The 60,948-nt window shown below is 42.1% G+C and overlaps 1 protein-coding gene across 1 annotated transcript; it reads left to right on the forward strand.

The window, feature by feature from the left end:
• The first annotated feature begins 18,514 nt into the window (after positions 1–18,514).
• On the forward strand, positions 18,515–59,524 carry LOC140480639 (protein lifeguard 1). The gene is made up of 10 exons (XM_072575767.1): positions 18,515–18,619; positions 18,801–19,165; positions 22,199–22,277; positions 44,484–44,537; positions 44,618–44,708; positions 45,533–45,570; positions 45,686–45,773; positions 45,862–45,951; positions 48,558–48,605; positions 56,734–59,524. Exons 2-10 carry the CDS (start codon positions 18,826–18,828, stop codon positions 56,881–56,883), a joined length of 978 nt encoding a protein of 325 aa, XP_072431868.1. The 5' UTR covers positions 18,515–18,619; positions 18,801–18,825; the 3' UTR covers positions 56,884–59,524.
• Positions 59,525–60,948: the final 1,424 nt, after the last annotated feature.

The raw sequence follows: 60,948 nt of genomic DNA on the forward strand, positions 1-60,948 counted from the left end.
CTGTGACTAATGATGATACAAATATCTCAGCAAGAGGCCCAGCAATCACTTCTCTAGCTTCCCACTGAGTTCTCGGGTACACCTGATCAGATCCCTGGGATTTATCCACCTTTACCTATTTCAAGACATCCAGCACTTCCTTCTCTGTGATATGGACATTTTGCAAGATGTCACCATCTATTTTCCCACAGTCTATATCTTCCATATCCTTTTTCACAGTGCGTGCTGATGCAAAATACTCATTTAGTACCTCCCCCATTTTCTGCGGCTCCACACAAAGGCCGCCTTGCTGATCTTTGAGGGGCCCTATTCTCTCCCTAGTTACCCTTTTGTCCTTAATGTATTTGTAAAAACTCTTTGGATTCTCCTTAATTCTATTTGCCAAAGCTATCTCATGTCCCCTTTTTGCCCTCCTGATTTTCCTCTTAAGTATACTCCTATTCCCTTTATACTCTTCTAAGGCTTCAGTCAATCTATCCTGTCTATACCTGACATATGCTTCCTTCTTTTTCTTAACCAAACCCTCAATTTCTTAAGTTGTCCAGCATTTTCTATACCTTTCACCCTAACAGGAATATACTTTCTCTGGATTCTCGTTATCTCGTTTCTGAAGGCTTTCCATTTTCCAGCCGTCCCTTTACCTGCGAACAAGTGCCCCCAATCAGCTTTCGAAAGTTCTTGCCTAATACCGTCAAAATTGATATTTCTCTAATTTAGAACTTCACCTTTTAGATCTGGTCTATTCTTTTCCATCACTATTTTAAATCTAATAGAATTATGGTCGCTGGCCCCAAAGTGCTCCCCCACTGACACCTCAGTCACCTGCCCTGCCTTATTTCCCAAGAGTAGGTCAAGTTTTGCACCTTCTCTAGTAGGTACATCCACATACTGAATCAGAAAATTGTCTTGCACACATTTAACAAATTCCTCTCCATCTAAACCTTTAATACTATGGCAGTCCAGTCTATGTTTGGAAAGTTAAAACCATAACCACCCTACTATTCTTACAGATAGCTGAGATGTCCTTACAAGTTTATTTCTCAATTTCCCTCTGACTATTAGGGGGTCTATAATACAATCCCAATAAGTTTATCATCATTCAAGAACTTTACAGAAATAGGAGGGGAAACAGAAGGTTTGAATTAAATGATATGAATTGAGTTGATGGGAAACCAATAGCCATTGTTATGATCCTGAACATGATCACCACTTTGTTATGACCCCAGTTACAAGAATTGTGGGTAGACCACATCCTTCTTTTAATCTGGCTTGATGGTTTTTCTAAAAAATAGAATGTTTGCAAGAACTAAGAGTGATAAAATAAGCAGCAGGATTTCAGAGTTGACTTCAAATGTCAAAACCTTTTATGTGAACTTGAATAAAGCAAGCATAAATGATAAAGCTGTGTTCTGTGGGAATATCATTTGGCAGAAAATGATGTGTCATTGCCATACAGCATGGAGATAGACCTTTTGGTCCAACCAGTCCTTGCCAAACATAATCCCAGCTAAACTAGCCCCACATGCCTGCTCCTGGCCCTTTTCCTTCCAAATGTTTCCTACTTGTGTATCTATCTGAATGTCTTTTAAAGCTTGTAATTGTACCCGCATCCATCACTTCCTCAGGACGTTCATTCCACACGCAAACCACTCTCCAAATAGAAAATTTGCCTCTTATGTCTTTTTTAAATCTCTCTTCTCTCACCTTAAAAATGTGCCCTCTAGTCTTTAAATTTCCATCTTAGGGAAAAGCCAACTACCATCAACTCTATTTATCCCTCTCATTATTTTATAAACTTCTGTCAGGTCACCTTTTAACCTCCTACACTGCAGTGAAAAATGTTCCAGCCTATACTGCCTTTCTTTATGACTCAAACCTTCCACACCCAGCAACATCCTGACAAATCTCTTCTGAACCCAGGTGCTTTCCAGTTTGCAAGAATAGTCTATTGAGCCAGGTCTCAAATGTTCAACAAAGTGGACAAAGTCACTAGCGTTGTCAACATCACAGTGACATCGACCACACACGCACACACACACTAACACATTTACTCACTCACTCACTCTCTCTCTCTGTAGATTTAGGACATCTGTTATCAGAAACTGACGTTACCAGGTCCAGTGCACACGTGCCAACAACCATTTTGACAACTACCTTAGCATTTGGATCAATTACTCCAAAGTAGAGCTGCCTAAATAGAGTTTGACTCCAACATTCAGCATTAACATGATGTAAATGCAAATTAACAGGTAACCTGTACTCAAACCCCATTGTCTTACATTTTAAATGTCATTTGTGGTCATAGAGTCATAGAGTCATACAGCACGGAAACAGACCCTTCAGTCCAGCTTGTCCATGCCGACCAGATATCCTAACCAAATCTTCCCCCATTTGCCAGCACTTGGCCTGTATCCCTAGAAACCCTTCCTATTCATATACCCATCCAGATGCCTTTTTGTCAGATAAATTAGCCCAATAAAGCAGAGACCACAAAAGCCAAGATTGGATGAAATTGAGAAGCTGTTTATTACAAGTGATATCGCTGGAAGAGAAATTGACTAGGCTGACCCAGAACTGACCAGCTGTACAGGTAGATCAGAATTTCTCTTCCCAGAGCTGAGGATGAAGCCAGGTTTTATAGGAATCTTGTACAAGAAGGTTAATTAAAATGGGGAAAGAAACAATGTATTTGGAAATGAAGTGATCCAGTTACATTGATGATAATTGAAAAACAGTTATCGGAAGAATGTCCTGGTTGTCGATGCAATGAGATTGTCGATGAGAGTATCAGTGAGTTTTTGATGGGATCAGGAGATTCCAGTTCTCTTTGCAGGTAGGTGAGAACGTCTCTTTTGAAACAGTAAGGTGCTTCCATTGTTCCTGTCCTGGGAGCGAGGTGCTTGGTGGTGTCTCTCTGTCTGACCTGTCCTTTGTGTGGTTTTGGTATTGCTGTGTTATCAGACTGCCCTCGGGGCTTTGGGACAGCTGTGATGACCGGGTATTGTTAGTGGGTTTTGAGATGTGTATTCCCTTGTCTGCGAGTGCTGTGTGGTTTCACTTGTTAGCCTGTTTGGTCACTGCTGTGGCTTTCTGGGTGTTTCTGGTGTAGTTTGATGAAGTTTGCTTTCCTATGTTCTGTGTGGGCCTACTATGGGTAGGTAGGGAGGCAGATCTTTTCCCATATTTAAATATTATAATTCTACCATTCTCCACCACTTCCTCTGGCAGCTCATTCCATATACGCACCACCCTCTGTGTGAAAAAGTTGCCTCTTAGGTCTCTTTTATATCTTTCCCCTCTTACCCTAAGCCTTTGCCCTGTAGTTCTGGACTCCCCCACCCCGGGGAAAAGACCTTGTCTATTTACCCTATCCATACCCCTCAAGATTTTATAAACCTCTATAAGGTCACCCCTCAGCCTCTGATGCTCCAGGGAAAACAGCCCCAGCCTATTCAGCCTCTCACTCTACCTTAAACCCTCCAACCCTGGCAACATCCTTGGAAATCTTTTCTAAACCCTTTCAAGTGTCAAGACAGATCCCACCCAATATTAACTATACTGTGAGTTACCATATCTTTTATAAGGGACTCCAATTCTTCACTTTCAAATATCTTCGTTTGCAAAGTCTCTTCAACTCAGACTGCTTCAACCAATGCTCATATCTTGATTGTTCAATCTCTTCTCCCAAGACCCAGATAGTGCAGACAGCTGAAACAGCTCCCAAGCAACTACATACTGGCACAATTTTAGCTTTTATCAAGCAGCTAGCTTTACTGATCTACTGAATTTCTCTCAGTTCCCAAATTTCTCAGCTTCGTTTTTACTTATAGATGTCCTTCATGTTCACTCTGAGCTGCACTAAGCTATCAATGACTCTCAGGGCATTTTGTTTTAGCACTAACTGTATTCCACTCAACGGAGACACCACTCCATGAGACTTCATCAGAGCACTAACTGCCTGGAGTTTGCTAACTGCAGTACTTGTGTCAAACCTAATCACTTTGACCACATCAACACTCTTCCACTTCAATAGCAACTACCTCTCCCAGCAAATACACCTCTAGGTAACTTTAAACCATAGAACATTCTTAATTTCCATCTATCTTTTTGATAATGTGGTCTGTTCCAGATAGTTTCTAACCTGATCTTTAGGGGTTAAGGAAAGCTTTTAAGTTAATTTAAATTGAGCTGTCCCTAGACTGCTATTATTGCAGACACCACTTCTCCAATTAGTAAAGGCCACTTGCTGTATGTGTAGCTCTAACTCTTTCTATTCAGGCTCTATCAAACAAACATGTCTAACCTTATGAACAGCAAATTGTTTTAGATGTCCTGGCAATCATCAAAGCCCAGTATTTGAATTGCTTTACCTTCCTAGTTAGTAAAAGGTCAGCTCATACAAATGTAGTGAAACAGCTGTAAATAGGGTAATAAGGGGGAAAACGTAGAAAAGCAAAATTCATTTATTTTTACTTGAGTACTCATAGTAATCAGAACAAAATAAATGATTAACAGAACAAGTATGGGCTAATGGGTACGATCTTGGGTGTGATAATGGGTATGATCCTACATATTATGAGGGGCAGCACAGTGGCTCAGTGGTTAGCACTGCTGCCTCACAGTGCCAGGGACCCAGATTTGATTCCAGCCTCGGGTGACTGTCTGTGTGGAGTTTGCACATTCTCCCTGGGTCTGCGTGGGTTTCCTCTGGGTATTCTGATTTCCTCCCACAGTCCACAGATGTGCAGGTTAGGTGAATTGGCCATTCTAAATTGCCCATCGTGTTCAGGGATGTGTAGGCTAGGTGTAGTAGTCAAATGGAATGGGTCTGGGTGGGTTACTCTTCAAAGGGTTGATGTGGACTTGTTGGGCCAAAGGGCCTGTTTCCACACTGTCAGGATTCTAATTCTAATTCTAATTCTAAGAAATCCTACAGCCATTGCAGAGTCATGGTTATAAGGAGATGAAAGCTGGGAAATAAATATTTATGGGTATAACTTTTGAAAAGGACAGGCAGGAAGGAAAAGGAAGAAGGGATAGTTTTGGGTGGGATAGCATTGGGTGGGATGGAATAAGTACAATATCAAGAAATGATCTTGGATTGGAAGGCATAGAGTCCTTATTGGTGAAGAAAGGATAGATAAAAGGGAAGAAGATACTGGTAGGGAACAGTCTAACAGAAGATATATGGTGGGTCAGAGAATAAATCGGGAGAAAATGAGATCATGTAACAAAGGTAGTAAATTAAGCATGGGTGAATTTAATCTTCATGTAGCTTAGGATAGCCAGGTTGACAGAGGTAGCCATGAGCTACATTTCATATTTGGGATATTTGCCTAGAACAGTATCTTGTGGGTCCAACCAAAGATTAGGCTATTTTGGATCTAGTGATGTGTAATGAGGCAGATTTAATAAATGATGTTAGAGGAATAGAACTCCCAGTGACCGTTGCATGGTAGAATTTAACATTCAGTTTGAAGGAGAGGAACTTAGGTCAGGAACAAATGTGCTCAAATTAAATAGGAGTAATTACAAAGAAATGAGGGCACAGCTGGCTGGAGTGGACTAGGAAAGGGGTTTAGCAGCAAAAATGGTTGAAGAAGAATGTACAAACATTAACCAATAGTCTATGGCTCACAGCAAAAATATATCCCAGTGAGGAAGGATTCCAGGAAAGGGATAAGCCAACCATGGTTAATCAGTGAAGTTGATTAAACCAATAGAAAACCAAGAGATGGGATAAATGGGTCCTTTTCTGGTTGGCAAGCTGTAACTATTGGGTGCCACACGGTTCAGTCCTCAAATCCCACCAATTTACACCCAAGTTAATGATTGGGGTGCAGTGATAGACTGTACTAGAGCCAAATTTGCTGAAGACACTAACATAAGAGTGAGAAAGTAAGCTGCCATGGAGAAATAAGAAATTTACAAAATATATATGGATGGTTAGCAGAATGGGCCAAAATTTGGCAGATGGATTTTAACATGGATAAGTGTGAGATTATCCATTTTGACTGGAAGAATAAAAAGGCAATTTATTATCTTAATGGAAAGAAACGTCAAAATGCTTCTGTGCAAAAGGAATTGGATGTCCTAGTGCATGAAAAAGAAATGAGGAAACATTCTTCTCTCAGATGCTTGAGAGTCTTTGTAATTCCCTAGCAGTAGATGCAGCATCTTTAAATATTTTTGGTAGATGGATTGTTCGTTCTCAAGGGGATGATAAATTATCTGGGATATGCAGGAATGTAGAGTTGTACATTGTACTCATTGGAATTCAGAAGAATGAGAGGTTATCTCATTGAAACACAAAAGATTCTTATGGGATGTGAGTGGGTAGATGCAGAAAGGTTGTTTCCCCTTGAGAGTCTAGGACCAGAGAGCATAACCTCAGAGTAAGTGTTTCACATTTTAGACAGAAATGAGGAGGAATTTCTTCTCTCAGTGGGTTATGAATCGATGGGACTCTTTAACACTGTGGACTCTGAAGGCTCTCAAGGCTGATTCGTAAGGTATATTCAAGGCCAAGATGGACAGATTTTAAATCAGTAAGGAAATCAAGAGTTAGAAAAAAGGCATGAAAGTGGAATTGAGGATTATTGGATCAGCCATGATATCATTGAAGGGCTGAATGACCTACTTCAACTCTTATGTCTTATTTTCTTAAAGCAGCATGACCACTTTTAAGTACAATATACTTCAAAGTGCTTCAATTGAATTTACCCATTTTCTCCTGTTAAAATTTCATTCTAAAATTAAATATATACTAACATACATGAATTATGAACAAAATATAAATGCCACTGCAGGTTAAGAAAGAATTGGTGTAGGGCAGTTGTCCAACTTTGGAAGAATTTACTTTGAAATATGAAGGGTGGAAGATGAGACACAAGAAATAGATTCCAGGCAATCTGAAGTGACAAGACAAAGAAATTGATGAGGGTTTTGATGGTGCTAAAGAAAGGATAAAGGGTCAAAGATTCAGTTTGATTCTGGCTGAGGTAGTGGTCAAGAAGAGGGATGGAATTGCTTGCCAGTGTATGGAATTTGCTACTGGGAAAACAAAAAAAGTTTTATTTGGTTTTCCTAAAGTTTAGTTGCAGAGAATGATTGCTCACCCAAGACTAGATAAAACAGTCTGGTGATAGCATGACAGAGCAGTTAAAGAGGTGAGAAACGAATGAGGCTGAATGTCAGCAGCTTACACAGGGAGGTAGGCTCCACATTCTGTAAATGATGGTGCCAAGGGGTTTTTGAGGTAGTGGTGGAGATAAAGAGGAGAGGCTATCGCTGGATAAACTCTAGCTGTGATCAAATGAGTATGGAGGCTGCGACATCGGCTGTATTCATCTTGAACTCTGAGGTTTCTTTAATGCTAAATGGAAGATGAGAATCTACACAGTTTCTGTCTTCTTTTCTGTCCGTCCTGAGAGTCCAAATGTTGTATGTCACCAGACCTGACCCTGCGGTGACCTTGCCTCATACCCATGCAAGGCCATTTCCATGGTTTCAACACCATGGTCCGTGTGCAATTCTTCGGGGAGATCATGTATGCAAATAACACTCACAGCTGTTCAATCATGATCCCTGAGTCTGATGAATGGGCTCTATCCACGTCCAGCCACTTTGAATGGCCACCCACATTGACCAAGAATATTGAGACCATGAAAGGATCTCCATAGTTGACGTGTAACTGGGTCCAGGCTTTCCCCAGCCAATCCCATGACAGCAGGGAAGCTGCTGGTAGCAGTTTTTGTCCTTGCTGGCACTTTGGGCAATGCCACACCATCATGGCTTCACCATATTCAGTGGAAACTGCCCCAACTGCTTCTCATAGGAGACAGGAAGCAAAGCCATGCCCTTAATCTGTAACCATTTATGAGTACATGCTTTCCATCTGGCCAAGGTCTTGTGCAAACCTAAGGTTTGGAGTTCAGAATGAATCTTATTAAAGACAGGTTCTGCAATCACGAATAAGCTGCGCTGGTATCTAACTCCATTACAACCAGGTGACCATTTAACCAGACATTTATTTTGATTGATTCTGATTTTGATATTGCTAAACAATTCAACTGTTCATGAAGGTGGACTTTCCAGTATGTGCACTCTCCTGGATACTAGCCGATGTATTCTCTCACTCAAGTTAGACCCAGTAGAATTGCTTTGCTGTCTCGAGTCCGCATACCCATAGTAACTATAATGGCTTGCCAGCCCAGATCCTGAAGAATATTTTAGCCATTTGGCCAAGGCTCAGCTTTACTGTGGGCTGCTCTAAGGTCCCTCTGCTTAAGATATACCCCAGTGTGAGGCTCTGCGATTCCCTAACTCAAGTAGTATTCCCCAAGCTCAGTTGGAGAGGTGAGGGTGACCATTTCCATCGGGATAACCTGTAACTCATATGCTCCACTTGCTGCATTTTCCAATGACAAAGCCAGTTGAAGCACCTATTTGAAGTCCAGTTGGGATTCAGCTCGTAGGCACACTTGCATGGTTACATCATTAATCCCACATACCAAACTAGCTCTCAGCATCTCATTCAGGGTTAACCCAAAATTACATGATTCTGCCAGTTCTCGTATGATTAAATTTAGATTACTTACAGTGTGGAAACAGGCCCTTCTGCCCAACAAGTCCTCACTGACCCGCTGAAGCGCAACCCACCCAGACCCATTCCCCTACATTTACCCCTTCACCTAACACTACGGGCAATTTAGCATGGCCAATTCACCTAGCCTGCACATTTTTTTTGGGTTTGTGGGAGGAAACTGGAGTACCCGAAGGAAACCCACGCAGACACCGGGAGAATATGCAAACTCCACACAGTCAGTCGCCTGAGGCTGGAACTGAACCGAGGTCTCTGGCGCTGTGAGGCAGCAGTGCTAACCACTGTGCCACCATGCTCATCAAAAATCTCAATACAGATTCTCCCAGTTCTCAAATAGCCAAATAAAATAGATAGTGTCTCAGAATTAGAGGAGGTTTGGAATCATGATATTCTTTAAGTAAATCTATCAACTCTTGAAAGGTTTTAGTATCTGGTGCTTCAGATAAAGTTAGGCTCCTAATAACCAAAAAAGCTGCGGATCCACAAGCAATCAAAAGCATTACTCATTACTTTCCATATACAACAATGTCATTTTCTTGGAAAAATATGTATTATTTCCACATACTGGGTCCATTATTCGATGGCAATACCGAATGGGTGAAGCTTCCCAAATAACAGCATGATGCCAGAAATACTTACCCCAACTCAAAGATAACTCTGGCAAACAAAATTTCTTCAGTAGTGTACTGTTTTCTCTCATTGACACTGAAATAACTCCACGGAAGCTAGTATTCCATCAGCAAATCACCTGTTGTTTATATACACACGGTACATGGACTCTGACCAGCTAGCTCAGAGCCAGTCCCTAGAGTAAGGGAAATCCCTGGCACTCCTATTTAAGTGTGTCAGCCAAGGCTCCCAGTTTGGCCCAGGTTAACAATGCCCAGGAAACTCATACTCCATCTGTCTAACCCCATTCCAGCCATTACCTAGAGGAGTGAGAGAATGTTGCAATTGTCGATTGTATATGGTTGACAGATCAAGGAGAATTTATAATACAGAAAGTTGTGAGGTTTAAAGGCAAATTAAACCAACTTAACAAAAATGATATTTTGTCACAGTTTCTTTTATTTCAAACAAAGACTGAAATAAATTTTGCTTTTTTCACAGCTTTTATTAGGTTGGAGCATTTCACTTTAGTTGTTCAATCGTTATTCACCATACGAATAATCTACATGTTTTTTTATTGGTAAGTTTTTAAAAATTTATGATTTCAATGTATCAGATGGGTCTATAATATCAGCAATACAATTGTAATGAAGAACAATGTTATTATGGAAGAGTTAATATTCTTCTGACTTATTAAGGACAAACAAACCCCAATAAGAATCTTTTATTACAGTTTTCCATGTAGTTATGAAACTGTTTCATAACAACTCAACACCCAAGTTCATTGTAAGAGATACTGCCCTGGAATTTTCCTCTGCTTATATTCTGTAGATGTAGCAGTGGATAATCAAAGAAAATCGCATGGAAAGTCTGACTGCCCTGTTACACCCATATTAGGTTCTCAGTGTTTTCACTGTTCCACTAGAAAAATCAAACTGGTAGAAAAATCCAATCACTCATGATTGTAAGCCAAAGATTGGTATTGTGTGAGAAGCCAAAACTAAGGTTAAAAACTGGCTCAGAGGAAACTAATTTTCTTTCTGAACTGAACTCCCAATTGTTCTGAACTGAAGTTGAAGGCTAAAGTAATGGTCCTAGATCTGTTTCCCTGTCAGTTGTAAACTCAGAAGTGTGAACATTTCATTCATTAACACTGTAGGGTCCTGCTTGACACTTGACTGGGTCACACGTTTTCTGAGAAATGATGTAATTCAGTCACTGTTTCAAATGACTTTCTGACCTTAAAACAAATTACTTTCACAGAACTGACCAAAATCCATCCGATTTGATTTCCAAAATCCAAATTCCAAAAATGATAATAGTGTTTAATTTTTGGAATTTGGATTTTGGAAGTCAAATCAGATGGATTTGACCCAGTCAAGTGTCAAGCAGGACACCTATAGTGTTGATGAATGAAATAGTTACACTTCTGAGTTTACAACTGACGGTGACCATTACTTAGCCTTCAACATCAGTTCAGAAGAATTGGGAGTTCAATGCGGAAAGTAGAATAATTTTCTCTGAGCAGGTTTTTATCTTAGCAGAAGGGTTTTAGTTTGAAACGATCCCAAGCATATTTATGGGTTTGCCAATAAGACCAATCATATAACATGTGGAACTGTAGAAATCCCAATGCGTTCACTCACTACACAGGACGAGGTTGTGGTAAACAGTAGTAGAGAACCACATGGCCAATTGAATAACTGGGCTTTCAAGGAAAGGGGTTATTTGAGCTCAGGATGGAGATCAATAAGACACATACAAAATTATTATTAGCAACGTCATAAATAGGACCTGCACTGTTTGTTAACCATGCAGACTTGTTACCAAAACAAAGTGCATCAAAGCCATCTTGCAGGATATTGGCTACCCTAATCAGGGTTGTACATTGCACAGACTCTTGGAAGGTCTAAGACAGTCACTCTTCATCCTGGATTGTACACAGTCTGTCTCTGATTACCATGGAAGGGTAAGGTAGCTTACAAGTTTGAGCAATAAATGTAGCTAGCTCTTTCACACTGTTGCTATGTAATAGTAACACAAGTGATGTTCACCACAAATGGGATGTTGCCACGAAACTAAAACAACATTCTGCTTATCACACAAATGAATAGTATGGTGTATGAATTTCAGAAGCAGTGTGAGGCCAGGTAAGCCATGTGTCCCAGAGATTGGTGTATTATATCAAACAGCATGTCCCTTTGGATGTTCACAACAAGAAACCAGACCCAACCAGCCTTCACTTGCAAAACGTGGAAGCCAGTGTCTAAGATTAGATCTGATTCTGCAATTGGACAACATTTGCAACAGAATTCTGAATGTGGGAGAACTATGCTGACAGCTGATTTAAAATTGTGAGTTGGACTCACAGTGTGATGTAACTGTGTATGTTGGAAGCTCTGTACAATACATTAATAAGGATGGATAGTTCCTTTGCAGACAGGAAGAACATGCATTGTGCTTGTTTCAACCCAAGAAATAGATAGGCAAAAGTGAGGACTGCAGATGCTGGAAATCAGAGTCTAGATTAGAGTGGTGCTGGAAAAGCATAGCAAGTCAGGCAACATCGGAAGAGCAGGAAAACCGACGTTTCAGACAAAACAGTCCTGATGAAGTACTTTTGCCCGAAACATCGATTTTCCTGCTCTTTGGATGCTGCCTGACCTGCTGTGCTTTTCCAGCACCACTCTAATCCCAATAAAACAGATGATAGTCATTCACAGGTTCATTTTCCAGGGCAATGTCCTGCCCAATCAGAGTTAACCTTCTGAGAGCATATACTTGCACAGGTGACATTTCATTGAAAATAGGTTCCATGGAAGAAAGAGAGCTTATTTCAATCTTATTGACAACCTCATGAAGAGGCCCAATTTTATGTAAGCCAAAGGAATTTGTGCATAATATTACATCTTTTTCATCCAAACAAATGTGTCATGGAGGTTGCCGGTCTCTGCTGCATTCCCATAGCAACATATTGAAGAAGCAGAAACTACCTGCCTCATCTGAGAATGAAAATTGACAGTTAACTGTTCTTGCTGCAACTCCAATCCAAAGATGGCATAACTGATCAGCATTCTCTTCTCATGCTCTATGATTTGGTGTCTCTTTTCTGGGCCAAAAGTCATGGGGTTAACTTTTACAACAGGAAATACACTACATAAACTCAGCTCGCTAAATTATCTTACATTAACCAGATGGGAATACACAGTGATGGAGACATAGAGCTGTGTAGCATGGAAACTGCCCCTTTGGTTCAACTCATCCATGTTGACCAGATATCCTAAATAAATCTAGTTCCACTTTCCAGCATTTGGCAAATATTCCTCCAATGTTTAAATGTTGCCGTTCTACCAGCCTCCTCCACTTCCTCTGGCAGCTCATTCCATACACGCATCACCCTCTGTTGCCTCCATGTCCTTTTTAAATTTTTCCCCTCTCACCTTAAACCCATGCCCTCCAAGTTTGGACTCCTCCCCTCACCCCCTGAGGAAAGACCTTGGCTATTCACCCTAACCACACTCCTCATGATTTTATAAACCTCTATAAACCTCAGCCTCTAACACTCGAGGGAAAATAGCCCCAGCCTATCCCTTTAGCTCAAACCCTCCAACCCTGGCAACATGCTTTTAAATCTTTTCTGAACCCTTTCAAATATCACAACATCCTTCCCATAGCAGGGAGATCAGAATTGAATGCAGTATCCAAAAGTGACCTGAATAATGTACTGTACAGCCGCAACATAACCTCCTAACTCCTGTGTTCAAAGCACTGACCATAAAAGCAACCTTACTAAGCAACTTCTTCATTATCCTGTCTACCAGTGACTCCACTTTCAAAGAACTATTATGTTCACTTTACCAATCATTCATTAGTAGGTACACAAGATACTGAGTGATTAAATTAAGCCATTTTTGCCATAATCAAAACAAAAATCAAAATAACTTTAGAATTATAAATTTAAGCAATATTCACAAGCTTCTGGTTCCGACTATTTGGAGAGATGCCAGGGACCTCTTAGAGGTTCTTCATACTGAGTGTGTAGTAATCACTCAGGATGTTCGAATTTCCGAAAGGCCATTACCCTGCATCTGAAGACATCTGAAAAAGTCCCCAACTCTGAGTCAGAAGTGGTGACTTGGAAGGGTTTGCCTTATTTAATTTACTCAGGACATGTTACAGCGATGAAACCCCAGTCTAACTCCAGGTTAACTATCCTATTGCACCCTTTAGATATTCACACTGGTTCTGCCCTACAACTTGGAGTCCAGCATCTGCAGTTCTTTTGTCTCTACACATTGAGGAGCAAAGTGAAAGACAGTCCAATTCACTTGGTTCACTCAGATGTCAGATTCGTTTAATTGGCTGAGGCATCACCTTAATATTTGATGGCTACCTACTTAAGGTAATCTTACTGGAGCAACTGAAATCTAAAGGTGTTCTCTACTAGAAATAATATTGCACCATCACAGTTTTTGTAGAATGTGTTAACTATTGTGTTGCATTGTCATGATTTTGAATTGCAAGTTTTGATCTTTAATAAACTCTTATGTACATTTTATGATTGATATCGTCTCACATTGTTTTCTGCATTGCAAAGTTGAGAATCTTACTTTGTGCTCCCTGTGGTGATGGAATACATTGCTAAGGACTGAGAATTTGGACATGGATGACATCTGGAAATTTATCACTTGGCTTCAATTTACTGCAGAGACTATCTAGAAGACATTAATAATCATGACCATCTCCTTTCCTTTGGGGTGGAATCAGTCACTCCTTCAAACTCATTTGTGTCTCTACTTGAAGTTGATGGGAATTATCTGAGAGATAACACCTGATCTTGAATTATTCCAAAAAAAACCTATTATTACAATACACACCATAATCTCTAAGATATAAACAGAAAGTACTGGTTAAACACAGCAGGTCTGGCTGCATCTGTGGAGACAGAAACTGAGGGGCTGAATTTTCCCAACATTTGACAAAATGTCAGTTTCAGGAAGTTCCTTGGAGTGTTTCCCTCCATTAGACCGCGTGGGTTTTCTCACACAATTCACTGCTGCTCTCCGCATTCGGTAAGTATCCACTCCCAAACTGCTGCTCTCAAGGAACCTTACGCTCAGCTGCAGTGGAGGTGTTCACTGGTGCCAGAACCTCATAGCAATCATGATGTGAGTGCTATATTTAAAACCCATTTGAAATTCTGCCTGAGAATGTGCAGCAGCACCACTAGAATTTCAGTGACCTTCTGAACTCCATAAGGCTAGGTGCCGCCATCTTCTCTCCACTACCTCACTCTCACTCTAACTTCACTGGTACACCCACCTTCCATCAAGATCTACTACTCTCGGAATGCACACAGCATCTTTACTCAATGGCTCTTACCAACCCCATCTCCTCAAACTATGAGTCCTTCCTGCCCTCCACATTTCTTCAGGACATCTCACTATCTTTCCTAACTGTACAGATCACCCCTATGACAGACCATGGACCCCCTTTGACCATAGTAAGTACTTTTTGCCTTTGATGTTCAGATATGGCCATTTGGTTCAGGCACATGCAATGTATTGACTGTAAATGCTGCTGGCACATGTTGTATGTATGACACTGACATTGTACTGTGCCCTACAGTGGCTCAGTGATTAGCACTGCAGCCTCACAGCACCAGGGATCCGTTTGCACATTCTCCCTGTGTCTGCGTGGGTTTCCCTCGGATGCTCCAACCTCTCTCTATAGCTCAAAGCCTCTAACCCCATCAATATCCTTGTCAGTTTTTCCTGAATCCTTTCAAATTTCACAGCATCCTTCCCATCGCAGGTTCCAATAATGTTTGAACTGCTATGCACAAAATTAGTGGTATTGAAAATACAGGTGTATATTTTATAAATTGGCCATCATGAATGGAAAATCATTCATACTGCACTGGGATTTTCCAAATTACTCTTATGTTCTCCCATTTAGTGTGTAATTCATGGGCCTACTCCATATTTGCAACAACAGCACAAATTTAAAAAAGGAGACAAGGAATTAAAACAACAAGCACATCATGTATTGACTACAACTTTAAAACCAATGAGGTAAAAACAATCACTGCAGATGCTGAAAACCAGATTCTGGATTAGTGGTGCTGGAAGAGCACAGCAGTTCAGGTAGCATCCAAGGAGCTTCGAAATCGACGTTTCAGGCAAAAGCCCTTCATCAGGAATAAAGGCAGTGAGCCTGAAGCGTGGACAGAGAAGCTAGAGGAGGGTGGGGGTGGGCAGAAAGTTGCATAGAGTACAATGGGTGAGTGGGGGAGGGGATGAAGGTGATAGGTCAGGGAGGAGAAGGTGGAGTGGATAGGTGGAAAAGAAGATAGGCAGGTAGGACAAGTCCGGACAAGTCATGGGGACAGTTACTGAGCTGGAAGTTTAGAACTAGGGTGAGGTGGGGGAAGGGGAAATGAGGAAACTGTTGAAGTCCACATTGATGCCCTGGGGTTGAAGTGTTCCGAGGCGGAAGATGAGGCGTTCTTCCTCCAGGCGTCTGATGGTGAGGGAGCGGCGGTGAATGAGGCCCAGGACCTCCATGCGGGATGTAGACGAGACCGCACCTCCGCCTCAGACCCCACCCCTCCAACCGTAACAAGGACAGAACGCCCCTGGTGCTCACCTTCCACCCTACTAACCTTCGCATAAACCAAATCATCCGCCAACATTTCCGCCACCTCCAAACAGACCCCACTACCAGGGATATATTTCCCTTCCCACCCCTTTCCGCCTTCCGCAAAGACCGTTCCCTCCGCGACTACCTAGTCAGGTCCACGCCCCCAAACAACCCACCCTCCAATCCTGGCACTTTCCCCTGCCACCGCAGGAACTGTAAAACCTGCGCCCACACCTCCTCCCTCACCTCTATCCAAGGCCCTAAAGGAGCCTTCCACATCCATCAAAGTTTTACTTGCACATCCACTAATATCATTTATTGTATCCGTTGCTCCCGATGCGGTCTCCTCTACATTGGGGAGACTGGGCGCCTCCTAGCAGAGTGCTTTAGGGAACATCTCCGGGACACCCGCACCAATCAACCACACCGCCCCGTGGCCCAACATTTCAACTCCCCCTCCCACTCTGCCGAGGACATGAAGGTCCTGGGCCTCCTTCACCGCCGCTCCCTCATCACCAGACGCCTGAAGGAAGAACGCCTCATCTTCCGCCTCGGAACACTTCAACCCCAGGGCATCAATGTGGACTTCAACAGTTTCCTCATTTCCCCTTCCCCCACCTCACCCTAGTTCTAAACTTCCAGCTCAGTAACTGTCCCCATGACTTGTCTGGACTTGTCCTACCTGCCTATCTTCTTTTCCACCTATCCACTCCACCTTCTCCTCCCTGACCTATCACCTTCATCCCCTTCCCCCACTCACCCATTGTACTCTATGCTACTCTCTCCCCACCCCCACCCTCCTCTAGCTTATCTCTCCACGCTTCAGGCTCACTGCCTTTATTCCTGATGAAGGGCTTTTGCCCGAAATATCGATTTCGAAGCTCCTTGGATGCTGCCTGAACTGCTGTGCTCTTCCAGCTCCACTAATCCAGAATACAACTTTAAAACACAGAGTATGTATGGCAGATATAGATCAGTAACTTTGTTTTTTTAGTACCATGGATAAACATAAAGTCACACATGACAGTGGGCATCAACACAGTGTTATCTGATATTACTCAATGTTTGGAAATAAAGAGAAACAGATTTTGAAACATTTAGACTTTTAAAAAAACCCAATTGAGAATGAAATTAAATAGAGGTAAATATATTAACAGTTATCAGCACCAGACAACCATTTTCCTTAGTTTGAGCTAAATACAATCTAACTTTGTTAGCGTTCTCAGAAAATTAGCTACAAATCGGAAAATCATGGATCAGATAGAAAGCTAGTGAAAAAAATCAGTTTAAAAATATTCACAGGTCAGGTGAGAATGGCACTTGCAAGAACCACGTTTTGCTGTTTCAGAATAATAAATCATTTATTTTGTGTTTGAGATAATAATAAAAAAAAATCACAAGAAGAGAGAACACTGGTGGTTGTATACAATGAATCAGATTGTGGTCTCATGAAGCACTTGGGAGTAAATATTACTTAGTTCATTACTAAATCTTCAAAACCAGAGGATTGTCTATCAAAATCTGACATGATGTGGAGGAGGCAGGGTTAGGCAGGGTGGATAAAGTTAAAAATCACACAACACCCAGGTTTTAGTCCAACAGGTTTACTTGGAAGCACTAGCTTTCAGAGCGCTGCTAACTACCTGATGAAGGAGCAATAATCCAAAAGCTAGTGCTTCCAAGTAAACCTGTTGGACAATAACCTGGTGTTGAGTGATTTCTAACCAAGATCTGTTCCTTCTTTGCTTTTCCTAGTCATCAATTTTTATGAAACATAGATACAAATTTATCCTAACATTGTCTCTATCTGCACTAGATCTGGCCTTCAGGAGTCAACATTGTACCAACACTGCACTTACCAATAAAAAAGCTACCTTAATTATTCTATCTTAGCAACTGAAACATCTCTTTTATGCTTAGAGCTCCTTGATTCTTGATCACCTCCCTGTAGGTACTGCATTAGTTTGTTGATCAGGTGAGGACAACTTGAGCTTGGCACTGATGCCTTCTACAGGTATTGATGCCTTCCAGCAAATTTTATCTTTTGGAATTTTTTATTCATCCATGGGATGGGGAGGTCACTGACCAAACCTAATTAACCGAAGGGCAGCTAAGAGTCATCCACATTGCTGACAGTCTGGAGTCATGTGTAGGCCAGACCAGCAAAGGTCAACAGTTTCCTTCCCTAAAAGACATTAGTGAACTAAATGGGCATTTCCTGACAATCAGCAATAGACATCATAAGACTCATAATTCCAGATTTTTCCCAAATTCAAATTCCGACATCTGCCATAGCAGGATTCAAACTCAGGACTCCCAAGCATTTCCTGGGTTTCTGGATTCATAAGTTAGAGATAATACCACTGGGCATCACCTCCCATTGAAAAATTCACACAATGATGGGTAATTTGAGAGAGGCACCTTTGGAGATCCATGTTTGTGGAATTGTGTAGCAAAATTGAGAATTACAAGAAGAGAGAAATCAAACTGGGAAAGGGGAAATCGTCTAACTTTTTTTTCCCTCATCTGTCAATAAATAACTTCATATCAAAGGTTACAGAGATACTGGAACTTTATTGAACTGAATGTTTCCACGGAAACCAAAAGTAAATACATTTGGAAATGTGACTTCAAAACAACGTCAGATAAATGTCACAACGAGCTATTGAAAACAAAGGTGCTGGTTTATACCTGACACGAGTTATTTCCTACACGCAGTTAGCTGTACCTTTGCTCGAATAACTGTTCAATAACAAATCCACAGTAAGTACAGACAATCCTAATGTATTAAAAATCACCTTTTGAAAATATCTGAATTGAAGTAAGATGAAGCATTTGATAATCTACATTGGCTACTGTTTTAGTTTTTCTTCAAGAATTTTAGAAATCTTTTCAGAAATATTATGATGCAAACATATATTAATACAGATGTTTCTCAATCTAGAGAAATAAAACTACAGCTGTTGGAAATGGAGAAGATACCACGTGTGAATATGGGGGAACATGGTACACAGGGATATGGTGTGTACCCATATCCCCCAGCACCTTCATATGACCCAGGATCACAACTGGGACACTCACAAGCCAGTCATCAGCTGGATTACCCACCAGGCTACTTTTCTCAGGAACACCCTGCTCCAAGATATCCACCTCAGGATTACTCATTGCCGGGGTCCAACCCTGCAAATGAACCATGTGAAGGCTTCCCACAGGCGCCTCCACAATCCTTAGTTGATGCACCTCCAGAATATCAAAATGAATTTGCCAATGAAACAGCAAAGAACTTTTCAGAGAAAGCTATAAGGAGAGGTAAGCCTTTCTCCTATTGGTTACGGAAGACAGTGTTCTCTCTCTTTGTAAAGTCCTTCTGATCTGAGGCTTGATAATAATGGCTTGACGATGCCATGATATTACAATAGGCAAGTAGAAGAGGCACACCCTAAGGAATGCTTCAATCAATATGCATACAGAGCCAGAACTTGCAGAATCTACAAAACTGGTTTCATTCTAAATAATTAAAGTATCAATAACATTACAAAGTGCAAGGTAAACATAGTCATCAGAATAACAAATTTAGACAATAAACGTTCATACTTCCTTTATGTTGTGACATATTCTGGTAATTATTCCTTAGAAACCTTAGTCAAATTATATTCATTGATCTGTTGATGTAAATAACTTTATAATATAACTAGAATCAAATTTGAAATGAACTACACCATGAAAATTAGCTTTATATACAAGACCAAACAAATACTGCGGGTGATGTGATTTTAACCAGATGTTAAAATCCCTCTTAGCTCTGTTCTTGATATTTTCTAATGACTGCCTATTATTTGCAATGCTCCCCCCTCTGCCGATCTCCAAACAGACTGGAGGCTTAGAACAGAGCAGGAATGGCTGTTGTACTGGCATCTACGTACAGCTTAACCTCTGTACTCACACGTGCAATCTAATTAGACTGTAGTACACTTATTAATAATGACTGGCCTGGTCATCTGGCCAGACTATTGAAAAAAAATTGGAAGTATTTTTAGAAAGTAGGAAATTGCTGGAAATACTCAGCATCAGGCCAGGAAGCATCAACAGAGGAACAAAGAGTTAATGCTTCAAGTTGAAAGTCTTTTATCAGAATTGAAATAATATCGGATCTTGCATTCCATTATTTGGCTGTCTTATTATTCCAAAATCATAATTGAGGGTGAATACAAACTGGACTGGACTCTGAAGTGACAGGACAATGAAGAGGGTTTTGATGGTGCTTAAAGAAAGGGTTAAAGGTTTGATTCTGGCTGAGGCAGTGGTCAAGAAGTGGGATGGAATTATTTGCAAGTGTATGTAATTTACACAGTTTTCCTAAAATTTACTTGCAGAAAATGATTGCACACCTAAGACTGGATAAAACAGTCTGGTGATAGCGTGTCAGAGGTGACAGAGCAGTTAAAGAGGTGAGAAACAAATGAGGCTGAATGTCAGCAGCTTACACTGGGAGGTGGGCTCCACATCTGTGAATGATGTTGCCAAGGGGTTTTTGAGGTAGTGGTGCAGGTAGAGAAGAGAGGCTATTGCTGGATAAACTCTAGCTATGATCAGATGAATATGGGGCCACTGAACTGGGCAATAAAGGAGAGGATTAGAGAATGTGAGAATGGTCGATTGTGTATGGTTGGCAGAGGGGTCAAGGATCACTATCAATCAACATCCTTTTATTGTCACATGTACTCCATTGCAGAAACCACAGTGAAAAGCTTTTACAATGTCTGCCTTCTTATGACAACATCTTAAGTACAAAGTACCTTGGTACAATTCTTGGATACAACAGAGTTGTAAAAGTAGTTGCATTACTTACAGAGTTGAGAAATAAGTTAATAATAGGACATCATTAAAGGGATGACTCTGCAGTAAGGTAGGAAATTTCAAATAAACATTACATTGTAGCAGCTCAGACAAGAGCCTCCGCATGTGGTTGACTGTCCACGCTAAATTCCAGTACAACAGCCATCCCAGCTCTGCTCAAAGCCTCCAGCCTGCTCTGTACAGGCACTCAGCTGCTCCAAGCTAAGTGCCAGGACTGCCTCCCCAATGTCGGTCTCTGCCTGGGACTCTTTACATTGCCTGCATGGTGCTCCAAGGCTGTTTCCACGCACTGCTCCAGGGCTCACTGCTCACACTGTTCCCAGGCCCATACCTCACACACTGTTCCAGGGCTCACTGCTCACGCTGTTCCCAGGTTCGTATCCCACACACTGTACTAGGGCTCACTGTTCACACTGTTCCCAGGTTCGTATCCCACACACTGTACCAGGGCTCACTGCTCACACTGTTCCCAGGTTCGTATCCCACACACTGTTCCAGGGCTTACTGCTCACACTGTTCCCAGGCTCATATCCCACACACTGTTCCAGGGCTCACTGCTCACACTGTTCCCAGGTTCGTATCCCACACACTGTTCCAGGGCTCACTGCTCACACTGTTCCCAGGTTCGTATCCTACACACTGTACCAGGGCTCACTGCTCACACTGTTCCCAGGCTCGTATCCCACACACTGTTCCAGGGCTCACTGCTCACACTGTTCCCAGGTTCGTATCCCACACACTGTTCCAGGGCTTACTGCTCACACTGTTCCCAGGCCCATACCTCACACACTGTTCCAGGGCTCACTGCTCACACTGTTCCCAGGCTCACAGCCCACACACTGTACCAGGGCTCACTGCTCACACTGTTCCCAGGTTCGTATCCCACACACTGTACCAGGGCTCACTGCTCACACTGTTCCCAGGCTTGTAGCCCACACACTGTACTAGGGCTCACTGTTCACAATGTTCCCAGGCTCGTATCCCACACACTGTTCCAGGGCTCACTGTTCACAATGTTCCCAGGCTCGTATCCCACACACTGTACCAGGTCTTACTGCTCACCATGTTCTCAGGCTCGTAGCCCACATGCTGTACCAGGGCTCGCTGCTCAGGCTGTTCCCAGACTCATACCCCACACACTGTTCCAGGCCTCACTATTCACACTGTTCCCACACTCATATCCCACACACTATACCAGGCCTCACTGCTCTAGGGACTTGCTACCGGCGCCTGCCGCTGCACCAGTATTTGCCTCTGGTACTGAGGTGAGAAAAGAAGAAGAAAAGACAGAAAAGAAAAGGAAAAAGAAAGAAAAAGAGCAGGCAGAGCAGAGGAGGTCCAGTAGGAGGGTCCTACTCTGCTGCCATCTTGACCATTCTATCGCACAAGAAAATTTTGAAGGAAAATTAAACCAACTTAACAAAAAGGATATTTTGTAAGTTTCATGTGTTTCAAAGACTAATATATATTTTGCTTCTTTGACAGCTTTCATAAGGAAAGTGTATCTCACTTTAATGGTTCAATTGTTAATCACCATAGGAATAATCTGCATGTTTCTTTATTGGTAAGTCAATTTTAAATTTACACGTTCAGTGTATCACATAGGCTGTAATATCAGTTCTACAATGGTACTGAAGAATAATGCTGTTACAGAACAGTTAATATTTTGCTTAGTCATTAAGGATAAACCTCAGTAAGAATCCATTTGTTACAGATTTCCAAGTGGTTATGAAATTGTTTTGTAACAACTCAACACCAAAGTTCATTGTAAGAGATACTGGCCTGGAATTTTCCTCTGCTTGAATTCAATAGCCATAATGGTGGACGCCAGACGTGATCGACGATGCCCTCCACCGCATCTCCTCCACGTCCCGCTCCTCCGACCTTGAACCCCACCCCTCCAATCGCCACCAGGACAGAACCCCACTGGTCCTCACCTACCACCCCACCAACCTCCATATACATCGTATCATCCGTCATCATTTCTGCCACCTCCAAACGGACCCCACCACCAGGGACATATTTCCCTCTCCTCCCCTATCAGCATTCCGAAAAGACCACTCCCTCTGTGACTCCCTCGTCAGGTCCACACCCCACACCAACCCAACCTCCACTCCCAGCACCTTCCCCTGCAACCACAAGAAATGCAAAACTTGCGCCCACACCTCCCCCATTACTTCCCTCCAAGGCCCCAAGGGATCCTTCCATATCTGCCACAAATTCACCTGCACTCCACTTACATAATTTACTGCATCCTCTGCACCCAATGTGGCCTCCTTTATATTGGGGAGACAGGTCACCTACTTGCGGAACGTTTCAAAGAACACTTCTGGGACACCCGGACCAACCAACCCAACCACCCCGTGGCTCAACACTTCAACTCCCCCTCCCACTCCACCAAGGACATGCAGGTCCTTGGACTCCTCCATCGTCAGACCATAGCAACACGATGGTTGGAGGAAGAGCGCCTCATCTTCCACCTAGGAACCCTCCAACCACAAGGAACGAACTCGGATTTCTCCAGTTTCCTCATTTCCCTTCCCCCCACCTTGTCTCAGTCAAATCCCTCTAACTCAGCACCGCCTTCCTAACCTGCAATCTTCTTCCTGACCTCTCCGCCCCCACCCCCACTCCGGCCTATCACCCTCACCTTGACCTCCTTCCACCTATCGCATTTCCAATGCCCCTCCCCCAAGACCCTCCTCCCTACCTTTTATCTTAGCCTGCTGGACACACTTTCCTCATTCCTGAAGAAGGGCTCATACCCAAAACGTCGATTCTCCTGACCTGCTGCGCTTTTCCAGCAACACATTTTCAGCTCTGATCTCCAGCATCTGCAGTCCTCACTTCCCCCATAATGGTGGATAATCAAAGGAATCAGATGGGAAGGCTTACTGGCCTATTATACCAACATTAGGCCCTCAGTTATTCTCTCTTCCCATCCACAGGAAATAAGACTGATTGTTGCATAAAATTAATGGTACTGATTTGACGCTGATCCAATTTCTTTGCCATGCCTGACACTGCCATTGAACCAAAGACTTACTTGAAGATTGGTGATGGTAGATATTTCAGATGCAGAAACCCTGCCAAAGCTGATTTATGCAGTTGATTAAAAATAGTCTTAAAACAAATAAATTCGAAAAAAAAACATCCAGCAGAGAAATATATATCCCTTGCCATGTCACTAACAGCATGAGTGGCTTAGTTATAAGGATCAAAAGTAATCTCTGCTTTGAACGCAGATCTATGCTGAATTGCTTGATTTCAGCCACAGTTTTGAAGTTGCCCTCTCAATCCTGGAATAGGCGTAGAAAAATCAAACTGTAGAAAAATCAATCACGCATGATTGCAGTCCAAACATTCCTGCTCTGTGTTAACATGTATTGTATACTATCAACATTTTTGGAATTTGGATCTTGGAAGTCAATCAGATGGATTTTGGTCAGTTCTGTGAAAGTAATTTATTTTAACCATTAGAAAGTCATTTAGAACAATGACAAAATTGTATCATTTCTAAGAAGGCATGTGACCTAGTTAAGTGTCAAGCAGGACAGCTGTGGTGTCAATGAATGGAATGCTTACACTTCTGAGTTTACAACTGACAGAGAAAATAGATCAAAGACCATTAATTTAGCCTTCAATTTCAATTCAGAAGAATCAGGAGTTCAGCCCAGAAGGAAGGTTAGTTTTCTCCTAGCAGGACAATGCAGTTTTCAGTTCAGGAGAGAGGATTTTACCATAGCAGAAGGGATTTAGTTTGAAATGATCACAAGCATATTTATGGGTCTGCCAATAAAGTCAGTCATATAACATGCGGAATGGTAGAAATCCCAATGTGTTCATTCACCACGGAACATAAGGTTACGGTAAACAGTCGTAGAGAACCACATGGCCAATTTCTTAACTGGACCATCAAGGAAAGGAGTCATTTGACTCTTCCATGTGAATTTGAGCTCAGGATGGAGAGCAATAGGACATATTACAAAATTATTATTGACAACCTCATAAACAGAAGCTGAACTTTTTGTTAACCATCGTCAAAGAGTGTGGTGCAGTAAAAGCACAGCCGGTCAGGCAGCATCTGAGGTGCAGGAGAATCGATGTTTTGAGCATAAGCCCTTCATCAGTAATGAGGCTTGTGGGCCAAGGAAGCTGAGAGATAAATGGGAATGGGATGACACTGGGGGGAAGGTAGCTTGGAATGCAATAGGTAGATGTAGGTGGGGGTGAAAGTGATAGGTCGGAGAGGAGGGAGGAGCAGATAGGTGGGAAGGAAAATGGACAGGTAGGACAGGTCAAGAGGGTGGTGCGGAATTGGAAGGTTGGATCTGGAATAAGTTGGGCTGAGGAGAAACAAGAAAACTAGTGAAATCCACATTGATCCTGTGTAGGTGAAGGGTCCCAAGGCGGAAGATGAGGCATTCTTCCTCCAGGCATCGGGTGGCTAGAATTTGGTGGTGAAGGACCTGCATGTCCTTGGCAGAGTGGGAGGGGGAGTTAAAGTATTTGGCCACAGGGTGGTGGGTTGTTTAGTGTGTGTATCCCAGAGATGTACTCTAAAACATTCCGCAAGTTGGCATCCTGTCTCCCCAGTGTAGAGAAGACTACATTGGGAGTAATGGATACAGTAGATGACGTGTGTCGAAGGTAAATCTCGATTGGATGTGGAAGGATCCTTTTGGGCCTTGATTGGAGGTAAGTGGGGAGGTGTGGGCACATGTTTTGTGCTTCTTGCGGTGGCAGGGGAAGTTGCAGGGAGGGGATGGTGGAGTGGTGAGGGCGCATGGACCTAACAAGGGAGTCACGGAGGGAATGGTCTCTCTGGAATGCAGGTAGGGGTGGGGAGGGAAATATATCCCTTGTGATGGGGTCTGTTTGTAATGGCAGAGGATAATGCGATGTATCCAGAGGTTGGTGGAGTGAAAGGTGAGGACCGGAGGGGGGGGGGTTCTGTCCTTGTTGCGAATGGAGGGGGCATTCCCTCCAGCCCCACTCCCCTCCCATTTGTCTCTCAGCCCCTTTGGGCCACAAGCCTCATTCCCGATGAAGGGCTTATGCTCAAAACGTTAATTCGAATGCTGCCTGACCAGCTCCACACTCATCAACTCTGATCTTCAGCATCTGCAGTCTTCACTTTCTCCTGTTTGTTAACCATGCAAACTTGATACTGAAATAAGGTGCATCAAAGCCATCCTGCAGGGTATTGGCTACCCTGATCAATCATTTCTCATTGCACATTACACAAACTTTTGGACGGCCCTAGCCAGACACTCTTCATTCTGGAAAGTGCCCAGTCTATCCCATGGAAGGGATGCAGCTAACTCTTTCACGCTGTTGCTCTGTAATAATAACACAAGTGATATTCACCACAAATGGGATGTTGCCACTAAACTAAAACAACATTCTGCCTATCACACAACTGAATAGTATGGTGTATGAATTTCAGAAGCAGTGTGAGGCCAGGTATGTAGGCCATGAGTCCCAGAGATTGGTGTACTATATCAAACAGCATGTCCCTTTGGATGTTCACAACAAGAAACCAGACCCAACCAGCCTGCACTTGCAAAATGTGAAAGCCAGTGTCTAAGATTAGATCTGATTCTGCAATTGGACAACATTTGTGACATAATTCTGAATGTGGGAGAACTATGCTGACAGCTGATTTAAAATTGTGAGTTGGGCCCACAGTGTGATGTAACTGTGTACGTTGGAAGTACAGTACATTAATAAGGAGGGATAGTTCCTTTGCAGACAGGAAGAACATGCACTGTGCTTGTTTCAACCCAACAAAATAGGTGACAGTCATTCACAGGTTCATTTCCAGGGCAATGTCCTGACCAATCAGAGTTAACCTTTTGAGAGCATATACTTGCACAGGTGACATTTCATTGGAAATAGGTTCCATGGAAGAAAGAGAGCTTGTTTTAATCTTATTGACAACCTCATGAAGAGGCCCAATTTTATGTAAGCAAAAGGAATTTGTGCATAATATTACATCTTTTTCATCCAAACAAATGTGTCGTGGAGGTTGCCGGTTTCTGCTGCATTCCCATAGCAACACATTGAAGAAGCAGAAACTACCTGCCTCATCTGAGAATGAAGATTGACAGTTAACTGTTCTTGCTGCAACTCCAATCCAAAGATGGCATAACTGATCAGCATTCTCTTCTCATGCTCTATGATTTGGTGTCTCTTTTCTGAAGTCTGTTTCTTGCATCTAGTCCTCATGATTACAAAATGAAAAGCTTTGACTTCTTAGCAATGCTTAAATCGCTAATAGTGGGAATTTACCATTGAGTGATGTATTTTGACCCTTTTGGGCTAATTATGGCAAACAATCACTGTAAATCTGCAAAATACCAATATACCAAGTAAAGCCACACTGGTGGAGCGATTTACCTGTTGTGTTTCCTGTATTACAATAATGACAACCAACGTTCCCTGTAATATTTTGTTCCACTATACAGAGCTGGGAGGTCTATGTGCAGCAGCCACAGTGTTCCCTGATTGGCATATGCAGAACCTCCCACAGCTGCAAGGTCATGCACCTTGAAGAGAATGTTAGTGAGAGCATTTCAAAAGTAAATAATTGGCTGTAAAAGCCTTTGGACATCCTGAGGCTGGGTAGGGTACAATATAAAATCATATCTTTATTTCTTTATTCGTTTCTATTGGGCAGCTACTAGAATTGTACAAAGTTAAAAATCACACAACACCAGGTTATAGTCCAACAGGTTTAATTGGAAGCACACTAGCTTTCGGAGCGACGCTCCTTCATCAGGTGATAGTGGAGGGCTCAATCCTAACACAGAATTTTTAGCAAAAATTTACAGTGTGATTATACATTGAAAAATTGATTGTCTGTTAAGCCTTTCATCTGTTCGAATACAGTGATAGTTTCACTTCTTTCATGTGTAAATCACAAAACCTTTTTAAAAAAAAGTTGCATTCTCGGGTTAGTTGTTAACAATGGTGATAGCTAGACAATATGTTGAAGGTGTTAGCCCCCTGTGTTCTCTGTCTATGCCATGGTTTTTAGATTGATTCTAATCTAAAAGCTGAGATAACAGAGTTTTACATAAACTCATGCAGTTTTTGAGCTAAGAGTTCTACATGAATGCATGCAGTTTTTGAGCAAAGTACAATGTAACCCTTCAAGTACAAATTCACCCCACAAAATATATGTGCATGTGGGTCTTTGTCTGTCTGTGTGTGTCTGTCTGTCTGGGTTGAAGTTTGTGAGTGTGAGAAAGTGTATGTGTGTGTGTAGTGAGTGCAGAGTGTCTTAAGTCTGTGAGGGGGTGCATGTGTGAGTGTGGGAATGTGTGTGTTGTAAGGGTGTGTGTGGGTGTCTGTGTGCACGTCTGTGTGTATGTGTGTCCGTGAATGTGTGTATAGGAGTGCCTGTGAGTGTGAGAGAGTGTGTGTTTAGGAGTATCTGTGCATGTGTATCTAGTGCAATGGTGGTCACCCGTAATGTGACATGAGCCCAAGGTCCCGGTTGAGGCCCTCCCTATGGGTACCGAACCAAAAATGTGAGGTAAAGTTCTGTCTGGAAACCATGCAGACTGTCAAGCTCCCATATTTGTTCCCACTCTGCTGGGTCAGCAAATACCAAAATTGACCTCCACATCCCTTACTGATGGCGTGAAAAAATCTGGCATGGTGCAGATGTCAGATACGTCTGTAGTGTTACAAATGGGTCTGAAAGGGAGAATATTGAGGAGTGCTATAAGAACCCTCCAATATGTTGAGTCATATGAACTCTGGGCAGAACAGTTTGGGAATCTCACAGGTGTGGCACCTAAATCTGGTCCTCCTTAAAGTCTCTGTTCCAACATTTATCATATCAATGTAACCTGTAGCTAGTTGCCAATGTGTAATAAATACACTGAAAACAAATATTGCTGCAGATCACAGCAGGTCAGGCAGCACCCATGGAAAGACAGCAATGTTTTGAGTGTAGATAACTCTTTAATTTTTTTCTGGGCTCCATTGACGCTTTGAGCTTCTCTGTACTGAGCTCACCCACAGGCTGACCACTAGCCAACAGCAAGTATTTACATTTTATGTGAATTATGGTCTCTATTGGTGTTTTACTGCCCAACAGAAAGCCGAGCCTATGAATCAGGTTCACTCCTGGTCAGGGTGGGGAGGGGGATGGTTTCCTGTTTGAAACACTAACAACAGTGCTCACCACCACCACTGCCCAGATAATATTGAAGTCTGAGGGTCTGAGATTCAAGCTGCAAACCATTTACCCAGTTGCCCCATTTTGTATCATTTAATTATCCACTTATGGCATCTCAAATATCATGTCTTCTGACCTACTTCCTACAGGAAGCGAGGAAAGCATAATTGGAACCTACTTATCTATCATTCAGAAGGGCACATTCCTTGGAGCCTTGTAGACCTCAGTAATTTTTTCATTATCCTTACACTAACTTGCCTACTATTAATTATATTATTTCTTATGGTTTCACAATCATGATGTAATTACCACATACTATAATCAAATTTTTATCGATTGAATTACCCAGCTTTACGTCTATATTGTGGCTAATAACAGGCAAAGTCCATCTCTGTACTGATGAATGATTGCTTTTGGATTGGAGGGTTCTTAACAGGACCAATATATTTTCCTTTAATGACCTCAACATAAGTGTGCAGGGTGCAATTTCAATGTTTGCAAATTACACAATAATGTAGTATTGTGAACTCTGAGGAGGATAGTGGTAAATTTCATAACTGAGCTTGAGAAATGGACAGACACATGGCAGTTTCAAATTAAATAGTAAAATGTGAATTGACTCAGTTTGGTCGGAAGAATAGTGTGATGCCATATAAAATAAAGTATTTTCATGGAGTTGTAGGAGCAAAGGGACTTGGAACATATATGTACACGTTATTGAAGAATTCAGAGATGTGGTGCATAGTGGTCATGTCAATGGGCTAGTAATACAGACACCCAAGCTATAGCTCTGAGCACATGATTGAATCCCCAATGACAGGGATTTTTGAATTTAAATTCAATTGATAAATTTGAAATATAAAGGTAGTCTCACTGATGGTGGCCATGACAGCTCAACTCTGTATGGAATGCTCTGCCCCAGAAGGCAGTGGAGGCCCAGTCTGTGGATTCATTTAAGAAAGAGTTGGATAGAGCTCTCAAGGATTGTGGAATTAAGGGTTATGGCAATAAGGCAGGAACAGGATACTGATTAAGGATGATCAGCCATGATCATATTAAATGGTGGTGCAGGCTCGAAGGGCAGAATGGCCTACTCCTGCACCTATTGTCTATTGTCTAACTATTATTATAGAAACCTTTTTAGTTAACTAATGTCCTTTAGTGAAAGAAATCTGCTGTCTTTACCCAGTCTGACCTGTGTGATCCACAGCAATGTGGTTGATTCTTAGCTGTCCTCTGAAATAGTCTAGCAAGCCATTCATTCGAGAGCAATTAGGGATAGGGAATAAACGCACACATCTCATGAAAATATAAAGAGAAAAGGGACCGGTGAGGGTGACAAAAATGTTGACAAAGCTTCAGGTATCCATCATATTCCAGATTTATGTACATACTGTGTTAGGAAATCCTCCTGCACACATTGGACAAAAACTGGCCAATCCAAAGTACTTGAATTATCATACTCCCAGTCAATATTTGGAAAGTTCAAGCTCCCCATAACAACTACCCTGCCACTCTTGCTCCTACTGAGGATCATCTTTGCTACACTATCCTTTACATCTCTGGAACTATTCAGGGGCCTATAGAAAATTCCCAACAGGGTCACCTTTCCTTTCCTGTTTCTAATCTCAGCCCATACTACCTCAATAGATTAGTCCTCAAACATCCTTTCTGCAACTCTAATACTGTCCTTGACTAACAGTGCCACACCATCCCCTCTTTTACTATTTTCTCTATTCTTACTAAAACATCTAAATCCCAGAACCTGCAACAACCATTCCCGTCTCTGCCCTGCCCATGTGTCTGAAATGGCCACAGCATTAAAATCCCAGGTACCAACCCATGCTGCAGGTTCACCCATCTTATTCCAAATGCTCCTGGCGTTGGGGTAGACACACTTCAAACTAGCTTCTTGTCTGCCGATGCCTTCTTGCAATCTTGAAATCTTAGTTCTGACTTCACTACTCTCAACCTCCCATATACTTGAACTACAATTTTGGTTCCCATCCCCCTGCTGAATTAGTTTAAACTCACCCAAAGAGTATTAGCAAATTTTCTCTCCAGGGTATTGGTACCCCTCTGGTTCAGGTGAAGACCATCCTGTTTGTAGAGGTCTCACCTACCCCAGAAAGAGCCCCAATTATCCAGGAATCCAAAACCTTCCCTCCTGCACCATCCCTGTAGCCACGTGTTCAACTCCTCTCTCTCCCTATTCCTTGCCGTGCTAGTATGTGGCACGGGCAACAAACCAGAGACAACAACTCTGTTTGTTCTAGCTCTAAGCTTCCACCCTACCTCCCTGAATTTCTGGATTAATTCCCTATCTCTCTTCCTACCTATGTCGTTGGTGACTATGTGGAGCACAACTTGGGGCTGCTTCCCCTCCCCCTCAAGGATCCCTAAAACACGATCAGAGACATCATGAACTCTGGCACCTGGGTGACAATACTCCAACCGTGAATCTCTCTCATTCCCACAGAACAGCCTATCTGTCCCCTAACTATGGAGTCCCCAATGACTAATGCTCTGTTCCTCTTCCCCTTCCCTTCTGACCAAAAGGGCCAGACTCTGTGCCAGAGATCTGTGCCTCATTGCTTACCCCTATAAGTCATCCTCCCAACAGCATCCAAAATGATATACTTGCTGTTGAAGGGAACAGCCACACAGGATCCCTGCACTGCCTGCTAGTTCCCTTTCTGCCCCTGACGGTAACCCATCTACCTTCTTCTTTTCTATGAGGTGTGACTGCCTCTCTGTAACTCCTCTCAATAACCCCCTCCACCTCCTGAATGATCCGAAGTTCATCCAGCTCCAGTTCCTTAACGTGGTTTTCAAGGAGCTGGAGTTGGGTACACATCCCATAGATGCAGTCAGCAAAGATAGTAGGAGTGACCCTTACCTCCCACATTCTGCAGGAGGAACATTCAATTGCCTAACCTCCATTCACACTATTCTAAACTACTGAAAAACTAAAAAAAAGTATAGAAACCAGTCACCTTACCAATCAGCACACAGAACCTTTTTTATTTGGTTAGAGGAGGAGGATGGTGGGAGACACCACCCAAGTAGTGTTTTGGGTAAAACAACCATCCGAATATAAAGTCTCACTTACCCAGCAGTCCCGTGTCGACTCCTGTTCAGTGTGTGCTCTGCCTATGCAGGAGGCAAACCTCTATATTTTAAAAAATTTACCTTCCTGTCAGGCCTTGGTCCCCATTGTCGCTCCTCCCACTCCAACTGCCACAGAAAAAAAATGAAGAATGCTGAACTCCTGAAGTAAGCTTTTATGCCTTTTAAAATTTACCTTCCTGCAGGCCTCTGGTCCTTGCTGTTGGAAAAAAAATGAAGCTTACTTGTAAGGTCCTGGAGAGTATCACTGAATAAAGAGACCTTGAAGTGCAGGTTCATAGCTCCTTGCAAGTGGAGTTCCAGATAGGTAGGATAGTGAAAAAGACATTTGGTATGCTTGCCTTTATTGTTCAGTGCACTAAGTATCGGAATTGCAATAGTACAGGATATTGATTAGGCCATTTTTGGAAAATTGTGTCAATTCTGGTCTGCGTTAGGAAAGATGTTGTGAAACTTGAAAGGATTCAGAAAAGATTTACAAGATATTGCCAGGATTGGAGCAATAGGGAGAGGCTGAATAGGCTGGGGCTATCTTCCCAGGAGCCTTGGAGGCTGACGGGTGATGTTATAGAGGTCAATATAATCATGAGGGGCATGGATAGGCTGAATAGCCAAGGTCTTTTCCCCAGTGTCAGGGAGTCCAAAACTAGAGGGTATAGGTTTAAGGTGAGAGGGGAAAGATTTAAAAAGTACCTAAGGGGCAACTTTTTGACACAGCAAGTAGTGCGGGTGTGAAATGAGCTGCCAGAGAAAGTGGTGGAGGCTGGTACAATTATAACATTTAAAAGACATCTGGATGGGTATACAAATAGGAAGGGTTTAGAGAGATATGGGCCAAATGCAGGCAAATGGGACGAGATTAATTTGGTTATCTGATCAGTATGGGCAAGTTGGACCGAAGGGTCTGTTTCCATACTGTATATCTCTATGACTCCATGATTTTAAGTCACATTGCTCCTGATCACTGTACAATGACCAAAAGTACACTGGGACCAATTTTCTGGGCCACAGTCATGAGGTCAACTTTTACAAGAATGTATATGCTATGTAAATTAGACTTGCAAAATTATCTTACATCAACCGGATGGGAATATATTATATTTACCTTACCAATCATCAATTACCAACATAAGATACTGAATGATTCCATTAAGCCTTTCTTACCCACAATCAAAGCAAATGTCAGAGTTAGCAACAAGAGGCCTAATAGGGAAGACAGATGAACGCAGGGCATGATTAGGAACATGGGACTGAGATTTTATAGAAATTACAGAAATGTGGCTCATGGATGGACAGGACTGGCAGCTTAATGTTCCAGGATACAAATGCTATAGGAAGGACAGAAAGGGAGGCAAGGGAGGAGGGGGAGTGGCATTATTGATAAGGGTTAGGATTCGAGCTGTACTTAGGGAGGATATTTCTGGGAATACTTCCAGGGAAGTCATTTGGGTGGAACTGAGAAATAAGAAAGGGATGATCATCTTATTGGGATTGTATCATAGACACTCTAATACTATGGGGAGGCATGGTGGCTCAGTGGATAGCACTGCTGCCTCACAGCACCAAGAACACAAGTTTGATTCCAGCCTCAGGCTGTGTGAAGTTTGCACATTCTCCCCATGTCTGCGTGGGTTCCCTCTGGTTGCACCGATTTCCTCCCACAATCCAAAGATGTGGAGGTTAGGTGAATTGGCCAAGCTAAATTACCCATAGTGTTCAGGAGTCTATAGATTAGGTGCATTAGTCAGGGTAAATATAGAATAATAAGGTAGGGGGTGGGTTACTCTTCGGAGGTCAGAGTGGACTTGTTGGGCCGAAGGGCCTGTTTGGATACTGTAGGGATTCTGTACAGATTCTAGTAAGATTCTAGAATAGTCAGCGGGAAATTGAGGAGCAAATGTATAAGGAGATTTCCGTTATCTGTAAGAATAATAAGAGTGATTATGGTTGGAGATTTTAACTTTCCAAACATAGACTGGGACTGCCATAGTGTTTAGGGTTTAGATGGAGAGGAATTTCTTAAATGTGTACAAGAAAATTTTCTGATTCAGTATGTGGATGTACCTACTAGAGAAGGTGCAAAACTTGACCTACTCTTGGGAAATAAGGCAGGGCGGGTGACTGAGGTGTCAGTGGGGGAGCACTTTGAGGACAGCAACCATAATTCTATTAGTTTTAAAATAGTGATGGGAAAAGAGAGACCGAATCTAAACATTGAAGTTCTAAATTGGAGAAAGGCTAATTTTGACGGTATTAGGAAAGAACTTTCGAAAGCTGATTGGAGGCAGATGTTTGCAGGTAAAGGGACGGCTGGAAAATGGGAAGCCTTCAGAAACGAGATAACAAGAATCCAGAGAAAGTATATTCCTGTCAGGGTGAAAGGAAAGACTGGTAGGTATAGGGAATGCTGGATAACTCAAGAAATTGAGGGTTTGGTTAAGAAAAAAAAAGAAGCATATATCAGGTATAGACAGAATAGATCAATTGAATCCTTAAAAGAGTATAAAGGCAGTAAAGAGGGAAATCAGGAGGGCAAAAAGTGGACATGAGATAGCTTTGGCAAATAGAGTTAAGGATAATCCAAGGGTTTTTATAAATGCATTAAGGACTAAAGGGTAACTAGGGAGAGAATAGGGCCCCTTAAAGATCAGCACGGCAGCCTATGTGTGGAGCTGCAAGAGATGGGGAAGATACGAAATGAGTATTTTGCATCAGTGTTTACTGTGGTGAAGGACATGGAATATATAGAATGTAGGGAAATAGATGGTGGTATCGTGAAAAATGTTCATATTACAGAGGAGGAAGTGCTGGATGTCTTGAAACGCATAAAAGTGGATAGGTCCGCAAGTCCTGATCAGGTGTATCCTAGAACTCTGTGGGAAACTAGGGAAGTGATTGCTGGGCCTCTTACTGCGATATTTGTATCATCGACAGTTACAGGTGAGGTGCCAGAAGTATGGAGGTTGACTAACATGGTACCACTATTTAAGAGAGTTGGTAAGGAAAAGCCAGGGAACTATAGACCAGTGAGCCTGATGTCAGTGGTGGGCAAGTTGTTAGAGGGAATCCTGAGGGATAGAACTTACATGTACTTGGAAAGACAAGGACTGATTAGAGATAGTCAACATGGCTTTGTGCGTGAGGAATCATGTCTCACAAACTTGATTCAGTTTTTTGAAGAAGTAACAAAGAGGATTGATAATGGCAGAGCAGTAGAAGTGATCTATATGGACTTCAGTAAGGTGTCTCCCATGGGAGACTGGTTCGCAAGGTTAGATCTCATGGAACACAGGGAGAACTAGCCATTTGGATGCAGAACTGGCTCGAAGATAGAAGGTGGTGGTGGAGGGTTGTTTTTCAGATTGGAGGCCTGTGACCAGTGAAGTGCCACAAGAATCAGTGCTGGGTCCTCTACTTTTCATCATTTATATAAATGATTTGGATGTGAACATAGAAGGTATAGTAAGTTTGCAGATTATACAAAATTGGAGGTGTAGCAGAAAGTGAAGAAGGCTACCTCAGAGTACAATGGGATCTTGATCAGATGGGCCAATGGGCTGAGGAGTGGCAGATGGAGTTTAATTTAGATAAATGCAAGGTGCTGCATTTTGGGAAAGCAAATTTTAGCAGGACTTATACACTTAATGGTAAGGTCCAAAGGCGGGTTGCTGAGCAGAAGTGCAGGTTCATAGTTCCTTGGAAGTAGAGTTACAATTAGATGTGATAGAAGAAGGCATTTAGTATGCTTTCCTTTATTGGTCAGAGTATTGAGTACAGGAGTTGAAAGGTCATGTTGTGGTTGTACAGGACATTGGTTAGGCCATTTTTGCAATAGTGCACATGCATTTCTAGTCTCCTTCCTATCGGAAGGATGTTGTAAAACCTGAAAGGGTTCAGAAAGGATTTACAAGGATGTGGCCAGGGTTGGAGGAGTTGAGCTGTAGGGAGAAGCTCAACAGGCAGGAGCTGTTTTCCCTGGAGCATCAGAGGCTGAGGGGTGATCTTATAGAGGTTTATAAAATCATGAGGGGCATGGATAGAATAAATACGCAAAGTCTTTTCCCTCAGGTATGGGAGTCCAGATCTAGAGGTATAGGTTTAGGGTGAGAGGGGAAAGATATAAAAGAGACCTAAGGGGCAACTTTTTAACACAGAGGGTTGTGTGTGGTTGGAATGAGCTGCCAGAGGAAGTAGTGGAGGCTGGTACAATTACAATATTTAAGAGGCATCTGGATGGGTATATGCATAGGAAGGGTTTAGAGAGATATGGGCCAAGTGCTGGCAAATGGACCTAAATTAGGTTAGAATAACTGGTCGGCATGGACAAGTTGGGCTGAAGGGTCTGTTTCTGTGCTGCACATCTCTATGTCTCTATGTTTCTTAATTTCAGAATTATTAATTGAAACAATGATCCAGATCTTCCAGTCTTTGACTATTTAGTGATATGGCATAGACCTCTCAGAAGTTCTGGGACACTGATTGTGTAATAATTACCCAGGATATTTGAACATCCAATAGGCCATTACTCTGCATTTGGAAACATCTGAAAAAGTCGCCGACTCTGAGTCAGAATGGAGATTTTGGAGGGTTATGCCTTATTTAATAGTTACTCGGGAAAAGATAGCGATTAAACCCCAATCTAATACCAGACTAATTATACTACTGCACCCTCCAAATACTCATATTGATTCTGCTTTACATTCAACCGCCTTCCTCAAAATAGAAACCTGAAAGTTGTTCACCCTCCAGTGACCACTGGCCCCACAGACACAAGCCCTGAACAAATCCCCTGACAACTCCTTACCCCTCCTCTCTACTGGCCACAACCCAACCAGACCCCCACACCCTGGCACCCAACATCTGTGCCTATGGACATGTGACCAATCGATATACACCCTCCAACCCCAAATTGACCCCTAACACATCCCCAACCTCTATGGACACAAACATTCCCTATCGACATCCAATCAACATCCCCCAAAACCTAGTCCACTCTGCCCCTAATCCATGCACTTTGCATATGACCATCCACATCCTCTGGCCCCTACATCTCACACACCTGACATCCTAATACCCACCCTCTGGAACTCTACTGCCTCACCAATCTGCCAGCCTATCCCTCCATTCACCTGTCACCCTTCCCCAACCCTAACCCTTGTCACTCTCTTACCGTACATGCTCCCCTTCCCTCAGTAGCTGTCATGTAACCATGAAAAATGGCAGATAGTGCCCTAAAAGGAATGTGTTTTCAGTGTTAATCCATTCTGCTGCTGTCTGCATGGTTCGCTGGGCTGATTCAGTGACAAAATGTCCTGCCTCAGAGATTCAGCAAGAGATCTCCTGCAAAGGGGCATGTGGACAACCTTTTGAGTGATCTGATTGGGAAACAGGAATTCCAACTCAGATTAGAAGGTTCAAGCCATTGAGTGTGCAAAGTAGGAGATAGAACATAGAACATAGAAGAATACAGTGCAGTACAGGCCCTTTGGCCCTCGATGTTGCGCCGATCAAAGCCCACCTAACCTACACTAACCCACTATCCTCCATATACCTATCCAATGCCTGCTTAAATACCCATAAAGAGGGAGAGTCCACCACTGCTACTGGCAGGGCATTCCATGAACTTACGACTCGCTGAGTGAAGAACCTACCCCTAACATCAGTCCTATATCTACCCCCCCTTAATTTAAAGCTATGCCCCCTTGTAATAGCTGACTCCATACGTGGAAAAAGGTTCTCACTGTCAACCCTATCTAACCCTCTAATCATCTTGTACACCTCTATCAAGTCACCCCTAAACCTTCATTTCTCCAATGAAAACAACCCCAAGTGCCTCAGCCTTTCCTCATAGGATCTTCCTACCATACCAGGCAACATCCTGGTAAACCAGGCAACATCCTGGTTTAATTGATGAAATAAATCATCAACATTACAAAGACACTTCAGTTGTGTCATGGTTTCATCTGTATGTGCTTAAATGCACAAATTGGTATCTAGTCTTCTGCTGGGAGGATGTGACAGAACTTGGAGATATCTAAAGATGTGCAGGTTAGGTGAATTGGCCATGCTAAATTGCCCATAGTGTTAGGTGAGGGGGTAAATGTAGGGGAATGGGTCTGGGTGGGTTGCTCTTCAGAGGGTCGGTGTGGATTTGTTGGGCTGAAGGGCCTGTTTCCACACTGTAAGTAAGTAATCTAATATCAGTGTGTTTCATCACCACATCTGTTGAGGTACATTTCTGTTCCTTCTGAATCCTCTTCTCTTGGATAAATTCACCTTTTGCACTATTAACTATTTCTGGAACAACTCCCTTGACCTCAGGGAAGCATCTATATATGACTAATACACCTATACTTGACTGATATGGACACACAATCTTGCAAAAGACAAAAAGCATGATACAATCCAGGAAAAAGCAGTTTGCTTGTTTGGCACCAATTCCATATAGAACATAGAACATAGAACATAGAACAATACAGCACAGAACAGGCCCTTCGGCCCACGATGTTGTGCCGAACTTCTATCCTAGATTAAGCACCCATCCATGTACCTATCCAAATGCCGCTTAAAGGTCGCCAATGAATCTGACTCTACCACTCCCACGGGCAGCGCATTCCATGCCCCCACCACTCTCTGGGTGAAGAACCCACCCCTGACATCTCCCCTATACCTTCCACCCTTCACCTTAAATTTATGTCCCCTTGTAACACTCTGTTGTACCCGGGGAAAAAGTTTCTGACTGTCTACTCTATCTATTCCTCTGATCATCTTATAAACCTCTATCAAGTCACCCCTCATCCTTCGCCGTTCCAACGAGAAAAGGCCGAGAACTCTCAACCTATCCTCGTATGACCTACTCTCCATTCCAGGCAACATCCTGGTAAATCTTCTCTGCACCCTCTCCAAAGCTTCCACATCTTTCCTAAAGTGAGGCGACCAGAACTGCACACAGTACTCCAAATGTGGCCTAACCAAAGTCCTGTACAGCTGCAACATCACCTCACGACTCTTGAATTCAATCCCTCTGCTAATGAACGATAATACTCCATAGGCCTTCTTACAAACTCTATCCACCTGAGTGGCAACCTTCAAAGATCTATGTACATAGACCCCAAGATCCCTCTGTTCCTCCACCTGACCAAGAACCCTACCATTAACCCTGTATTCCGCATTCTTATTTGTTCTTCCAAAATGGACAACTTCACACTTGGCAGGGTTGAACTCCATCTGCCACTCCTCAGCCCAGCTCTGCATCATATCTAAGTCCCTCTGCAGCCGACAACAGCCCTCCTCACTGTCCACAACTCCACCTATCTTTGTATCATCTGCAAATTTACTGACCCACCCTTCGACTCCCTCATCTAAGTCATTAATAAAAATTACAAACAGCAGAGGACCCAGAACTGATCCCTGCGGAACTCCACTTGTAACTGGACTCCATGCTGAATATTTACCATCTACCACCACTCTCTGACTTCGACCGGTTAGCCAGTTTTCTATCCAATTGGCCAAATTTCCCTCTATCCCATGCCTCCTGACTTTCCGCATAAGCCTACCATGGGGAACCTTATCAAATGCCTTACTAAAATCCATGTACACTACATCCACTGCTCTACCCTCATCCACATGCTTGGTCACCTCCTCGAAGAATTCAATAAGACTTGTAAGGCAAGACCTACCCTTCACAAATCCGTGCTGGCTGTCCCTAATCAAGCAGTGCCGTTCCAGATACTCGTAAATCCTATCCCTCAGTACCCTTTCCATTACTTTGCCTACCACAGAAGTAAGACTAACTGGCCTGTAATTCCCGGGGTTATCCCTATTCCCTTTTTTGAACAGGGGCACAACATTCGCTACTCTCCAGTCCCCTGGTACCACCCCCGTTGCCAGTGAAGACGAGAAGATCATTGCCAACGGTACTGCAATTTCCTCTCTTGCTTCCCACATAATCCTAGGATATATCCCGTCAGGCCCGGGGGACTTGTCTATCCTCAAGTTGTTCAAAATGTCCAACACATCTTCCTTCCTAACAGATATCTCTTCTAGCTTATCAGTCCGTTTCACACTCTCCTCTTCAACAATACAGTCCCTCTCGTTCGTAAATACTGAAGAGAAGTACTTGTTCAAGACCTCTCCTATCTCTTCCGACTCAATACACAGTCTCCCACCACTGTCCTTGATCGGACCTACCCTCGTTCTCGTCATTCTCAGGTTTCTCACATACGCATAGAATGCCTTGGGGTTATCCTTGATCCTATCCGCCAGGGATTTTTCATGCCCTCTCTTAGCTCTCCTAATCCCTTTCTTCAGGTCCCTTCTGGCTATCCTGTATCCCTCCACTGCTCTGTCTGAACCTTGTTTCCTCAACCTTATGTAAGCCTCCTTCTTCCTCTTTACTAGACATTCAACCTCCCTCGTCAACCAAGGCTCCCTCACACGACCATTTCTTTCCTGCCTGATCGGTACATACATATCAAGGACACGTCGTATCTGCTCCTTGGAAAAGTCCCACATTTCCACCACATCCTTCCCTGACAGCCTATGCTCCCAACGTATGCTCCTCAAATCCTGTCTTACAGCATCGTAATTTCCCTTCCCCCAATTGTAAAAACTTCCTTGTTGTGTGCACCTATCCCTCTCCATAACCAAGGTGAAAGTGACAGAATTGTGGTCGCCATCACCAAAATGTTCACCCACTAACAAGCCCACCACTTGTCCCGGTTCGTTACCGAGTACCAAATCCAATATGGCCTCCCCTCTGGTTGGACAATCTACATACTGCGTTAGAAAAGCTTCCTGGACACACTGCACAAACACCGCCCCATCCAATCTACTTGATCTAAAGAGCTTCCAATCAATATTTGGGAAGTTGAAGTCGCCCATGACTACGACCCTGTGGCTTCTGCACCTTTCCAAAATCTGTTTCCCAATCTGTTTCTCCACATCTTTGCTGCTATTGGGGGGCCTATAATAAACACCCAACAAGGTGACTGCACCTATGTATCCAGTCCATACACCACTGACACACTGTAGCAACAGTGTGTACAATCTACAAGATGCAATGCAGAAATTCTCCAAAGATCCTGAGGCAGCCCCTTCCCAACTCATGAACACTTCCATCCAGAAGGACAAGGGCACCAGGTAAACAGGAATATCACCACTTGCAAGTTCCTGTCCAAGCCACTCACCATCCTGACTTGGAAATATATTGCTGTTCCTGCACTATCATTATGTCAAAATCCTGGAATTCCCACCTTAAGAGCATTGTGGGTCTACAGCACATGGGCTGCAGTCGTTCAAGGAGGCAGTTCACTATCACCTTCTCAAGGGCAACTAGGGAGGAACAATAAATGCTGGCCCAGCCAGCAAGGTCTATGTCCCATGATTGAAGGAAAAGATCCATTCTCTCTGTTGAAGATGCACCCTTCTCCATTAATTACAGATTGGCTTTTATGGCGAAAATTAATAATGTTATTATTATTTGGTAACTCAGGTTCAAATGAAAAGGAAAATAGATTTTAGTTTCCTGTTCTGTAAAGGTCAAAAAGACATTTCAAACAGTGAATTAAAGATAAACATTCCTAAAAAAAAATCACGTGACTTCTGTGAATCAGCAGCAAGCCCATTGAGGAGATAATTGCACTGGTGTTTGCTGACTTGAATTTTAAAAACCACCAAAAGAAAGAGGGGATCCAGAAGTCGATTGCTTCAGCAAGAAAAAATCCTTAAAAGCAGAAATGCTTTGACTGTTAATAGTGGTCTAAACAGTTCAGGGCTGCATTTAAAAATCCAGAGTTGCTTGGAAGAAATCCAGAAACAGTAGGCTATGGAGATGACAGAGAGGAAGATATCCTACAAGTTTGTTTGATGACATGAGGTAAAATAACCCATATGAAGTAATGTGAGCTGAGTAAGCAGTTTGTTTAAAAATGTAAGTAAAATGTATTAAATTTAAAGAATGCTATTGATTAAATGCAGAAGTATATTGAATAGAAACCAACTGCTGCCGTACCATCTGAACAAGAAGCTTCAGCGTGAAGACGGGGTGATCCTTCACTGAATTTCTCATATCTATCAGGTTATTGCTGGGGCAGAAGTGTTGAATCTTTATTTCTTTCTGATATTTGCAATGAGCTTGTTTCAGATAATTGTTGTACGTCATAATATCATTTGTGTTCTCCTTTTATGTGACAAACTTTTATGTCCTTTCATTAAAAGTACATTGGCAGCCCTTTCAGTGACTGATCGCCACAATAAACTCAAAGAAAAGTTAAACCTTATCAAGCCAGGTCTTACTCTGGGAATTGACTTGTCCATTTCTACCTTCAGCTGGGACCCGGACACCTTTCGTGAAATATTAGGAAATCTCTCTAGTACAATGGTGTTTAAAGTAACTGAGGTCTAAACTAAGGATGAAAACATGCAAAACTTTTAGTGTCAAAAGCTCCATCTTCTAATTTTCAACAAAATCACCCAATACTATTGATTAAAGAGTGGCAGGTAAAGTTAAGATCAACTTGGAGAAAGTGAGGACTGCAGATGTTGGAGTCTAGAGTTGAAAAATGTGGTGCTGGAAAAACACAGCAGGCCAGGCAGCATCCGAGGAGCAGGAGAATCAATGTTTCAGGCATAAGCCCTTATCTTCCTGAAGATTTTCCAGCACCACATTCTTGAACTCTGGTCTCCAGCATCTGCAATCCTCACTTTCTCCTAGTTGATCTTAACCTATTGCGAATCCTCTTGTAAGGATGCCTTCCTTGAAGAAGCTCTCCTCCTCCCTCAGGTAAAGTTGAGTTTTATATCCATCCCCTTATCTAGTCATGTTGATACTGAGATGGCATCCAGATCAACAAATCACCAGCATCTTAATATGACATGACACTTACTCCCTAGCTTTCCAGGTTTTTGCTCACAAAAGCTAAGACACAGATAAGATATGGTTTTGGACTGACCCATTAACAAGTTGTTGCTGTCCCTAAGATCTTCATGGCTGCGTTTCTATCTTGATAAAGTATGTTTTGTTCGTATGAGTATTCTTCGTTTAAATTGCATTAGACATTTCTTTTCCCAACATTTACTCTGGGTACTGACTCAATTAGAATTCACATTTAGGCAAATCTTATGTATTTATCATGAAGACCCCCAGTGGAAATGTGAATAGTTTTGAGAGCACAGCAGATGAGCACAGGATCAAGCTGTAATAAAAGCCAAAAGAACTGCGGATGCTGTAAATTAGAAACAGAAGCAAAAATTGCTGGAAAAGCTCAGCAGGATCTGCACCATCTGTGGACAGAAATCAGAATTAACATTTCGGATTGAGTGACCCTTCCTCAGAACTGTTGGTAGCCAGGAAAATATCAGTCTATATGCAGACGATAGGGTGGGTGGGGTGGCGGGGTGAGGGTAAGGAATAAATAATCAATGGAAATAGAACCCAAAAAGAGAGAACAACAATTGGACAGACAAAGGTTTGGATAATGATGTAGCTATTAATGGGGCCCTTTGGTGGTTATCAGCACCTCGTTTTCAGCTTGGGGACCCTACAGCCTCCTAGACTCAATATCAAGTTCAATAAATTTAGGGCTTGAGCTCTCCCATTTCCTTACCCCAAACCCAGAACATCAGGCCTCATTATCACATAGTCTGCTGTTACACACAACCCATGTTAGCCATTAATAGTCCCCATTAATGGCTATTCACTCTCCCAGCCAGATCATTATCCACCCCTTTGTCTGTCCAACCTTTCTTCTCTCTTTTTGGGCTCTATCCCCACCTATTGTTCACTCCTTATCCCTTCTATCCACCCTATCATCTGCATATAAACTGACATGTTCCTAATTACCATCAATTCGGAGGGTCACTCGATCCGAAAGGTTAACTTTGATTTCTTTCCACAGATGCTGCTGAGCTTTTCCAGCAATTTCAAATCACGCTTGCAGTGACAAAACATTTCCTTTTTGGAACACTTGAGTCTGTTCCTCTTTGTCTTCTGTTCTACCTTCTCATTCACTATTTCTTTAAGTTTTCAACATCCATTCTGTGTTTTGTGATCTTTTAAATTTCCTTGAATTTTTCATGCTTCCTATTGCCTCATGCAAATAGCTGTTTTACTTAATCAGCTCATTCTGATGTTAAGCACTTTACATGTTATTTTATACTTTTCCCTGTGCACATGTTTGCTCTTATCCTTCTTGTTGTCCTTTGTTCTTTCACCATGTAAAAGAATGATGTAGAACCCACATCTTGAACATTAATTTATCTGTTCTCTGTACAGTTGCTGTCTATAACTGGTACTGTTTCAATAGCTCACTTTTTCTATTTCATTTTTACTTCTGTTTTATTATTGCTGTTGCTACATTGAATATTTTTAATATATTTACAGCAAACACTTAGTGGAGAAAATCTAGACTGTCTATTGATTATGTATCTCCTTGTTTTGCTTACCAGGCCAACCCTGAATGTATGGGTAACCCAAACTTATTGGTTTACATACGCTTTGTTGTAAGTATCTTTGAACAAGTTCTGTCAGTTATTTGTCACTTATTTCCAGTATCTCTGAAGTGCCTCTCTCTCTGTTGCAGTCCTGCCATCTTAATTTTAATCATTACCTTGTCTTGCTGCGATGGTGTTCGACGTAAAGCTCCATGGAACTTCATGCTTCTTTTATTATTTGTAAGTTGTGGTATAAATTAATATTAGTATTTTAAATATAACACACAGTGAAATATTACTTTAGTCTCTCTGGAGTCCACAATAGGACCATTGATCTAAACATGGGGTTAAGTGTTTGACCTCCATAGTTGCTTATCAGCTCATTCATCTCTAACAGTTAGCGTGTATTTCTTTGGATGGTCCAATGTTGAGTGCATCACTGCGATGTATGTCTTACCCTGGGGCTTCCCAAAGTGGGGGGGTGTCAGGACACCAAGTTGGTCATAAGCTGAAATATTGGGCTCTGTCCCTCCATTCTCACAGGTCTTCTGCTACCCCATTGATTTTCTCACTCCCAATGCCCTCGCACATTTTTCACTGAGGGGTAGCAATAATTTTCAAGTCTCAAAATAGGACCACCTTTGAGAAAAGTTTGGGAAGTACCATTCTACACTACTAAAAAGTCCTTGAGAGCAGATAAAAGCAAAGTTGCAATCTTTTTAATAGTGGTTGCACAACTGTAATTACATATAGTATAAATTCTGGGATGTATTATTGTTCAGTTTCTATGTCTCTCATCTTCCATTTTGTCTCATTTCATTAGCTTACTAAAAAGCTGCTTGATGGCATGACTGTTTTCCTCTAATGGTCACACTGAGTTCCTAAAACTTGCAGTTCATGTCACAGATCTGTTCAACTTCTGACACAGGTTGCCACTAAATTGCAAGATTCAGTGCCTGTAATATTGGCAGACATGATGTCCTTCAGATGGCATAAATAACATTAATTTTGATTTAAATCCTTCAGAAAATAAATTCATGATGTGAAACTCCTTTCACTTGCAGACAACTCTGGAAGGCTTGCTGTTGGGAGCTGTTTCAGTGTAAGTCTTTACAGGTATTTTGCTTAAATTACACCCTTTATGCAACATTAAACAAACATATGGATGTAATTTTAACTTGAATCATTTAATTCTTTTGCTTTTTAATCCTGCTTAGTTTTTATGGTGCTGATGCAGTAATGTGGGCTGTCGGTGCAACTACATTTGTGTCACTTGGACTAACACTATTTTCTCTGCAAACCAAGGTACCATTTACAATACTATACCCAATGTCTTCTAGTATTAAACAGCTCACTGCTGAAATCTAAATAGTTAAAATCTTTATTTTTTCAGTGGGACTTTACAGCAAGAAGTGGAATTTTATTTGTGGTGCTATTGGTTTTAATAGCATTTGGAATTCTATGTGCCATAATACAATCATTTGTAAGTTCTTTTTTAAACTTCTAATTACATTGTGAAGTTTAATTTTAAAAAATGTAAAACTATGTCTTCAATCATTTCTTGTAAAGGGCTAAATATGACAAATGTGCTGAATATGTTGAAGTTTAATTTCAAACACCTATTTTTACTGTCTGAAAGGAACATATGTAAATACTAAAAACATTTCTCAATTGGCCGTGCTGAGGTAATATTATCCAGTTTAGTATAGTCATTTGAAAACAATCATATTCTAATAATCATGAACAAGTCATGTTCAAGTTATCCTATCTTACATTAGATTTTCACACATAGTTTCCCCCAATTTCCATTATTTTAAATTGTTTATCTATTCCCATCTATTTTAAATTATTTGTCACTTTTTTGTTTCCATTCCACTCTTCCCACCATTTATTTCCTAGCCCCCTTCATACACATAACCTCACATTTCCTAGCAAGAGGGGAAGTGGAAGATATCTAAAGTAAAATGTTAAATTACAAAACTGATAATGGGGAATTGATAAATGTAGTATATTAAATTTTCAAAAGGCCGTTGGTAAGGTCCCACACAGGAGGCAGCTTATCGAAATTAAATTATATTGTAAAGGAGTTAGTGTGCTGGCTGGCATGGATAAAGGACTAGCTAACAGACATAAAACAGAGAATAGGAATAAATAGGTTATTTTCATTTTAGCAGACTGTGCCTAGTCTGGTACTGCAAGGATCAGTCATTGATAATGCTAATAATATATACATAAAGGATTTGGATGTGGGGACCAAACGTAACTTTTCCAATGTTGATGACACAAAGCTAAGCAGGATTGTATGTTGTGAAGATGTAAAATGTTTTCAGGAGGGTTTTGACAAACTTAGTGATTGGTCTAGAACATGACAGAATATAATGTGGGAAAATGTAAATTTATATGCAAAACAGGTGTGCTGGATATTTTTTTAAATGATAGAAGGGTGGAAAATGTAGATGTACAAAGGGACTCATGTCTTTATGAATAAATCACTGAAAGTTGACATGTAGGTGCAGAAAGTGATTAGGAAAGCTCATGGAATGTTAGCCTTTAGCCCAAGAGAATTTAAGTACAGGAATAGTGAGGTCTTGTTTCAAATTGCACAGGAACCTGGTTAGTCTTCACCAGAGTACTGTGTGCAGTTTTGATCTTCTTATCTCAGGGAAGATATTGTTGCCATAGAGGGAATGCAACAACAAAAATCAACAAATTTTACCAAGTGATGGCAGGAATGTTGCAATAAGAAAGATTTGGTAAACTGGGGCCGTATACTTCAGAGCTTTGAAGAATGAGAGACGATCTCATCGAAACTTACAAAATGCTTAAATGGATGGATATTGTAGATGCAGGTAAGATGCTGCCCCTGAATCAGGAGTCTACAACCGGGAGGTACAATTTAAAAATAAGGGGGACACTACTTAGGACAGATGAGTTTTTTTTAGTTGAAGGGTCGTGAATCTTTGGAATTCTCCACTCCAGAGAGCTATGGAAAGCCAGACTTTGAGTATATTTAAAGTTCAGGTTGATTATCAATGTGGCTAAAGGTTATGCAAATAGTGTGGACAGAAAGCACTGAAGAGTTGAGCAGCCATGATCAAATTAAGTGACAAGGCTTGATGGACAGAATGGACTGTTCCTGCATTCCTAACAATGTCAGTGTGTGTGTGTTTGGGGGAGGGGAGGGGAGGGGAAGGTGCGGGTTCCAGAAATGGTTCTATAAAGTACTTATTCCATCTCATTTTTACAACTGTTTGAAGGAATCTAGACTGAATACGATATGCTATAAAACAGTAGCTGAATTTATATGGTGATCATAACCTACATATGAATAGGAAACAGGTAAATGATATGATGAACACCTCGCTCTCTCTTAGGTAATGGCAAAGCAAGTGGATTTGTGTTTTGTATTGACCATTTGATGAAAGAATCCAATCAATATGTGGTTACTTATATAGGAGATATTTTGATTATTTGTGAAGTTGAGCAATTGCAATCCAATATAATTATATTTCAGATATTTTGAGTACAATGCTGCCTAGCCTATATATTGGAGAGGATCCAAAGAAAATCAACAAAGAATTAGTTATCAAGTTGGCCTCCTGCAATTGAACCACCATGGAGAGCAGGTTATAAAGGAAGATGTTTAATCCAATTGAGATTTGAATATAGATTTAACCCAGCAATTTGATCAACACTATAAGCACAAAGTTGAAACACAGAAGTTTAAAGTTTGTAATTTTGAATAATGAATAACAGTAACTAATTTGCTCTCTGATCACAAAGTGATCACTAGCACATATTGGGAAATGAACACAGCTGTCAGTGATCCTAACAATGTTGATACATCACAACTTCCCAATGACCTCTACACACACACTTCCGGTGTGCTCCAGAGCTGCCTGCTTCCACACTGATTCATAGAATCCCGACAGGCCACTGTATGTGCAAAGTTGTAATATTATCCATTAGAAGAAACCTCTCTGGTCCTATTATTGGATTTGTGCAGTATACTGACCAAACTATACTGAGTAATGAACCATGATATTCAGAGAAAGCTTATCAGTTTAAAAATTAAAATTATTCTTACAGTGGCTCCATATCGTTTATGCCTCCTTAGGAACATTGGTCTTCTCTATTGTAAGTATTTTTCGCGTCTTGTCTCTTCAGATCACAATCCTACATATGTTCCATAAGCTTTCCTAATAAATTGGTTAAATAACTGTTGCTTCCATCTGTAACATGGAGTGAAATATTTCTGTAATGCTGTTGTTCAAACATTGTTGCCAGGACATTTTACTTTGAACTGTGCTGCATTTACCTATTAACTATGATTATTTCTAGTTTAGATTAGATTACCTACAGTGTGGAAACGATCCATTTGGCCCAACAGGTCCACACCGACCCTCCAAAGAGCAACCCACCCAGACCCATCTCCTACCCTATACTTACCCCTAAGTAATGCACCTAACACAATGAGCAATTTAGCAAGGCCAATTCACCTGACCTGCACATCTTTGGATTGTGGGAAGAAACCTGAGCACCCGGAGGAAACCCACACAGACACAGGGAGAATGTGCAAACTTCATATAGACAGTGGCCTGAGATTGGGATCGAACCCAGGTCCCTGGCACTGTGAGGCAGCAGTGCTAACCACTGAGCCACCATACCGCCACTAACATTTAATGTTATGTTTCTTGAACCTTTGCTTAGTCTTTAGAATACGCTTATCTGCTCAGCAATATGCTCTGATAAATATTCCACTTGACCTCAATTGGGAGCTACGCTCTTGTCAAATTCATCACATTCAACAACTTACATTTATGTAGCATTTGCAGCAGAATTAAACATTCCATGGTATTTCACAGGGTTCCAGTAAAAACACCAAACCCCATAGCCAAGATGGTTACCTCAGAGTATAATGGGCTTGATCAGATGGGCTAATGGACCCAGGAGTGGCAGATGGAGTTTAATTTGGATAAATATGAGGTGCTGCATTTTGGAAAGGCAAGTCAAGCCAGGACTTAGAGTTGCTGAACAAAGATATTTTGGAATGCAGGTTCATAGTTCCTTGAAAGTACAGTTGCAGTTAGACAGGATAGTGAAGGAGGTGCTTGCCTTTATTGGTCAGTGCATTGAGTATAGGAGTTCGGACATTATATTATGGCTGTACAGACCATTGGTTAGGTCACTTTTGGAATACTGCTTGCAATTATGGTCTCCCTGCTGTAGGATGTTGTGAAAAGTGAAAGGGTTCAGAATAGACTTACAAGGATATTGTGAAGGTTGGAGTGTTTGAGCTAGAGGCAGAGACTGAATAGGCTGGGGCTGTTTTCCCTAGAGAGTTGGAAGCTAAGGTGTGACCGTATAAAAGTTCATAAAATCATGGGGTGTTTAGATGGAATAAATAGCCAAGGTATTTTCCCCAGTGTAGTGCAGTCTAAAATTAAAGTCTTAAAGTGGGAAGGGAAAGCTTGAAAAGGGACCTAAGGGGCAAATTTTTTAGATTAGATTAGATTACTTACAGTGTGGAAACAGGCCCTTCAGCCCAACAAGTCCACACCGCCCCGCTGAAGCACAACCCACCCATACCCCTACATTTACCCCTTACTGAACACTATGGGCAATTTAGCATGGCGAATTCACCTGACCTGCACATCTTTGGACTGTGGGAGGAAACCAGAGCACCCGGAGGGGACCCGCACAGACACGGGGAGAACTTGCAAACTCCACACAGTCAGTCGCCTGAGGTAGGAATTGAACCCAGGTCTCTGGCGCTGTGAGGCAGCAGTGCTAACCACTGTGCCACCGTGCCGCCAACAAAGTTTTCATGCAGAGGGTGGTGTGTATATGGAATGAACTGCCAAAAGAAGTGGCAGAGGCTGGTACAATTACAACATTTAAAAAGCATCTAGATGGATGTATGAATAGGAAGAGGTTAGAGGGATATGGGCTAAATGTTGGCAAATGGGATTAAATTAATTTAGGATATCTGGACGGCATGGACACGGAAGGGTGTTTTCTTTGGCGGAATTTTTTCAATGGCTGTTGGAGTTGGAGGAGTGACAGTGAGGACCAGTGGCTCGACAGGAAGGTAACTTTAAAATATAAAACTTACCTTGGCAGAGCGAACACTGAGTAGGAATGGACATGGGACTGCTGGGTAAGTGAGGCTTTTAAAGGAGCAGTGGAGGGAGGGGTCACAATGAGGCGCAGAGGACTGCTGGGTATATAGTATGTAATGTCTCCCACCCACCTTCCTAATCTAACCAAAAAAAAGGACTCTCGTATGTTACTAAGATAAGTTGTTTCAATTGATATTTCTTGTGTATCGTATGATTGATTAAAAGTTTAGTATTAGTTGGTTAGTTGAATAAGACCATAGAGAAGTTCTAGAAATTATTTAACTCATAAATTTTGTATAGATTAATTAATAAGTAGAGATAGCTGGACAGGTGATGTGTTGTAGCTGTATGATGTGGGACCTGGCTGATCCCATTGTGAAAGGCAGTGACCACATCTGCAGCAAGTGTTGGTTGCTGGAAGAACTCCAGATCAGAATTGATGATCTGGAATCTGAGCTTCAAACACTGCGGCACATCTGAGAGGGGGAGAGTTACCTGGATGCTTTGTTTCAGGAGGCAGTCATACCCGCTAGATTAAGTAATTCAAATTCAGTTAGTGATCAGGAACAACTGAATGTGACTGTAAGTGAGGCAGGTAGGGGGATGCTGAGTTCAGAATTGGAGGAGCCTCAGCCCTTGACCTTGTTCAACAGGTATGAGATTTGTGCCCTCTGTATGGATGAGGAAAAGGGCTGTGGACATGTTGAGCCAGCTTACCACTACACCATGGTGCAGAAGGCCAATCAAGAAGGGGGAGCAAAAAGACAAGTAGTTGTTGGAGGGGATTTTATAATTAGGGGGACAGATAGTATCCTATGCAAGCTGGATCGGGAGCCCCGCATGGTGTGTTGCCTGCCTGGAGACAGTGTGCAGGACATCTCTGTCTGGCTTGAAAGAATATTGGAGCAGGAGGGAGAAGAACCAGTTGTGTGGTTCACGTTGGCACTAACAACATAGGCAAGGCTAGGAAGGAGGACCTGTTTGGGGAGTATCAAGCACTAGGAAGGAAATTGAAGTACAGGTCCTCAAGGGTCATAATTTCTGGATTACTGCCCGAGCCACGTGCTGATTGACATAGGGATAAGACAATTAGGGAAGGAAACGCATGGCTAAGAGATTGGTATGGGAAAGAGGAATTCCATTTCATGGGACATTGGCATCAGTTTTGGAAGCAGGGCGGGAGGGGATCTGTCCCGATGGGACGGTCTCCACCTGAACCGATCTGGAACCAGTGTACTGGTGAAAAGGATAAATAGGGTGGTCACTAGACTTTAAACTTGTGAGTTGGAGGGAAGGGAAAGGGAAAGCAACAGGGAGTATGGAGTCAAGTAGAAAGATAAGCAGCCGGTTAGTATGTGTGCAGGGTTTAAGTTCAAGGCAGTCTAGGAATGAAGCAAAAAGGAAGAATAACTGAGGGCATATTACTAGGGATGTTGGAAATCATGAGGATAAGAAAACTGGCATTAAAGCGCTTTACCTGAATGCTAATAGTTTTCGTTACAATGTAGATGAATTAACGGTGCAAATTATCATGAATGGTTATGATGTGGTAGGCATCACGGAGACATGATTGCAGGGGTTCAGGACTGGCAGTTAAACATCCAAGAATTTACAAACTTATTGAAAAGACAGGGAGGTGGGCAGAGGGAGCGGGGTTGACTTGTTTGCTAAGAATGAAATCAAATCTATGGCACTGAATGACATAGGGCCAGATGATGTGGAGTCTGTGTGGGTGGAGTTTAGAAACCACAAAGGTGAAAAAACCATAATGGGAGTTATGTACAGACCTCCCAGCAGTGGTCAGGACCTGGGACGCAAGATGTACCAGGAAATAGATAGGGCATGTCAGAAAGGCAATGTCACGGTGATCTTGAGGGACTTCAATTTGCAAATGGACTGGGTGAATAATGTTGCTGGTGGATCCAAAGAAAGGGAATTCATGGAATGCTTACAGGATGGCTTTTTGGAACTGCTTGTGATGGAGCCCACAAGGGAGCAGGCTATTCAGGACTTAGTGCTATGTAATGAGCCAGACTTTATACTCAAGGAAGGGAACACTAAGGAGGCAGCAATCATAATATGGTTGAGTTCAGTCTGCAGTTTGAAAGAGAGAAGTCAAAATTGGAGATAATGGTGTTCCAGTTAAATAAAGGTAATTTCAGGGGCATGAGAAAAGAACTGACAAAATTCGACTGGAAGCAGAGCCTAGTGGGGAAGTCAGGAGAGCAACAATGGCAGGAGTTTCTGGGTGCAATTGAGGACACAGTACAGAGGTCCATCCCAAAGAAAGATTATCCGGGGTGGGGGTGTGGGGATTGGACAGCCATGGCTGACAAAGGAAGTCAGGAAATGTATCAAAGAAAAAGAGAGAGGCTATAAAGTGGCCAAAAGCACTGGGAAATCAGAAGATTGGGAAGGCTACAAAAACAAAGGATAACAAAAACAGAAATAAGGAAGGAGATGATCAAATATGAAGGTAAACTAGCCAGTAATATTAGAAATAATAGTAAAAGTTTATTTCAATACATAAGAAACATATGAGAGGCAAAAGTAGAAATTGGGCTGCTCCAAATTCATGCAGGAAGGCTAGTGATGGGATATAAGGAAATAGCTGAAGAATGTAATAAGTACTTTGTGTCAGTCTTCACAGTGGAAGACATGAGTAACATCCCAACAATTAAGGAGAGCCGGGGGCAGTTTTGATTATGGTAGCCATTACAAAACAGCAAGTGCCAGAAAAGCTGAAAGTTCTAAAAATTGATAAATCTCCTGGCCCCATTGAGCTACATCCTAGAGTTCTGAGGGAGGTGGCTGAGGAAATAACGGAGGCATTGGTTGTGATCTTTCAAAAATCATTGGAGTCAAGGAAAGTCTCAACTGATTGGAAAATTGCTGTTGTAACCCCCTTGTTCAAGAAAGGATGGAAAATTATAGGCCAATTAGCCTAACTTCGGTTGTAGTTAAAATTTGAGAATCCACCGTTAAGGATGAGATTTCTAAATTCTTGGAAGTGTAGGATCAGATTTTAAAAAGTCAGCATGGATTTAGTAAGGGGAAGTCATACCTGACAAACCTGTTAGAATTCTTTGAAGATGTAACAAGTAGGTTAGACCAGGGAAACCCAGTGGATGTTATCTATCTAGACTTCCAAAAGGCCTTTGATAAGGTGCCTCACAGGAAGCTGCTGAGTAAGGTGAGGGCCCATAGTGTTTGAGATGAGTTACTGGCATGGATCAAGGATTGGCTCTCTGACAGAAGGCTGAGAGTTGGGATAAAAGATTCTTTTTCACAATGGCAGCTAGTGACAAGTGGTGTCCCGCAGGGTTCAGTGTTGGGGCTGCAGCTGTTCACTTAATATATTAATGATCTGGATGAAGGGATTGGGGGCATTCTGGCAAAGTTCACCAATGATACGAAGTTAGGCAGACAGGCAGGTAATTCTGAGGAGGAGGGGAGGCTGCAGAAAGATTTAGATAGTTTAGGAGAGTGGTCCAGGAAATGGCTGATGAAATTCACCATAAGTAAATGCGGGGTCTTGCACTTTGGAAAAAAGAATACAGGCATGGACTATTTTTTAAATGGTGAGAAAATTCATTATGCCAAAGTATAAAGGAATTTGGGATTGCTAGTCCAAGATTCTCCAAAGGTTGACTTGCAGGTTGAGTCCGTGGTTGCGAAAGCAAATGTAATGTTGTCATTTATCTCAAGAGGATTGGAATATAAAAGCAGCAAGGTGTTTCTGAGACTTCATAATGCTCTAGTTAGGCCCCATTTAGAATACTGTGTCCAATTTTGGACCCCACATCTCAGGAAGGACATACTGGCACTGGAGCATGTCCAATGGAGATTCACATAGATTATCCCGGGAATGGTAGGCCTAACATAAGATAAACGGCTGACGATCCCTGGAATTGTGTTCATTAGAGTTTAGAAGATTGAGGAGAGATCTAACAGAAACTTACAAGATAATGCATGGCTTAGAAAGGATGGACGCTGGGAATTTATTTCCGTCAGGTGGGGAGACTAAGACCCGTGGGCGCAGCCTTAGAATTAGAGGGGGTCAATGTAGAACGGAAAAGAGGAGACATTTCTTTAGCCAGAGAGTGGTGGGCCTGTGGAATTCATTGCCACAGAGCACAGTGGAGGCCAGGATGTTAAATGTCTTCAAGGCAGAGATTGATAAATTCTTCATCTCGCAAGGAATTAAGAGCTATGGGGAGAGTGCAGGTAAGTGGAGTTGAAATGCCCATCAGCCATATTGAATGGTGGAGTGGAATTGATGGGCCAAATGGCCTTACTTACACTCATATGTCTTATTGTCTTATGGACAAGTTGGACCAAAGGGTCTGTTTCCATGCTGTACAGCTCGATGAATCCATGATATAGGGAGATATTAGGGCAAATTGAAAAGGTTTGGTGAAAAAGGCAGATCTTAAGGTGTATCCTAAAGTAGGGAAGTGAGATAAGGAAGGAATTCTAAAACTTATGGACTTGGCAGACAAATAGTGGAGCAATTAGATCAGGAGTGCTCAGGAAAATAGAATTGGAGAATCAAAGTTTCTTTGGAATGTTATGGTCCTGGAGGAGATTAGAGATGGAGAGCGGAAAAGAGGCTATTGAAAACATCAATGAATACTTAAAACTTAGCAAGGAGCCAGTGTATATTTATGAGAACACTACTTGAGAGTAAAAACACAGGCAGCAGAGTTTTGGATAATTTCATGTTTAAGGATGGGAGAATGTGGGAGAGCAGCTTGGAGGGCATGAGAATATTCAAGTTGAGAAGTAATGAAGGCATGCATGACAACTTCAGCAGCACATGAGCTGATGCAAGCGTGGAGGTGGGTGATGTTACAGAGATGCAACTTTAGTGATGCTTTAGTGATGGTGCAGCTATGCAGTTGAAAGCTAATCTCATAATGTGACGTCATGCTTGTGAACAATTTGGTTCAACTTCAGACAGTTCTGAGGAAGAGGGATGGTGTCAATGATTAGGGAATAGAGTTTCTAGTGGGAGCACTGATGACGGTTTTAACTTTCCAATAGTTAATAGATCATTGCTGCTCATCCAGTTATTGGATGTTGGACAAGCCAACTGACAATGGAGGGATTGAGAAAGGCAGTGGTGAAGTAGAGCTGGGATTTGTGAAATATATGTGGAGACTAATACTGTGTTGTGATGATATCATAAGAGCTAACATGTAGGGAGGAAATGAGAGAGAGGAACAGTGGCCTCTGGGAAACATCAGAGGTAGTAGCACAGAAGCATAAAATGAAGGCATTGCATCTGATTCTCTGGCTACGAGTTGGATAAGAATGGAACACATCAGCTGGACAACACTGGACAAAAAAAGGAAGAAGATAATGCTGTTAGCTTTGTGGGGGCACAAATGGTGAGAAGGAAGAGGAAGGACAGTTTGCCTTTGTCACAGTTACACAGAACTTAGACTGCTTTGATTTGGTGGTTGGAAACCTGATTTGATTTATTCAAGCACAGAGGTCTGGGATAGATGAGCATCAATTTCCTTTTACTCAGGTTGGCCCTTTCCAGACTGGTGTCCATTGATACAAATCTTGTCTGCTTCATTGAGTGAATGGTAAAAATCCCACTTACTCTTTGAAGAACAGCAAAGAATTCTTCCATTATCTTACCTAAACAATTAGAGCAAGGACAAACTGACTATTCAGCTCTATTGCTGTTGGTTGAATAAGGTTCATTTGGAATAGTCACCAATTTCATCGATGTAATAATTGCAGCACCAAAGATAATTCTTTTTATGTAATTTTGCATGCATACTGTTTTTATCTTTGGGGAATAGTGGGGAAGTGGTGAAAGGAGTCATAGGCAGATCATGAATTCTCTTCTATGACCAACAAGTCATGGCCAGGACTTGAATGTGGAGCTTCTAGCTCAGAGGTAGGGAGCGTAAAGCCTCCATCCAAAAGTAATTGATATTGAGCTAAAAAATGTTATTTTGTTATTAAAACAAAATATGGTATGACTGAAATTTTGCAGGAGCATATTAGTCCCTTGCAATAGTGTCATAGCCAATTGATGAAACTCCTGCCAAGTTACATTTATCTCATCACATTTAACGTATTTCAATTATGAACATGAACATTTCTTTCTATTTCTCTTTTAGTACCTGGTGGTTGACACTCAATTAATGCTGGGAGGAAAGCACAGATACAGTCTGAGCCCTGAGGAGTATATATTTGCAGCTCTGAATCTCTACCTTGACATCATAAATCTCTTCCTTTTCATACTCCAAATTATTGGTCTGAGTCGTTAGTTAGTCCCAGTGCACCATGCAGTTGAGGATTCCCTCCAGTGTATCTCATTCACTTCCCACACCTCTGCCTTCGAACCCTACACCTCCAACCGCAACCATGACAGAACCTCCCTAGTCCTAACATTCCAGCCAACAAACTCCACATACATCATCCTCTGCCATTTCCACCACCTACAAACAGACCCCACCACCAGAGATATATTTCCCTCCCCACCCCTATCCACCTTCTGTAAAGACCATTCCCTCCATGACTCCTTTGTCAGGTCTATGCCCTCCACCAACCCACCCTCCCCTCCCGGCACCTTCCCCCTCACTTCCGTCCAAGGCCCCAAAGGCCCCAAAGGAGCCTTCCATATATATCAGAGTTTTATCTGCACTTCCACACATGTCATTTACTGTATCTGTTGCTCCCAAATGCGGTCTCCATTTTAGTGGGGAGACAGTACGCCTACTTGCAGAGTGTTTCAGAGAACATCACCAACCAATCCAACCACCCATCCCTGCACCAACCAATCCCACCACCCTGTGGCTGAATGCTTCAACTCACTGTACCACTCTGCCAAGGACATACAGGTCCTGGGCCTTCTCCATCACCATTCCCTAACCACCTGATGCCTGGAGGAAGAATGCCTCATCGTCTGCCTTGGGACCCTTCAATCACACGGCATCAATGTAGATTTCTCCAGTTTCTTCATTTCCCCTCCCCCCACCTTAATCCAGTTCCAACCTTCCAACTCGGCACTGCCCTCATGACCGGTCCTACCTGTCCATCTTCCTTCCGCTCCACCCTCCCCTTTGACCTATCACCATTATCCCCACCTTCATCCACCTATCACACTCTCAGCTACCTTCCCCCAAACCCCCTTCCATTTATCTCTCAGCCCCAGAGGCTCACAGCCTCATTCCTGATGGAAGGCTTTTGCCCGTAACATCGATTCTCTGCTCCTTGGATGCTGCCTGATCTGCTGTGCTTTTCCAGCACCACACTCTCGAGTTCAAGAAAATACCTTAAGCATATATCACACCAATCGTGCATTCAGCTAATGCGTATGATTATTTATAACTGATGCTTTTTTAATGCAAGCCTTCTTTTCAGAAAGCAAATATCTGTTCATTTAGATGATGAGGGAAAAACACAAATATTTAAACATCCAACAGTTGCAGTTCTGGTTTTACTACACCAGGTCACATGATTTTAAATAGCACACTATAAAATCTAAACTATATCCATAATTTATCGCAACATAAAACCACCATTAAAATTCCCTAAATAAGATAAAGCTTTACAAACAAAACAACTGGTGGATACCCAAATTAAAATTTATCATTTTATCAAAGCTTCCTTTGTCTTAATATTCCAAAACGTGTTAAAGAACTGGATTAAGGTGGGGGGAGGGGAAATGAGGAAACTGGTGAAATCTACATTGATGCCGTGTGATTGACGGGTCCCAAGGAGGACGATGAGGCGTTCTTCCTCCAGGCATCGGGTGGTTAGGGAGTGGAATATTCCAAAACGTGTTATTCCAAACCTTCTGCACCTAGTTGTGATATGGATTAGTAGAAATTGTACAATACTACAATTGAAAATTAGAAGTACTGAATATAATGATTTATAAACAGTGAAACTGAAGTGAGCCAGAAAAGTACTTCAGTTCATATGTCTTTAAGTCTGGGAATATTTACCAATAAGCAATTATGAAAACATCCACATAAGGAAATATAAAATAATAAAGAGAAGGTTGAAGAGTTGTGTTACCATAAATAAAAGATCACAGAGTTCAAAAAGGTTGATTACTTTGAAAGGACGAATGCAGTTCAAAATGCCAAATTATACACATTGGCATCTATAGGTTCAACAACAACAACATGGAAAAGACATACACAAAAGAAAATGCAAAGTAATATGTTTTTCATGATCAAGAAGGTAGCACAATGTAGGAACTGATAAACATACCATAACCAGCTGGGAATTTTCACAACCTCGAACCATCCTATAATCTTAAAACACATGTTCCTGGCCAAGATAAAGAAAGTTGACCACTGCTATACTTACGAGCATGACCTCCCCAGAATCGAAAGGATCCAAACGTTAATAAATATTGATAGTTACATAGATTTACTTAGAATAAGAGACAGCTGTCCATCAGGGAAAATAAGTTATCAAAACCAAGTCTGGATCATGAAATGGGAGGAACATAATTAAGAGACAAGTCCTATACGTAAAAAATTATTTTTGTAACCCCAGACAAACTACACATATTGAAGAACAAACTGAAAAAAACAGTCTAATTCAACTGGTTTGCTTAGATCTTAAAAATGTGTTGCGGGAAATCCTGAAGAAGGGCTTATGCCCGAAACGTCGAATCTCCTGCTCCTTGGATGCTGCCTGACCTGCTGCGCTTTTCCAGCAACACATTTTTAAGCTCTGATCTCCAGCATCTGCAGTCCTCACTTTCTCCTGGTTTGCTTAGATGTCAGATTCACTTAACTGGCTTAAGCATCACTTTAATATTTGATGGTATCCTACTTAAGATAATCTTACTGTAGCAATTGAAATGTAACTGTTCTATACTAGAAATGAAATTGCACCATCACTCTTTTTTTCAGAATGTATTAACTATTGTGTTGCATTACCATGAGTTTGAGTTGCAAGTTTAGTTCTTTAATAAACTTTTATGTACATTTTAGAATTCATGTCGTCTCACCTAGCTTACAGCATTGTTGAGTTGAGAATCTTACTTTATGGTCCCTGTGAAGGAAACATTGCTCAGGATTGAGAATTTGGACATGGACACTGATGACAAATTTATCACCTGGAGACTATCTGGAGGACAGTGATAATGATGACTATCTCATTTCCTTTGAGGTGGAATCAGTCAGTCCTTTAGACTTACTTGTCTTTGCAATCTGTCTTTCTGTATTTGAAGTTAACAGGGATCATCTGAGACGTACACCTGATCTGGAATTATTCCAAACATAACCTATTATAATAGAAATAACCTCTAAAGTATAAACAGGAAGTGCTGGTGAAACGCAGCAGGTCTGGCTGCATCTGTGGAGACAGAATCTGAGGGGCTGAATTTTCCTAAGATTTGACTGAATGTCAATTTCAAAGAGCCCCATGGAGGGTTTCTCTCCATTAGCCCGAGCAAGTTCTCTCACACAACTATATACTGTCTCCATATTCAGTACGTATCCCACTTCCACACTACTGCTCTCATAGAATCTTGTGTTGAGTTGTGCCTGGGACAGGGCTGTGTCCATGGTCTGGAGGAACATGCAGCAGTACCACAAGAATGTAGTGCCCTTCTCCACAAGGGTAAGTGCCACCATCTTCTCTCTCTGACCTCACTCTCACTCCAACTTTACTGATACACCCAGCTCCCATTAAGATCTACCACTCTCACTAACTACAGCATCTTCACTCAATGGTTCTCACCAATCCCATCTCCCCGAACTATGAACCCTTCCTGCCTGCTCAGTTTCTTACTCTTGTACTCAGGATACCAAAGTTTGTGTGAAGATTTGTAGCTCAGGTGCTCGTTGTTGTGGTTCTGTTCGATGAGCTGGGAATTTGTGTTGCAGACGTTTCATCCCCTGTCTAGGTGACATCCTCAGTGCTTGGGATTCTCCTGTGAAGTGCTTCTGTGATCTTTCCTCCGGCATTTATGGTGGTTTGTCTCTGCCGCTTCCAGTTGTCAGTTCCAGCTGTCTGCTGTAGTGGCCGGTATATTGGGTCCAGGTCGATGTGTTTGTTGATAGAATCTGTGGATGAGTGCCATGCCTCTAGGAATTCCCTGGCTGTTCTCTGTTAGTGTTGTCTCAGTCGAACTCATGTTGCTTGTCATCTACGTGTGTGGCTACTAAGGATAGCTGGTCATGTCGTTTCGTGGCTAGTTGGTGTTCATGGATAGGGATCGTTAGCTGTCTTCCTGTTTGTTCTATGTAGTGTTTTGTGCAGTCCTTGCATGGGATTTTGTACACTACGTTGGTTTTGCTCATGCTGGGTGTCAGGTCCTTTGTCCTGGTGAGTTGTTGTCTGAGAGTGGCTGTTGGTTTGTGTGC

The sequence above is a fragment of the Chiloscyllium punctatum genome, chromosome 8, assembly GCF_047496795.1.
Source record: "Chiloscyllium punctatum isolate Juve2018m chromosome 8, sChiPun1.3, whole genome shotgun sequence".
NCBI lineage: Eukaryota > Metazoa > Chordata > Chondrichthyes > Orectolobiformes > Hemiscylliidae > Chiloscyllium > Chiloscyllium punctatum.

Bases quoted from the DNA above. Each gene is read 5' to 3' on its own strand.
- LOC140480639 (XM_072575767.1), top strand. From the start codon at position 18,826: ATGGAGAAGATACCACGTGTGAATATGGGGGAACATGGTACACAGGGA. The intron at 19,166-22,198 runs GTAAGCCTTTCT...CTTCTTTGACAG, and splicing joins AGAGAAAGCTATAAGGAGAG to CTTTCATAAGGAAAGTGTAT. The intron at 48,606-56,733 runs GTAAGTATTTTT...TTTCTCTTTTAG, and splicing joins GAACATTGGTCTTCTCTATT to TACCTGGTGGTTGACACTCA.